Consider the following 72,089-nt stretch of genomic DNA (forward strand, 5'->3'; position numbering starts at 1 on the left):
TAATAACACTATACTGTAACAGACTAGACTAGACTAGCCCCTAGCTGAAGGGGACAGACATTTACAGTATTAATAACACTATACTGTAACAGACTAGACTAGACTAGCCCCTAGCTGAAGGGGACAGACGTTTACAGTATTAATTACACTATACTGTAACAGACTAGACTAGACTATCCCCTAGCTGAAGGGAACAGACATGTACAGTTTTAATAACACTATACTGTAACAGACTAGACTAGACTAGCCCCTCGCTGAAGGGGACAGACATTTACAGTCTTAATACCACCATACTGTAACAGACTAGACTAGCCCCTAGCTGAAGGGGACAGACATTTACAGTATTAATAACACTATACTGTAACAGACTAGACTAGACTAGCCCCTAGCTGAAGGGGACAGACATTTACAGTATTAATAACACTATACTGTAACAGACTAGACTAGACTAGCCCCTAGCTGAAGGGGACAGACATTTACAGTATTAATAACACTATACTGTAACAGACTAGACCAGACTAGCCCCTAGCTGAAGGGGACAGATATTTACAGTATTAATAACCCTATACTGTAACAGACTAGACTAGACTAGCCCCTAGCTGAAGGGGACAGACATTTACAGTATTAATAACACTATACTGTAACAGACTAGACCAGACTAGCCCCTAGCTGAAGGCGACAGATATTTACAGTATTAATAACACTATACCGTAACAGACTAGACCAGACTAGCCCCTAGCTGAAGGGGACAGACATTTACAGTATTAATAACACTATACTGTAACAGACTAGACTAGACTAGCCCCTAGCTGAAGGGGACAGATATTTACAGTATTAATTCACTATCCTGTAACAGACTAGACTAGACTAGCCCCTAGCTGAAGGGGACAGACATTTACAGTATTAATAACACTATAATGTAACAGACTAGACTAGCTCCTAGCTGAAGGGAACAGACATTTACAGTACTAATAACACTATACTGTAACAGACTAGACTAGACTAGCCCCTAGCTGAAGGGAACAGATATTTACAGTATTAATAACACTATACTGTAACAGACTAGACTAGACTAGCCCCTAGCTGAAGGGAACAGACATTTACAGTATTAATAACACTATACTGTAACAGACTAGACTAGACTAGCCCCTAGCTGAAGGGGACAGAAGTTTACAGTATTAATTACACTATACTGTAACAGACTAGACTAGACTATCCCCTAGCTGAAGGGAACAGACATTTACAGTATTAATAACACTATACTGTAACAGACTAGACTAGACTAGCCCCTAGCTGAAGGGGACAGACATTTACAGTCTTAATACCACTATACTGTAACAGACTAGACTAGCCCCTAGCTGAAGGGGACAGACATTTACAGTATTAATAACACTATACTGTAACAGACTAGACTAGACTAGCCCCTAGCTGAAGGGGACAGACATTTACAGTATTAATAACACTATACTGTAACAGACTAGACTAGACTAGCCCTTAGCTGAAGGGGACAGACATTTACAGTATTAATTACACTATACTGTAACAGACTAGACTAGCCCCTAGCTGAAGGGGACAGACGTTTACAGTATTAATAACACTATACTTTAACAGACTAGACTAGACTAGCCCCTAGCTGAAGGGGACAGACATTTACAGTATTAATAACACTATACTGTAACAGACTAGACTAGACTAGCCCCTAGCTGAAGGGGACAGACATTTACAGTATTAATAACACTATACTGTAACAGACTAGACTAGACTAGCCCCTATCAGAAGGGGACAAACATTTACAGTATTAATAACACTATACTGTAACAGACTAGACTAGACTAGCCCCTAGCTGAAGGGGACAGACATTTACAGGTTAATTACACTATACTGTAACAGACTAGACTAGACTAGCCCCTAGCTGAAGGGGACAGACATTTACAGTATTAATAACACTATACTGTAACAGACTAGACTAGCCCCTAGTTGAAGGGGACAGACATTTACAGTATTAATAACACTATACTGTAACAGACTAGACTAGACTAGCCCCTGGCTGAAGGGGATAGACATTTATAGTATTAATAACACTATACTGTCACAGATTAGACTACACTAGCCCCTAGCTGAAGGTGACAGACATTTACAGTATTTATAACACTATACTGTAACAGACTAGACTCGCTCCTAGCTGAAGGGAACAGCCATTTAGAGTATTAATAACACTATACTGTAACAGACTAGACTAGACTAGCCCCTAGCTGAAGGGGACAGACATTTACAGTATTAATTACACTATACTGTAACAGACTAGACTAGACTAGCCCCTAGCTGAAGGGAACAGACATTTACAGTATTAATAACACTATACTGTAACAGACTAGACTAGACTAGCCCCTAGCTGAAGGGGACAGACATTTACAGTATTAATAACACTATACTCTAACAGACGAGACTAGACTAGCCCCTAGCTGAAGGTGACAGACATTTAAAGTATTAATAACACTATACTGTAACAGACTAGACTAGCCCCTAGCTGAAGGGGACAGACATTTACAGTATTAATAACACTATACTGTAACAGACTAGACCAGACTAGCCCCTAGCTGAAGGGGACAGATATTTACAGTATTAATAACCCTCTACTGTAACAGACTAGACTAGACTAGCCCCTAGCTGAAGGGGACAGACATTTACAGTATTAATAACACTATACTGTAACAGACTAGACCAGACTAGCCCCTAGCTGAAGGGGACAGATATTTACAGTATTAATAACACTATACTGTAACAGACTAGACCAGACTAGCCCCTAGCTGAAGGGGACAGACATTTACAGTATTAATAACACTATACTGTAACAGACTAGACTAGACTAGCCCCTAGCTGAAGGGGACAGATATTTACAGTATTAATTCACTATCCTGTAACAGACTAGACTAGACTAGCCCCTAGCTGAAGGGGACAGACATTTACAGTATTAATAACACTATACTGTAACAGACTAGACTAGACTAGCCCCTAGCTGAAGGGGACAGACATTTACAGTATTAATAACACTATACTGTAACAGACTAGACCAGACTAGCCCCTAGCTGAAGGGGACAGATATTTACAGTATTAATAACCCTATACTGTAACAGACTAGACTAGACTAGCCCCTAGCTGAAGGGGACAGACATTTACAGTATTAATAACACTATACTGTAACAGACTAGACCAGACTAGCCCCTAGCTGAAGGCGACAGATATTTACAGTATTAATAACACTATACCGTAACAGACTAGACCAGACTAGCCCCTAGCTGAAGGGGACAGACATTTACAGTATTAATAACACTATACTGTAACAGACTAGACTAGACTAGCCCCTAGCTGAAGGGGACAGATATTTACAGTATTAATTCACTATCCTGTAACAGACTAGACTAGACTAGCCCCTAGCTGAAGGGGACAGACATTTACAGTATTAATAACACTATAATGTAACAGACTAGACTAGCTCCTAGCTGAAGGGAACAGACATTTACAGTACTAATAACACTATACTGTAACAGACTAGACTAGACTAGCCCCTAGCTGAAGGGAACAGACATTTACAGTATTAATAACACTATACTGTAACAGACTAGACTAGACTAGCCCCTAGCTGAAGGGGACAGACGTTTACAGTATTAATTACACTATACTGTAACAGACTAGACTAGACTATCCCCTAGCTGAAGGGAACAGACATGTACAGTTTTAATAACACTATACTGTAACAGACTAGACTAGACTAGCCCCTAGCTGAAGGGGACAGACATTTACAGTCTTAATACCACCATACTGTAACAGACTAGACTAGCCCCTAGCTGAAGGGGACAGACATTTACAGTATTAATAACACTATACTGTAACAGACTAGACTAGACTAGCCCCTAGCTGAAGGGGACAGACATTTACAGTATTAATAACACTATACTGTAACAGACTAGACTAGACTAGCCCCTAGCTGAAGGGGACAGACATTTACAGTATTAATAACACTATACTGTAACAGACTAGACCAGACTAGCCCCTAGCTGAAGGGGACAGATATTTACAGTATTAATAACCCTATACTGTAACAGACTAGACTAGACTAGCCCCTAGCTGAAGGGGACAGACATTTACAGTATTAATAACACTATCCTGTAACAGACTAGACTAGACTAGCCCCTAGCTGAAGGGGACAGACATTTACAGTATTAATAACACTATAATGTAACAGACTACACTAGCTCCTAGCTGAAGGGAACAGACATTTACAGTACTAATAACAATATACTGTAACAGACTAGACTAGACTAGCCCCTAGCTGAAGGGAACAGACATTTACAGTATTAATAACACTATACTGTAACAGACTAGACTAGACTAGCCCCTAGCTGAAGGGGACAGACGTTTACAGTATTAATTACACTATACTGTAACAGACTAGACTAGACTATCCCCTAGCTGAAGGGAACAGACATGTACAGTTTTAATAACACTATACTGTAACAGACTAGACTAGACTAGCCCCTAGCTGAAGTGGACAGACATTTACAGTCTTAATACCACCATACTGTAACAGACTAGACTAGCCCCTAGCTGAAGGGGACAGACATTTACAGTATTAATAACACTATACTGTAACAGACTAGACTAGACTAGCCCCTAGCTGAAGGGGACAGACATTTACAGTATTAATAACACTATACTGTAACAGACTAGACTAGACTAGCCCCTAGCTGAAGGGGACAGACATTTACAGTATTAATAACACTATACTGTAACAGACTAGACCAGACTAGCCCCTAGCTGAAGGGGACAGATATTTACAGTATTAATAACCCTATACTGTAACAGACTAGACTAGACTAGCCCCTAGCTGAAGGGGACAGACATTTACAGTATTAATAACACTATACTGTAACAGACTAGACCAGACTAGCCCCTAGCTGAAGGCGACAGACATTTACAGTATTAATAACACTATAATGTAACAGACTAGACTAGACTAGCCCCTAGCTGAAGGGGACAGACATTTACAGTATTAATAACACTATACTGTAACAGACTAGACTAGACTAGCCCCTAGCTGAAGGCGACAGATATTTACAGTATTAATTCACTATCCTGTAACAGACTAGACTAGACTAGCCCCTAGCTGAAGGGGACAGACATTTACAGTATTAATAACACTATAATGTAACAGACTAGACTAGCTCCTAGCTGAAGGGAACAGACATTTACAGTACTAATAACACTATACTGTAACAGACTAGACTAGACTAGCCCCTAGCTGAAGGGAACAGACATTTACAGTATTAATAACACTATACTGTAACAGACTAGACTAGACTAGCCCCTAGCTGAAGGGAACAGACATTTACAGTATTAATAACACTATACTGTAACAGACTAGACTAGACTAGCCCCTAGCTGAAGGGGACAGAAGTTTACAGTATTAATTACACTATACTGTAACAGACTAGACTAGACTATCCCCTAGCTGAAGGGAACAGACATTTACAGTATTAATAACACTATACTGTAACAGACTAGACTAGACTAGCCCCTAGCTGAAGGGGACAGACATTTACAGTCTTAATACCACTATACTGTAACAGACTAGACTAGCCCCTAGCTGAAGGGGACAGACATTTACAGTATTAATAACACTATACTGTAACAGACTAGACTAGACTAGCCCCTAGCTGAAGGGGACAGACATTTACAGTATTAATAACACTATACTGTAACAGACTAGACTAGACTAGCCCCTAGCTGAAGGGGACAGACATTTACAGTATTAATTACACTATACTGTAACAGACTAGACTAGCCCCTAGCTGAAGGGGACAGACATTTACAGTATTAATAACACTATACTTTAACAGACTAGACTAGACTAGCCCCTAGCTGAAGGGGACAGACATTTACAGTATTAATAACACTATACTGTAACAGACTAGACTAGACTAGCCCCTAGCTGAAGGGGACAGACATTTACAGTATTAATAACACTATACTGTAACAGACTAGACTAGACTAGCCCCTATCTGAAGGGGACAAACATTTACAGTATTAATAACACTATACTGTAACAGACTAGACTAGACTAGCCCCTAGCTGAAGGGGACAGACATTTACAGGTTAATTACACTATACTGTAACAGACTAGACTAGACTAGCCCCTAGCTGAAGGGGACAGACATTTACAGTATTAATAACACTATACTGTAACAGACTAGACTAGCCCCTAGTTGAAGGGGACAGACATTTACAGTATTAATAACACTATACTGTAACAGACTAGACTAGACTAGCCCCTGGCTGAAGGGGACAGACATTTACAGTATTAATAACACTATACTGTCACAGATTAGACTACACTAGCCCCTAGCTGAAGGTGACAGACATTTACAGTATTTATAACACTATACTGTAACAGACTAGACTCGCTCCTAGCTGAAGGGAACAGCCATTTAGAGTATTAATAACACTATACTGTAACAGACTAGACTAGACTAGCCCCTAGCTGAAGGGGACAGACATTTACAGTATTAATTACACTATACTGTAACAGACTAGACTAGACTAGCCCCTAGCTGAAGGGAACAGACATTTACAGTATTAATAACACTATACTGTAACAGACTAGACTAGACTAGCCCCTAGCTGAAGGGGACAGACATTTACAGTATTAATAACACTATACTCTAACAGACGAGACTAGACTAGCCCCTAGCTGAAGGTGACAGACATTTAAAGTATTAATAACACTATACTGTAACAGACTAGACTAGCCCCTAGCTGAAGGGGACAGACATTTACAGTATTAATAACACTATACTGTAACAGACTAGACCAGACTAGCCCCTAGCTGAAGGGGACAGATATTTACAGTATTAATAACCCTCTACTGTAACAGACTAGACTAGACTAGCCCCTAGCTGAAGGGGACAGACATTTACAGTATTAATAACACTATACTGTAACAGACTAGACCAGACTAGCCCCTAGCTGAAGGCGACAGATATTTACAGTATTAATAACACTATACCGTAACAGACTAGACCAGACTAGCCCCTAGCTGAAGGGGACAGACATTTACAGTATTAATAACACTATACTGTAACAGACTAGACTAGACTAGCCCCTAGCTGAAGGGGACAGATATTTACAGTATTAATTCACTATCCTGTAACAGACTAGACTAGACTAGCCCCTAGCTGAAGGGGACAGACATTTACAGTATTAATAACACTATAATGTAACAGACTAGACTAGCTCCTAGCTGAAGGGAACAGACATTTACAGTACTAATAACACTATACTGTAACAGACTAGACTAGACTAGCCCCTAGCTGAAGGGAACAGACATTTACAGTATTAATAACACTATACTGTAACAGACTAGACTAGACTAGCCCCTAGCTGAAGGGGACAGACGTTTACAGTATTAATTACACTATACTGTAACAGACTAGACTAGACTATCCCCTAGCTGAAGGGAACAGACATGTACAGTTTTAATAACACTATACTGTAACAGACTAGACTAGACTAGCCCCTAGCTGAAGGGGACAGACATTTACAGTCTTAATACCACCATACTGTAACAGACTAGACTAGCCCCTAGCTGAAGGGGACAGACATTTACAGTATTAATAACACTATACTGTAACAGACTAGACTAGACTAGCCCCTAGCTGAAGGGGACAGACATTTACAGTATTAATAACACTATACTGTAACAGACTAGACTAGACTAGCCCCTAGCTGAAGGGGACAGACATTTACAGTATTAATAACACTATACTGTAACAGACTAGACTAGACTAGCCCCTAGCTGAAGGGGACAGATATTTACAGTATTAATTCACTATCCTGTAACAGACTAGACTAGACTAGCCCCTAGCTGAAGGGGACAGACATTTACAGTATTAATAACACTATACTGTAACAGACTAGACTAGACTAGCCCCTAGCTGAAGGGGACAGACATTTACAGTATTAATAACACTATACTGTAACAGACTAGACCAGACTAGCCCCTAGCTGAAGGGGACAGATATTTACAGTATTAATAACCCTATACTGTAACAGACTAGACTAGACTAGCCCCTAGCTGAAGGGGACAGACATTTACAGTATTAATAACACTATACTGTAACAGACTAGACCAGACTAGCCCCTAGCTGAAGGCGACAGATATTTACAGTATTAATAACACTATACCGTAACAGACTAGACCAGACTAGCCCCTAGCTGAAGGGGACAGACATTTACAGTATTAATAACACTATACTGTAACAGACTAGACTAGACTAGCCCCTAGCTGAAGGGGACAGATATTTACAGTATTAATTCACTATCCTGTAACAGACTAGACTAGACTAGCCCCTAGCTGAAGGGGACAGACATTTACAGTATTAATAACACTATAATGTAACAGACTAGACTAGCTCCTAGCTGAAGGGAACAGACATTTACAGTACTAATAACACTATACTGTAACAGACTAGACTAGACTAGCCCCTAGCTGAAGGGAACAGACATTTACAGTATTAATAACACTATACTGTAACAGACTAGACTAGACTAGCCCCTAGCTGAAGGGGACAGACGTTTACAGTATTAATTACACTATACTGTAACAGACTAGACTAGACTATCCCCTAGCTGAAGGGAACAGACATGTACAGTTTTAATAACACTATACTGTAACAGACTAGACTAGACTAGCCCCTAGCTGAAGGGGACAGACATTTACAGTCTTAATACCACCATACTGTAACAGACTAGACTAGCCCCTAGCTGAAGGGGACAGACATTTACAGTATTAATAACACTATACTGTAACAGACTAGACTAGACTAGCCCCTAGCTGAAGGGGACAGACATTTACAGTATTAATAACACTATACTGTAACAGACTAGACTAGACTAGCCCCTAGCTGAAGGGGACAGACATTTACAGTATTAATAACACTATACTGTAACAGACTAGACCAGACTAGCCCCTAGCTGAAGGGGACAGATATTTACAGTATTAATAACCCTATACTGTAACAGACTAGACTAGACTAGCCCCTAGCTGAAGGGGACAGACATTTACAGTATTAATAACACTATCCTGTAACAGACTAGACTAGACTAGCCCCTAGCTGAAGGGGACAGACATTTACAGTATTAATAACACTATAATGTAACAGACTACACTAGCTCCTAGCTGAAGGGAACAGACATTTACAGTACTAATAACAATATACTGTAACAGACTAGACTAGACTAGCCCCTAGCTGAAGGGAACAGACATTTACAGTATTAATAACACTATACTGTAACAGACTAGACTAGACTAGCCCCTAGCTGAAGGGGACAGACGTTTACAGTATTAATTACACTATACTGTAACAGACTAGACTAGACTATCCCCTAGCTGAAGGGAACAGACATGTACAGTTTTAATAACACTATACTGTAACAGACTAGACTAGACTAGCCCCTAGCTGAAGTGGACAGACATTTACAGTCTTAATACCACCATACTGTAACAGACTAGACTAGCCCCTAGCTGAAGGGGACAGACATTTACAGTATTAATAACACTATACTGTAACAGACTAGACTAGACTAGCCCCTAGCTGAAGGGGACAGACATTTACAGTATTAATAACACTATACTGTAACAGACTAGACTAGACTAGCCCCTAGCTGAAGGGGACAGACATTTACAGTATTAATAACACTATACTGTAACAGACTAGACCAGACTAGCCCCTAGCTGAAGGGGACAGATATTTACAGTATTAATAACCCTATACTGTAACAGACTAGACTAGACTAGCCCCTAGCTGAAGGGGACAGACATTTACAGTATTAATAACACTATACTGTAACAGACTAGACCAGACTAGCCCCTAGCTGAAGGCGACAGACATTTACAGTATTAATAACACTATAATGTAACAGACTAGACTAGACTAGCCCCTAGCTGAAGGGGACAGACATTTACAGTATTAATAACACTATACTGTAACAGACTAGACTAGACTAGCCCCTAGCTGAAGGCGACAGATATTTACAGTATTAATTCACTATCCTGTAACAGACTAGACTAGACTAGCCCCTAGCTGAAGGGGACAGACATTTACAGTATTAATAACACTATAATGTAACAGACTAGACTAGCTCCTAGCTGAAGGGAACAGACATTTACAGTACTAATAACACTATACTGTAACAGACTAGACTAGACTAGCCCCTAGCTGAAGGGAACAGACATTTACAGTATTAATAACACTATACTGTAACAGACTAGACTAGACTAGCCCCTAGCTGAAGGGAACAGACATTTACAGTATTAATAACACTATACTGTAACAGACTAGACTAGACTAGCCCCTAGCTGAAGGGGACAGAAGTTTACAGTATTAATTACACTATACTGTAACAGACTAGACTAGACTATCCCCTAGCTGAAGGGAACAGACATTTACAGTATTAATAACACTATACTGTAACAGACTAGACTAGACTAGCCCCTAGCTGAAGGGGACAGACATTTACAGTCTTAATACCACTATACTGTAACAGACTAGACTAGCCCCTAGCTGAAGGGGACAGACATTTACAGTATTAATAACACTATACTGTAACAGACTAGACTAGACTAGCCCCTAGCTGAAGGGGACAGACATTTACAGTATTAATAACACTATACTGTAACAGACTAGACTAGACTAGCCCCTAGCTGAAGGGGACAGACATTTACAGTATTAATTACACTATACTGTAACAGACTAGACTAGCCCCTAGCTGAAGGGGACAGACATTTACAGTATTAATAACACTATACTTTAACAGACTAGACTAGACTAGCCCCTAGCTGAAGGGGACAGACATTTACAGTATTAATAACACTATACTGTAACAGACTAGACTAGACTAGCCCCTAGCTGAAGGGGACAGACATTTACAGTATTAATAACACTATACTGTAACAGACTAGACTAGACTAGCCCCTATCTGAAGGGGACAAACATTTACAGTATTAATAACACTATACTGTAACAGACTAGACTAGACTAGCCCCTAGCTGAAGGGGACAGACATTTACAGGTTAATTACACTATACTGTAACAGACTAGACTAGACTAGCCCCTAGCTGAAGGGGACAGACATTTACAGTATTAATAACACTATACTGTAACAGACTAGACTAGCCCCTAGTTGAAGGGGACAGACATTTACAGTATTAATAACACTATACTGTAACAGACTAGACTAGACTAGCCCCTGGCTGAAGGGGACAGACATTTACAGTATTAATAACACTATACTGTCACAGATTAGACTACACTAGCCCCTAGCTGAAGGTGACAGACATTTACAGTATTTATAACACTATACTGTAACAGACTAGACTCGCTCCTAGCTGAAGGGAACAGCCATTTAGAGTATTAATAACACTATACTGTAACAGACTAGACTAGACTAGCCCCTAGCTGAAGGGGACAGACATTTACAGTATTAATTACACTATACTGTAACAGACTAGACTAGACTAGCCCCTAGCTGAAGGGAACAGACATTTACAGTATTAATAACACTATACTGTAACAGACTAGACTAGACTAGCCCCTAGCTGAAGGGGACAGACATTTACAGTATTAATAACACTATACTCTAACAGACGAGACTAGACTAGCCCCTAGATGAAGGTGACAGACATTTAAAGTATTAATAACACTATACTGTAACAGACTAGACTAGCCCCTAGCTGAAGGGGACAGACATTTACAGTATTAATAACACTATACTGTAACAGACTAGACCAGACTAGCCCCTAGCTGAAGGGGACAGATATTTACAGTATTAATAACCCTATACTGTAACAGACTAGACTAGACTAGCCCCTAGCTGAAGGGGACAGACATTTACAGTATTAATAACACTATACTGTAACAGACTAGACCAGACTAGCCCCTAGCTGAAGGCGACAGATATTTACAGTATTAATAACACTATACCGTAACAGACTAGACCAGACTAGCCCCTAGCTGAAGGGGACAGACATTTACAGTATTAATAACACTATACTGTAACAGACTAGACTAGACTAGCCCCTAGCTGAAGGGGACAGATATTTACAGTATTAATTCACTATCCTGTAACAGACTAGACTAGACTAGCCCCTAGCTGAAGGGGACAGACATTTACAGTATTAATAACACTATAATGTAACAGACTAGACTAGCTCCTAGCTGAAGGGAACAGACATTTACAGTACTAATAACACTATACTGTAACAGACTAGACTAGACTAGCCCCTAGCTGAAGGGAACAGACATTTACAGTATTAATAACACTATACTGTAACAGACTAGACTAGACTAGCCCCTAGCTGAAGGGGACAGACGTTTACAGTATTAATTACACTATACTGTAACAGACTAGACTAGACTATCCCCTAGCTGAAGGGAACAGACATGTACAGTTTTAATAACACTATACTGTAACAGACTAGACTAGACTAGCCCCTAGCTGAAGGGGACAGACATTTACAGTCTTAATACCACCATACTGTAACAGACTAGACTAGCCCCTAGCTGAAGGGGACAGACATTTACAGTATTAATAACACTATACTGTAACAGACTAGACTAGACTAGCCCCTAGCTGAAGGGGACAGACATTTACAGTATTAATAACACTATACTGTAACAGACTAGACTAGACTAGCCCCTAGCTGAAGGGGACAGACATTTACAGTATTAATAACACTATACTGTAACAGACTAGACCAGACTAGCCCCTAGCTGAAGGGGACAGATATTTACAGTATTAATAACCCTATACTGTAACAGACTAGACTAGACTAGCCCCTAGCTGAAGGGGACAGACATTTACAGTATTAATAACACTATCCTGTAACAGACTAGACTAGACTAGCCCCTAGCTGAAGGGGACAGACATTTACAGTATTAAAAACACTATAATGTAACAGACTAGACTAGCTCCTAGCTGAAGGGAACAGACATTTACAGTACTAATAACACTATACTGTAACAGACTAGACTAGACTAGCCCCTAGCTGAAGGGAACAGACAATTACAGTATTAATAACACTATACTGTAACAGACTAGACTAGACTAGCCCCTAGCTGAAGGGGACAGACGTTTACAGTATTAATTACACTATACTGTAACAGACTAGACTAGACTATCCCCTAGCTGAAGGGAACAGACATGTACAGTTTTAATAACACTATACTGTAACAGACTAGACTAGACTAGCCCCTAGCTGAAGGGGACAGACATTTACAGTCTTAATACCACCATACTGTAACAGACTAGACTAGCCCCTAGCTGAAGGGGACAGACATTTACAGTATTAATAACACTATACTGTAACAGACTAGACTAGACTAGCCCCTAGCTGAAGGGGACAGACATTTACAGTATTAATAACACTATACTGTAACAGACTAGACTAGACTAGCCCCTAGCTGAAGGGGACAGACATTTACAGTATTAATAACACTATACTGTAACAGACTAGACCAGACTAGCCCCTAGCTGAAGGGGACAGATATTTACAGTATTAATAACCCTATACTGTAACAGACTAGACTAGACTAGCCCCTAGCTGAAGGGGACAGACATTTACAGTATTAATAACACTATACTGTAACAGACTAGACCAGACTAGCCCCTAGCTGAAGGCGACAGATATTTACAGTATTAATAACACTATACCGTAACAGACTAGACCAGACTAGCCCCTAGCTGAAGGGGACAGACATTTACAGTATTAATAACACTATACTGTAACAGACTAGACTAGACTAGCCCCTAGCTGAAGGGGACAGATATTTACAGTATTAATTCACTATCCTGTAACAGACTAGACTAGACTAGCCCCTAGCTGAAGGGGACAGACATTTACAGTATTAATAACACTATAATGTAACAGACTAGACTAGCTCCTAGCTGAAGGGAACAGACATTTACAGTACTAATAACACTATACTGTAACAGACTAGACTAGACTAGCCCCTAGCTGAAGGGAACAGACATTTACAGTATTAATAACACTATACTGTAACAGACTAGACTAGACTAGCCCCTAGCTGAAGGGGACAGACGTTTACAGTATTAATTACACTATACTGTAACAGACTAGACTAGACTATCCCCTAGCTGAAGGGAACAGACATTTACAGTATTAATAACACTATACTGTAACAGACTAGACCAGACTAGCCCCTAGCTGAAGGCGACAGATATTTACAGTATTAATAACACTATACCGTAACAGACTAGACCAGACTAGCCCCTAGCTGAAGGGGACAGACATTTACAGTATTAATAACACTATACTGTAACAGACTAGACTAGACTAGCCCCTAGCTGAAGGGGACAGATATTTACAGTATTAATTCACTATCCTGTAACAGACTAGACTAGACTAGCCCCTAGCTGAAGGGGACAGACATTTACAGTATTAATAACACTATAATGTAACAGACTAGACTAGCTCCTAGCTGAAGGGAACAGACATTTACAGTACTAATAACACTATACTGTAACAGACTAGACTAGACTAGCCCCTAGCTGAAGGGAACAGACATTTACAGTATTAATAACACTATACTGTAACAGACTAGACTAGACTAGCCCCTAGCTGAAGGGGACAGACGTTTACAGTATTAATTACACTATACTGTAACAGACTAGACTAGACTATCCCCTAGCTGAAGGGAACAGACATGTACAGTTTTAATAACACTATACTGTAACAGACTAGACTAGACTAGCCCCTAGCTGAAGGGGACAGACATTTACAGTCTTAATACCACCATACTGTAACAGACTAGACTAGCCCCTAGCTGAAGGGGACAGACATTTACAGTATCAATAACACTATACTGTAACAGACTAGACTAGACTAGCCCCTAGCTGAAGGGGACAGACATTTACAGTATTAATAACACTATACTGTAACAGACTAGACTAGACTAGCCCCTAGCTGAAGGGGACAGACATTTACAGTATTAATAACACTATACTGTAACAGACTAGACCAGACTAGCCCCTAGCTGAAGGGGACAGATATTTACAGTATTAATAACCCTATACTGTAACAGACTAGACTAGACTAGCCCCTAGCTGAAGGGGACAGACATTTACAGTATTAATAACACTATCCTGTAACAGACTAGACTAGACTAGCCCCTAGCTGAAGGGGACAGACATTTACAGTATTAAAAACACTATAATGTAACAGACTAGACTAGCTCCTAGCTGAAGGGAACAGACATTTACAGTACTAATAACACTATACTGTAACAGACTAGACTAGACTAGCCCCTAGCTGAAGGGAACAGACATTTACAGTATTAATAACACTATACTGTAACAGACTAGACTAGACTAGCCCCTAGCTGAAGGGGACAGACGTTTACAGTATTAATTACACTATACTGTAACAGACTAGACTAGACTATCCCCTAGCTGAAGGGAACAGACATGTACAGTTTTAATAACACTATACTGTAACAGACTAGACTAGACTAGCCCCTAGCTGAAGGGGACAGACATTTACAGTCTTAATACCACCATACTGTAACAGACTAGACTAGCCCCTAGCTGAAGGGGACAGACATTTACAGTATTAATAACACTATACTGTAACAGACTAGACTAGACTAGCCCCTAGCTGAAGGGGACAGACATTTACAGTATTAATAACACTATACTGTAACAGACTAGACTAGACTAGCCCCTAGCTGAAGGGGACAGACATTTACAGTATTAATAACACTATACTGTAACAGACTAGACCAGACTAGCCCCTAGCTGAAGGGGACAGATATTTACAGTATTAATAACCCTATACTGTAACAGACTAGACTAGACTAGCCCCTAGCTGAAGGGGACAGACATTTACAGTATTAATAACACTATACTGTAACAGACTAGACCAGACTAGCCCCTAGCTGAAGGCGACAGATATTTACAGTATTAATAACACTATACCGTAACAGACTAGACCAGACTAGCCCCTAGCTGAAGGGGACAGACATTTACAGTATTAATAACACTATACTGTAACAGACTAGACTAGACTAGCCCCTAGCTGAAGGGGACAGGTATTTACAGTATTAATTCACTATCCTGTAACAGACTAGACTAGACTAGCCCCTAGTTGAAGGGGACAGACATTTACAGTATTAATAACACTATAATGTAACAGACTAGACTAGCTCCTAGCTGAAGGGAACAGACATTTACAGTACTAATAACACTATACTGTAACAGACTAGACTAGACTAGCCCCTAGCTGAAGGGAACAGACATTTACAGTATTAATAACACTATACTGTAACAGACTAGACTAGACTAGCCCCTAGCTGAAGGGGACAGACGTTTACAGTATTAATTACACTATACTGTAACAGACTAGAGTAGACTATCCCCTAGCTGAAGGGAACAGACATGTACAGTTTTAATAACACTATACTGTAACAGACTAGACTAGACTAGCCCCTAGCTGAAGGGGACAGACATTTACAGTCTTAATACCACCATACTGTAACAGACTAGACTAGCCCCTAGCTGAAGGGGACAGACATTTACAGTATTAATAACACTATACTGTAACAGACTAGACTAGACTAGCCCCTAGCTGAAGGGGACAGACATTTACAGTATTAATAACACTATACTGTAACAGACTAGACTAGACTAGCCCCTAGCTGAAGGGGACAGACATTTACAGTATTAATAACACTATACTGTAACAGACTAGACCAGACTAGCCCCTAGCTGAAGGGGACAGATATTTACAGTATTAATAACCCTATACTGTAACAGACTAGACTAGACTAGCCCCTAGCTGAAGGGGACAGACATTTACAGTATTAATAACACTATACTGTAACAGACTAGACCAGACTAGCCCCTAGCTGAAGGCGACAGATATTTACAGTATTAATAACACTATACCGTAACAGACTAGACCAGACTAGCCCCTAGCTGAAGGGGACAGACATTTACAGATTTAATAACACTATACTGTAACAGACTAGACTAGACTAGCCCCTAGCTGAAGGGGACAGATATTTACAGTATTAATTCACTATCCTGTAACAGACTAGACTAGACTAGCCCCTAGCTGAAGGGGACAGACATTTACAGTATTAATAACACTATAATGTAACAGACTAGACTAGCTCCTAGCTGAAGGGAACAGACATTTACAGTACTAATAACACTATACTGTAACAGACTAGACTAGACTAGCCCCTAGCTGAAGGGAACAGACATTTACAGTATTAATAACACTATACTGTAACAGACTAGACTAGACTAGCCCCTAGCTGAAGGGGACAGACGTTTACAGTATTAATTACACTATACTGTAACAGACTAGACTAGACTATCCCCTAGCTGAAGGGAACAGACATGTACAGTTTTAATAACACTATACTGTAACAGACTAGACTAGACTAGCCCCTAGCTGAAGGGGACAGACATTTACAGTCTTAATACCACCATACTGTAACAGACTAGACTAGCCCCTAGCTGAAGGGGACAGACATTTACAGTATTAATAACACTATACTGTAACAGACTAGACTAGACTAGCCCCTAGCTGAAGGGGACAGACATTTACAGTATTAATAACACTATACTGTAACAGACTAGACTAGACTAGCCCCTAGCTGAAGGGGACAGACATTTACAGTATTAATAACACTATACTGTAACAGACTAGACCAGACTAGCCCCTAGCTGAAGGGGACAGATATTTACAGTATTAATAACCCTATACTGTAACAGACTAGACTAGACTAGCCCCTAGCTGAAGGGGACAGACATTTACAGTATTAATAACACTATCCTGTAACAGACTAGACTAGACTAGCCCCTAGCTGAAGGGGACAGACATTTACAGTATTAATAACACTATAATGTAACAGACTAGACTAGCTCCTAGCTGAAGGGAACAGACATTTACAGTACTAATAACACTATACTGTAACAGACTAGACTAGACTAGCCCCTAGCTGAAGGGAACAGACATTTACAGTATTAATAACACTATACTGTAACAGACTAGACTAGACTAGCCCCTAGCTGAAGGGGACAGACATTTACAGTATTAATTACACTATACTGTAACAGACTAGACTAGACTATCCCCTAGCTGAAGGGAACAGACATGTACAGTTTTAATAACACTATACTGTAACAGACTAGACTAGACTAGCCCCTAGCTGAAGGGGACAGACATTTACAGTCTTAATACCACCATACTGTAACAGACTAGACTAGCCCCTAGCTGAAGGGGACAGACATTTACAGTATTAATAACACTATACTGTAACAGACTAGACTAGACTAGCCCCTAGCTGAAGGGAACAGACATGTACAGTTTTAATAACACTATACTGTAACAGACTAGACTAGACTAGCCCCTAGCTGAAGGGGACAGACATTTACAGTCTTAATACCACCATACTGTAACAGACTAGACTAGCCCCTAGCTGAAGGGGACAGACATTTACAGTATTAATAACACTATACTGTAACAGAGTAGACTAGACTAGCCCCTAGCTGAAGGGGACAGACATTTACAGTATTAATAACACTATACTGTAACAGACTAGACTAGACTAGCCCCTAGCTGAAGGGGACAGACATTTACAGTATTAATAACACTATACTGTAACAGACTAGACCAGACTAGCCCCTAGCTGAAGGGGACAGATATTTACAGTATTAATAACCCTATAATGTAACAGACTAGACTAGACTAGCCCCTAGCTGAAGGGGACAGACATTTACAGTATTAATAACACTATACTGTAACAGACTAGACCAGACTAGCCCCTAGCTGAAGGCGACAGATATTTACAGTATTAATAACACTATACCGTAACAGACTAGACCAGACTAGCCCCTAGCTGAAGGGGACAGACATTTACAGTATTAATAACACTATACTGTAACAGACTAGACTAGACTAGCCCCTAGCTGAAGGGGACAGACATTTACAGTATTAATAACACTATAATGTAACAGACTAGACTAGCTCCTAGCTGAAGGGAACAGACATTTACAGTACTAATAACACTATACTGTAACAGACTAGACTAGACTAGCCCCTAGCTGAAGGGAACAGACATTTACAGTATTAATAACACTATACTGTAACAGACTAGACTAGACTAGCCCCTAGCTGAAGGGGACAGACGTTTACAGTATTAATTACACTATACTGTAACAGACTAGACTAGACTATCCCCTAGCTGAGTGGAACAGACATGTACAGTTTTAATAACACTATACTGTAACAGACTAGACTAGACTAGCCCCTAGCTGAAGGGGACAGACATTTACAGTCTTAATACCACCATACTGTAACAGACTAGACTAGCCCCTAGCTGAAGGGGACAGACATTTACAGTATTAATAACACTATACTGTAACAGACTAGACTAGACTAGCCCCTAGCTGAAGGGGACAGACATTTACAGTATTAATAACACTATACTGTAACAGACTAGACTAGACTAGCCCCTAGCTGAAGGGGACAGACATTTACAGTATTAATAACACTATACTGTAACAGACTAGACTAGACTAGCACCTAGCTGAAGGGGACAGACATTTACAGTATTAATAACACTATACCGTAACAGACTAGACCAGACTAGCCCCTAGCTGAAGGGGACAGACATTTACAGTATTAATAACACTATACTGTAACAGACTAGACTAGACTAGCCCCTAGCTGAAGGGGACAGATATTTACAGTATTAATTCACTATCCTGTAACAGACTAGACTAGACTAGCCCCTAGCTGAAGGGGACAGACATTTACAGTATTAATAACACTATAATGTAACAGACTAGACTAGCTCCTAGCTGAAGGGAACAGACATTTACAGTACTAATAACACTATACTGTAACAGACTAGACTAGACTAGCCCCTAGCTGAAGGGAACAGACATTTACAGTATTAATAACACTATACTGTAACAGACTAGACTAGACTAGCCCCTAGCTGAAGGGGACAGACGTTTACAGTATTAATTACACTATACTGTAACAGACTAGACTAGACTATCCCCTAGCTGAAGGGAACAGACATGTACAGTTTTAATAACACTATACTGTAACAGACTAGACTAGACTAGCCCCTAGCTGAAGGGGACAGACATTTACAGTCTTAATACCACCATACTGTAACAGACTAGACTAGCCCCTAGCTGAAGGGGACAGACATTTACAGTATTAATAACACTATACTGTAACAGACTAGACTAGACTAGCCCCTAGCTGAAGGGGACAGACATTTACAGTATTAATAACACTATACTGTAACAGACTAGACTAGACTAGCCCCTAGCTGAAGGGGACAGACATTTACAGTATTAATAACACTATACTGTAACAGACTAGACTAGACTAGCCCCTAGCTGAAGGGGACAGACATTTACAGTATTAATAACACTATACTGTAACAGACTAGACTAGACTAGCCCCTAGCTGAAGGGGACAGACATTTACAGTATTAATAACACTATACTGTAACAGACTAGACCAGACTAGCCCCTAGCTGAAGGGGACAGATATTTACAGTATTAATAACCCTATAATGTAACAGACTAGACTAGACTAGCCCCTAGCTGAAGGGGACAGACATTTACAGTATTAATAACACTATACTGTAACAGACTAGACCAGACTAGCCCCTAGCTGAAGGCGACAGATATTTACAGTATTAATAACACTATACCGTAACAGACTAGACCAGACTAGCCCCTAGCTGAAGGGGACAGACATTTACAGTATTAATAACACTATACTGTAACAGACTAGACTAGACTAGCCCCTAGCTGAAGGGGACAGACATTTACAGTATTAATAACACTATAATGTAACAGACTAGACTAGCTCCTAGCTGAAGGGAACAGACATTTACAGTACTAATAACACTATACTGTAACAGACTAGACTAGACTAGCCCCTAGCTGAAGGGAACAGACATTTACAGTATTAATAACACTATACTGTAACAGACTAGACTAGACTAGCCCCTAGCTGAAGGGGACAGACGTTTACAGTATTAATTACACTATACTGTAACAGACTAGACTAGACTATCCCCTAGCTGAAGGGAACAGACATGTACAGTTTTAATAACACTATACTGTAACAGACTAGACTAGACTAGCCCCTAGCTGAAGGGGACAGACATTTACAGTCTTAATACCACCATACTGTAACAGACTAGACTAGCCCCTAGCTGAAGGGGACAGACATTTACAGTATTAATAACACTATACTGTAACAGACTAGACTAGACTAGCCCCTAGCTGAAGGGGACAGACATTTACAGTATTAATAACACTATACTGTAACAGACTAGACTAGACTAGCCCCTAGCTGAAGGGGACAGACATTTACAGTATTAATAACACTATACTGTAACAGACTAGACCAGACTAGCCCCTAGCTGAAGGGGACAGATATTTACAGTATTAATAACCCTATACTGTAACAGACTAGACTAGACTAGCACCTAGCTGAAGGGGACAGACATTTACAGTATTAATAACACTATACCGTAACAGACTAGACCAGACTAGCCCCTAGCTGAAGGGGACAGACATTTACAGTATTAATAACACTATACTGTAACAGACTAGACTAGACTAGCCCCTAGCTGAAGGGGACAGATATTTACAGTATTAATTCACTATCCTGTAACAGACTAGACTAGACTAGCCCCTAGCTGAAGGGGACAGACATTTACAGTATTAATAACACTATAATGTAACAGACTAGACTAGCTCCTAGCTGAAGGGAACAGACATTTACAGTACTAATAACACTATACTGTAACAGACTAGACTAGACTAGCCCCTAGCTGAAGGGAACAGACATTTACAGTATTAATAACACTATACTGTAACAGACTAGACTAGACTAGCCCCTAGCTGAAGGGGACAGACGTTTACAGTATTAATTACACTATACTGTAACAGACTAGACTAGACTATCCCCTAGCTGAAGGGAACAGACATGTACAGTTTTAATAACACTATACTGTAACAGACTAGACTAGACTAGCCCCTAGCTGAAGGGGACAGACATTTACAGTCTTAATACCACCATACTGTAACAGACTAGACTAGCCCCTAGCTGAAGGGGACAGACATTTACAGTATTAATAACACTATACTGTAACAGACTAGACTAGACTAGCCCCTAGCTGAAGGGGACAGACATTTACAGTATTAATAACACTATACTGTAACAGACTAGACTAGACTAGCCCCTAGCTGAAGGGGACAGACATTTACAGTATTAATAACACTATACTGTAACAGACTAGACTAGACTAGCCCCTAGCTGAAGGGGACAGACATTTACAGTATTAATAACACTATAATGTAACAGACTAGACTAGCTCCTAGCTGAAGGGAACAGACATTTACAGTACTAATAACACTATACTGTAACAGACTAGACTAGACTAGCCCCTAGCTGAAGGGAACAGACATTTACAGTATTAATAACACTATACTGTAACAGACTAGACTAGACTAGCCCCTAGCTGAAGGGGACAGACGTTTACAGTATTAATTACACTATACTGTAACAGACTAGACTAGACTATCCCCTAGCTGAAGGGAACAGACATGTACAGTTTTAATAACACTATACTGTAACAGACTAGACTAGACTAGCCCCTAGCTGAAGGGGACAGACATTTACAGTCTTAATACCACCATACTGTAACAGACTAGACTAGCCCCTAGCTGAAGGGGACAGACATTTACAGTATTAATAACACTATACTGTAACAGACTAGACTAGACTAGCCCCTAGCTGAAGGGGACAGACATTTACAGTATTAATAACACTATACTGTAACAGACTAGACTAGACTAGCCCCTAGCTGAAGGGGACAGACATTTACAGTATTAATAACACTATACTGTAACAGACTAGACCAGACTAGCCCCTAGCTGAAGGGGACAGATATTTACAGTATTAATAACCCTATACTGTAACAGACTAGACTAGACTAGCACCTAGCTGAAGGGGACAGACATTTACAGTATTAATAACACTATACCGTAACAGACTAGACCAGACTAGCCCCTAGCTGAAGGGGACAGACATTTACAGTATTAATAACACTATACTGTAACAGACTAGACTAGACTAGCCCCTAGCTGAAGGGGACAGATATTTACAGTATTAATTCACTATCCTGTAACAGACTAGACTAGACTAGCCCCTAGCTGAAGGGGACAGACATTTACAGTATTAATAACACTATAATGTAACAGACTAGACTAGCTCCTAGCTGAAGGGAACAGACATTTACAGTACTAATAACACTATACTGTAACAGACTAGACTAGACTAGCCCCTAGCTGAAGGGAACAGACATTTACAGTATTAATAAGACTATACTGTAACAGACTAGACTAGACTAGCCCCTAGCTGAAGGGGACAGACGTTTACAGTATTAATTACACTATACTGTAACAGACTAGACTAGACTATCCCCTAGCTGAAGGGAACAGACATGTACAGTTTTAATAACACTATACTGTAACAGACTAGACTAGACTAGCCCCTAGCTGAAGGGGACAGACATTTACAGTCTTAATACCACCATACTGTAACAGACTAGACTAGCCCCTAGCTGAAGGGGACAGACATTTACAGTATTAATAACACTATACTGTAACAGACTAGACTAGACTAGCCCCTAGCTGAAGGGGACAGACATTTACAGTATTAATAACACTATACTGTAACAGACTAGACTAGACTAGCCCCTAGCTGAAGGGGACAGACATTTACAGTATTAATAACACTATACTGTAACAGACTAGACTAGACTAGCCCCTAGCTGAAGGGGACAGACATTTACAGTATTAATAACACTATACTGTAACAGACTAGACTAGACTAGCCCCTAGCTGAAGGGGACAGACATTTACAGTATTAATAACGCTATACTGTAACAGACTAGACTAGACTAGCCCCTAGCTGAAGGGGACAGACATTTACAGTATTAATTACACTATACTGTAACAGACTAGACTAGCCCCTAGCTGAAGGGGACAGACATTTACAGTATTAATAACACTATACTTTAACAGACTAGACTAGACTAGCCCCTAGCTGAAGGGGACAGACATTTACAGTATTAATAAAACTATACTGTAACAGACTAGACTAGACTAGCCCCTAGCTGAAGGGGACAGACATTTACAGTATTAATAACACTATACTGTAACAGACTAGACTAGACTAGCCCCTAGATGAAGGGGACAGACATTTACAGTATTAATAACACTATACTGTAACAGACTAGACTAGACTAGCCCCTAGCTGAAGGGGACAGACATTTACAGGTTAATTACACTATACTGTAACAGACTAGACTAGACTAGCTCCTAGCTGAAGGGGACAGACATTTACAGTGTTAATAACACTATACTGTAACAGACTAGACTAGACTAGCCCCTAGCTGAGGGGGACAGACATTTACAGTATTAATAACACTATACTGTAACAGACTAGACTAGCCCGTAGCTGAAGGGGACAGACATTTACAGTATTAATAACACTATACTGTAACAGACTAGACTAGCCCCTAGCTGAAGGGGACAGACATTTACAGTACTAATAACACTATACTCTAACAGACTAGACTAGCCCCTAGCTGAAGGGAAAATACATTTACAGTATTAATAACACTATACTGTAACAGACTAGACCAGACTAGCCCCTAGGTGAAGGGGACAGACATTTACAGTATTAATAACACTATACTGTAACAGACTAGACTAGACTAGCCCCTAGCTGAAGGGAACAGACATTTACAGTATTAATAACACTAAACTGTAACAGACTAGACTAGCCCCTAGCTGAAGGGGACAGACATTTACAGTATTAATAACACTATACTGTAACAGACTAGACTAGCCCCTAGCTGAAGGGGACATACATTTACAGTATTAATAACACTATACTGTAACAGACTAGACTAGACTAGCCCCTAGCTGAAGCGAACAGACATTTACAGTATTAATAACACTATACTGTAACAGACTAGACTAGACTAGCCCCTAGCTGAAGGGGACAGACATTTACAGTATTAATAACGCTATACTGTAACAGACTAGACTAGACTAGCCCCTAGCTGAAGGGGACAGACATTTACAGTATTAATAACACTATACTGTAACAGACTAGACTAGACTAGCCCCTAGCTGAGGGGGACAGACATTTACAGTATTAATAACACTATACTGTAACAGACTAGACTAGACTAGCCCCTAGCTGAAGGGGACAGACATTTACAGTATTAATAACACTATACTGTAACAGACTAGACTAGACTAGCCCCTAGCTGAAGGGGACAGACATTTACAGTATTAATAACACTATACTGTAACAGACTAGACCAGACTAGCCCCTAGCTGAAGGGGACAGATATTTACAGTATTAATAACCCTATACTGTAACAGACTAGACTAGACTAGCACCTAGCTGAAGGGGACAGACATTTACAGTATTAATAACACTATACCGTAACAGACTAGACCAGACTAGCCCCTAGCTGAAGGGGACAGACATTTACAGTATTAATAACACTATACTGTAACAGACTAGACTAGACTAGCCCCTAGCTGAAGGGGACAGATATTTACAGTATTAATTCACTATCCTGTAACAGACTAGACTAGACTAGCCCCTAGCTGAAGGGGACAGACATTTACAGTATTAATAACACTATAATGTAACAGACTAGACTAGCTCCTAGCTGAAGGGAACAGACATTTACAGTACTAATAACACTATACTGTAACAGACTAGACTAGACTAGCCCCTAGCTGAAGGGAACAGACATTTACAGTATTAATAACACTATACTGTAACAGACTAGACTAGACTAGCCCCTAGCTGAAGGGGACAGACGTTTACAGTATTAATTACACTATACTGTAACAGACTAGACTAGACTATCCCCTAGCTGAAGGGAACAGACATGTACAGTTTTAATAACACTATACTGTAACAGACTAGACTAGACTAGCCCCTAGCTGAAGGGGACAGACATTTACAGTCTTAATACCACCATACTGTAACAGACTAGACTAGCCCCTAGCTGAAGGGGACAGACATTTACAGTATTAATAACACTATACTGTAACAGACTAGACTAGACTAGCCCCTAGCTGAAGGGGACAGACATTTACAGTATTAATAACACTATACTGTAACAGACTAGACTAGACTAGCCCCTAGCTGAAGGGGACAGACATTTACAGTATTAATAACACTATACTGTAACAGACTAGACTAGACTAGCCCCTAGCTGAAGGGGACAGACATTTACAGTATTAATAACACTATACTGTAACAGACTAGACTAGACTAGCCCCTAGCTGAAGGGGACAGACATTTACAGTATTAATAACACTATACTGTAACAGACTAGACCAGACTAGCCCCTAGCTGAAGGGGACAGATATTTACAGTATTAATAACCCTATAATGTAACAGACTAGACTAGACTAGCCCCTAGCTGAAGGGGACAGACATTTACAGTATTAATAACACTATACTGTAACAGACTAGACCAGACTAGCCCCTAGCTGAAGGCGACAGATATTTACAGTATTAATAACACTATACCGTAACAGACTAGACCAGACTAGCCCCTAGCTGAAGGGGACAGACATTTACAGTATTAATAACACTATACTGTAACAGACTAGACTAGACTAGCCCCTAGCTGAAGGGGACAGACATTTACAGTATTAATAACACTATAATGTAACAGACTAGACTAGCTCCTAGCTGAAGGGAACAGACATTTACAGTACTAATAACACTATACTGTAACAGACTAGACTAGACTAGCCCCTAGCTGAAGGGAACAGACATTTACAGTATTAATAACACTATACTGTAACAGACTAGACTAGACTAGCCCCTAGCTGAAGGGGACAGACGTTTACAGTATTAATTACACTATACTGTAACAGACTAGACTAGACTATCCCCTAGCTGAAGGGAACAGACATGTACAGTTTTAATAACACTATACTGTAACAGACTAGACTAGACTAGCCCCTAGCTGAAGGGGACAGACATTTACAGTCTTAATACCACCATACTGTAACAGACTAGACTAGCCCCTAGCTGAAGGGGACAGACATTTACAGTATTAATAACACTATACTGTAACAGACTAGACTAGACTAGCCCCTAGCTGAAGGGGACAGACATTTACAGTATTAATAACACTATACTGTAACAGACTAGACTAGACTAGCCCCTAGCTGAAGGGGACAGACATTTACAGTATTAATAACACTATACTGTAACAGACTAGACCAGACTAGCCCCTAGCTGAAGGGGACAGATATTTACAGTATTAATAACCCTATACTGTAACAGACTAGACTAGACTAGCACCTAGCTGAAGGGGACAGACATTTACAGTATTAATAACACTATACCGTAACAGACTAGACCAGACTAGCCCCTAGCTGAAGGGGACAGACATTTACAGTATTAATAACACTATACTGTAACAGACTAGACTAGACTAGCCCCTAGCTGAAGGGGACAGATATTTACAGTATTAATTCACTATCCTGTAACAGACTAGACTAGACTAGCCCCTAGCTGAAGGGGACAGACATTTACAGTATTAATAACACTATAATGTAACAGACTAGACTAGCTCCTAGCTGAAGGGAACAGACATTTACAGTACTAATAACACTATACTGTAACAGACTAGACTAGACTAGCCCCTAGCTGAAGGGAACAGACATTTACAGTATTAATAACACTATACTGTAACAGACTAGACTAGACTAGCCCCTAGCTGAAGGGGACAGACGTTTACAGTATTAATTACACTATACTGTAACAGACTAGACTAGACTATCCCCTAGCTGAAGGGAACAGACATGTACAGTTTTAATAACACTATACTGTAACAGACTAGACTAGACTAGCCCCTAGCTGAAGGGGACAGACATTTACAGTCTTAATACCACCATACTGTAACAGACTAGACTAGCCCCTAGCTGAAGGGGACAGACATTTACAGTATTAATAACACTATACTGTAACAGACTAGACTAGACTAGCCCCTAGCTGAAGGGGACAGACATTTACAGTATTAATAACACTATACTGTAACAGACTAGACTAGACTAGCCCCTAGCTGAAGGGGACAGACATTTACAGTATTAATAACACTATACTGTAACAGACTAGACTAGACTAGCCCCTAGCTGAAGGGGACAGACATTTACAGTATTAATAACACTATAATGTAACAGACTAGACTAGCTCCTAGCTGAAGGGAACAGACATTTACAGTACTAATAACACTATACTGTAACAGACTAGACTAGACTAGCCCCTAGCTGAAGGGAACAGACATTTACAGTATTAATAACACTATACTGTAACAGACTAGACTAGACTAGCCCCTAGCTGAAGGGGACAGACGTTTACAGTATTAATTACACTATACTGTAACAGACTAGACTAGACTATCCCCTAGCTGAAGGGAACAGACATGTACAGTTTTAATAACACTATACTGTAACAGACTAGACTAGACTAGCCCCTAGCTGAAGGGGACAGACATTTACAGTCTTAATACCACCATACTGTAACAGACTAGACTAGCCCCTAGCTGAAGGGGACAGACATTTACAGTATTAATAACACTATACTGTAACAGACTAGACTAGACTAGCCCCTAGCTGAAGGGGACAGACATTTACAGTATTAATAACACTATACTGTAACAGACTAGACTAGACTAGCCCCTAGCTGAAGGGGACAGACATTTACAGTATTAATAACACTATACTGTAACAGACTAGACCAGACTAGCCCCTAGCTGAAGGGGACAGATATTTACAGTATTAATAACCCTATACTGTAACAGACTAGACTAGACTAGCACCTAGCTGAAGGGGACAGACATTTACAGTATTAATAACACTATACCGTAACAGACTAGACCAGACTAGCCCCTAGCTGAAGGGGACAGACATTTACAGTATTAATAACACTATACTGTAACAGACTAGACTAGACTAGCCCCTAGCTGAAGGGGACAGATATTTACAGTATTAATTCACTATCCTGTAACAGACTAGACTAGACTAGCCCCTAGCTGAAGGGGACAGACATTTACAGTATTAATAACACTATAATGTAACAGACTAGACTAGCTCCTAGCTGAAGGGAACAGACATTTACAGTACTAATAACACTATACTGTAACAGACTAGACTAGACTAGCCCCTAGCTGAAGGGAACAGACATTTACAGTATTAATAACACTATACTGTAACAGACTAGACTAGACTAGCCCCTAGCTGAAGGGGACAGACGTTTACAGTATTAATTACACTATACTGTAACAGACTAGACTAGACTATCCCCTAGCTGAAGGGAACAGACATGTACAGTTTTAATAACACTATACTGTAACAGACTAGACTAGACTAGCCCCTAGCTGAAGGGGACAGACATTTACAGTCTTAATACCACCATACTGTAACAGACTAGACTAGCCCCTAGCTGAAGGGGACAGACATTTACAGTATTAATAACACTATACTGTAACAGACTAGACTAGACTAGCCCCTAGCTGAAGGGGACAGACATTTACAGTATTAATAACACTATACTGTAACAGACTAGACTAGACTAGCCCCTAGCTGAAGGGGACAGACATTTACAGTATTAATAACACTATACTGTAACAGACTAGACTAGACTAGCCCCTAGCTGAAGGGGACAGACATTTACAGTATTAATAACACTATACTGTAACAGACTAGACTAGACTAGCCCCTAGCTGAAGGGGACAGACATTTACAGTATTAATAACGCTATACTGTAACAGACTAGACTAGACTAGCCCCTAGCTGAAGGGGACAGACATTTACAGTATTAATTACACTATACTGTAACAGACTAGACTAGCCCCTAGCTGAAGGGGACAGACATTTACAGTATTAATAACACTATACTTTAACAGACTAGACTAGACTAGCCCCTAGCTGAAGGGGACAGACATTTACAGTATTAATAAAACTATACTGTAACAGACTAGACTAGACTAGCCCCTAGCTGAAGGGGACAGACATTTACAGTATTAATAACACTATACTGTAACAGACTAGACTAGACTAGCCCCTAGCTGAAGGGGACAGACATTTACAGTATTAATAACACTATACTGTAACAGACTAGACTAGACTAGCCCCTAGCTGAAGGGGACAGACATTTACAGGTTAATTACACTATACTGTAACAGACTAGACTAGACTAGCTCCTAGCTGAAGGGGACAGACATTTACAGTGTTAATAACACTATACTGTAACAGACTAGACTAGACTAGCCCCTAGCTGAGGGGGACAGACATTTACAGTATTAATAACACTATACTGTAACAGACTAGACTAGCCCGTAGCTGAAGGGGACAGACATTTACAGTATTAATAACACTATACTGTAACAGACTAGACTAGCCCCTAGCTGAAGGGGACAGACATTTACAGTACTAATAACACTATACTCTAACAGACTAGACTAGCCCCTAGCTGAAGGGAAAATACATTTACAGTATTAATAACACTATACTGTAACAGACTAGACCAGACTAGCCCCTAGGTGAAGGGGACAGACATTTACAGTATTAATAACACTATACTGTAACAGACTAGACTAGACTAGCCCCTAGCTGAAGGGAACAGACATTTACAGTATTAATAACACTAAACTGTAACAGACTAGACTAGCCCCTAGCTGAAGGGGACAGACATTTACAGTATTAATAACACTATACTGTAACAGACTAGACTAGCCCCTAGCTGAAGGGGACATACATTTACAGTATTAATAACACTATACTGTAACAGACTAGACTAGACTAGCCCCTAGCTGAAGCGAACAGACATTTACAGTATTAATAACACTATACTGTAACAGACTAGACTAGACTAGCCCCTAGCTGAAGGGGACAGACATTTACAGTATTAATAACGCTATACTGTAACAGACTAGACTAGACTAGCCCCTAGCTGAAGGGGACAGACATTTACAGTATTAATAACACTATACTGTAACAGACTAGACTAGACTAGCCCCTAGCTGAGGGGGACAGACATTTACAGTATTAATAACACTATACTGTAACAGACTAGACTAGCCCCTAGCTGAAGGGAACAGACATTTACAGTATTAATAACACTATACTGTAACAGACAAGACTAGCTCCTAGCTGAAGGGAACAGACATTTACAGTATTAATAACACTATACTGTAACAGACTAGACTAGACTAGCCCCTAGCTGAAGGGAACAGACATTTACAGTATTAATAACACTATACTGTAACAGACTAGACTAGAATCGCCCCTAGCTGAAGGGGACAGACATTTACAGTATTAATAACACTATACTGTAACAGACTTTACTAGACTAGCCCCTAGCTGAAGGGGACAGATATTTACAGTATTAATAACACTATACTGTAACAGACTTGACTAGACTAGCCCCTAGCTGAAGGGGACAGACATTTACAGTATTAATAACACTATACTGTAACAGACTAGACTAGCCCCTAGCTGAAGGGGACAGACATTTACAGTATTAATAACACTATACTGTAACAGACTAGACTAGACTAGCCCCTAGCTGAAGGGGACAGACATTTACAGTGTTAATAACACTATACTGTAACAGACTAGACTAGACTAGCCCCTAGCTGAATGGGACAGACATTTACAGTATTAATAACACTATACTGTAACAGACTAGACTAGCCACTAGCTGAAGGGGACAGACATTTACAGTATTAATAACACTATACTGTAACAGACTAGACTAGACTAGCCCCTAGCTGAAGGGGACAGACATTTACAGTGTTAATAACACTATACTGTAACAGACTAGACTAGACTAGCCCCTAGCTGAAGGGGACAGACATTTACAGTATTAATAACACTATACTGTAACAGACTAGACTAGACTAGCCCCTAGCTGAAGAGGACAGACAAATACAGTATTAATAACACTATACTGTAACAGACTAGACTAGACTAGCCCCTAGCTGAGGGGGACAGACATTTACAGTATTAATAACACTATACTGTAACAGACTAGACTAGCCCCTAGCTGAAGGGGACAGACATTTACAGTATTAATAACACTATACTGTAACAGACTAGACTAGCCCCTAGCTGAAGGGGACAGACATTTACAGTACTAATAACACTATACTCTAACAGACTAGACTAGCCCATAGCTGAAGGGAAAATACATTTACAGTATTAATAACACTATACTGTAACAGACTAGACCAGACTAGCCCCTAGGTGAAGGGGACAGACATTTACAGTATTAATAACACTATACTGTAACAGACTAGACTAGACTAGCCCCTAGCTGATGGGAACAGACATTTACAGTATTAATAACACTAAACTGTAACAGACTAGACTAGCCCCTAGCTGAAGGGGACAGACATTTACAGTATTAATAACACTATACTGTAACAGACTAGACTAGCCCCTAGCTGAAGGGGACATACATTTACAGTATTAATAACACTATACTGTAACAGACTAGACTAGACTAGCCCCTAGCTGAAGCGAACAGACATTTACAGTATTAATAACACTATACTGTAACAGACTAGACTAGACTAGCCCCTAGCTGAAGGGGACAGACATTTACAGTATTAATAACACTATACTGTAACAGACTAGACTAGACTAGCCCCTAGCTGAAGGGGACAGACATTTACAGTATTAATAACACTATACTGTAACAGACTAGACTAGACTAGCCCCTAGCTGAGGGGGACAGACATTTACAGTATTAATAACACGATACTGTAACAGACTAGACTAGCCCCTAGCCGAAGGGAACAGACATTTACAGTATTAATAACACTATACTGTAACAGACAAGACTAGCTCCTAGCTGAAGGGAACAGACATTTACAGTATTAATAACACTATACTGTAACAGACTAGACTAGACTAGCCCCTAGCTGAAGGGGACAGACATTTACAGTATTAATAACACTATACTGTAACAGACTAGACTAGCCCCTAGCTGAAGGTGACAGACATTTACAGTATTAATAACACTATAATGTAACAGACTAGACTAGCCCCTAGCTGAAGGGAACAGACATTTACAGTATTAATAACACTATACTGTAACAGACTAGACTAGACTAGCCCCTAGCTGAAGGGGACAGACATTTACAGTATTAATAACACTATACTGTAACAGACTAGACTAGACTAGCCCCTAGCTGAAGGGGACAGACATTTACAGTATTAATTACACTATACTGTAACAGACTAGACTAGACTAGCCCCTAGCTGAAGGGAACAGACATTTACAGTATTAATAACACTATACTGTAACAGACTAGACTAGACTAGCCCCTAGCTGAAGGGGACAGACATTTACAGTATTAATAACACTATACTCTAACAGACGAGACTAGACTAGCCCCTAGCTGAAGGTGACAGACATTTAAAGTATTAATAACACTATACTGTAACAGACTAGACTAGCCCCTAGCTGAAGGGGACAGACATTTACAGTATTAATAACACTATACTGTAACAGACTAGACCAGACTAGCCCCTAGCTGAAGGGGACAGATATTTACAGTATTAATAACCCTATACTGTAACAGACTAGACTAGACTAGACTAGTCCCTAGCTGAAGGGGACAGACATTTACAGTATTAATAACACTATACTGTAACAGACTAGACCAGACTAGCCCCTAGCTGAAGGGGACAGATATTTACAGTATTAATAACACTATACTGTAACATACTAGACCAGACTAGCCCCTAGCTGAAGGGGACAGACATTTACAGTATTAATAACACTATACTGTAACAGACTAGACTAGACTAGCCCCTAGCTGAAGGGGACAGATATTTACAGTATTAATTCACTATCCTGTAACAGACTAGACTAGACTAGCCCCTAGCTGAAGGGGACAGACATTTACAGTATTAATAACACTATACTGTAACAGACTAGACTAGACTAGCCCCTAGCTGAAGGGGACAGACATTTACAGTATTAATAACACTATACTGTAACAGACTAGACTAGACTAGCCCCTAGCTGAAGGGGACAGACATTTACAGTATTAATAACACTATACTGTAACAGACTAGACTAGACTAGCCCCTAGCTGAAGTGGACAGACATTTACAGTATTAATAACACTATACTGTAACAGACTAGACTAGACTAGCCCCTAGCTGAAGGGGACAGACATTTACAGTATTAATTACACTATACTGTAACAGACTAGACTAGCCCCTAGCTGAAGGGGACAGACATTTACAGTATTAATAACACTATACTGTAACAGACTAGACTAGACTAGCCCCTAGCTGAAGGGGACAGACATTTACAGTATTAATAACACTATACTGTAACAGACTAGACCAGACTAGCCCCTAGCTGAAGGGGACAGATATTTACAGTATTAATAACCCTATACTGTAACAGACTAGACTAGACTAGCCCCTAGCTGAAGGGGACAGACATTTACAGTATTAATAACACTATACTGTAACAGACTAGACCAGACTAGCCCCTAGCTGAAGGCGACAGATATTTACAGTATTAATAACACTATACCGTAACAGACTAGACCAGACTAGCCCCTAGCTGAAGGGGACAGACATTTACAGTATTAATAACACTATACTGTAACAGACTAGACTAGACTAGCCCCTAGCTGAAGGGGACAGATATTTACAGTATTAATTCACTATCCTGTAACAGACTAGACTAGACTAGCCCCTAGCTGAAGGGGACAGACATTTACAGTATTAATAACACTATAATGTAACAGACTAGACTAGCTCCTAGCTGAAGGGAACAGACATTTACAGTACTAATAACACTATACTGTAACAGACTAGACTAGACTAGCCCCTAGCTGAAGGGAACAGACATTTACAGTATTAATAACACTATACTGTAACAGACTAGACTAGACTAGCCCCTAGCTGAAGGGGACAGACGTTTACAGTATTAATTACACTATACTGTAACAGACTAGACTAGACTATCCCCTAGCTGAAGGGAACAGACATGTACAGTTTTAATAACACTATACTGTAACAGACTAGACTAGACTAGCCCCTAGCTGAAGGGGACAGACATTTACAGTCTTAATACCACCATACTGTAACAGACTAGACTAGCCCCTAGCTGAAGGGGACAGACATTTACAGTATTAATAACACTATACTGTAACAGACTAGACTAGACTAGCCCCTAGCTGAAGGGGACAGACATTTACAGTATTAATAACACTATACTGTAACAGACTAGACTAGACTAGCCCCTAGCTGAAGGGGACAGACATTTACAGTATTAATAACACTATACTGTAACAGACTAGACCAGACTAGCCCCTAGCTGAAGGGGACAGATATTTACAGTATTAATAACCCTATACTGTAACAGACTAGACTAGACTAGCCCCTAGCTGAAGGGGACAGACATTTACAGTATTAATAACACTATACTGTAACAGACTAGACCAGACTAGCCCCTAGCTGAAGGCGACAGATATTTACAGTATTAATAACACTATACCGTAACAGACTAGACCAGACTAGCCCCTAGCTGAAGGGGACAGACATTTACAGTATTAATAACACTATACTGTAACAGACTAGACTAGACTAGCCCCTAGCTGAAGGGGACAGATATTTACAGTATTAATTCACTATCCTGTAACAGACTAGACTAGACTAGCCCCTAGCTTAAGGGGACAGACATTTACAGTATTAATAACACTATAATGTAACAGACTAGACTAGCTCCTAGCTGAAGGGAACAGACATTTACAGTACTAATAACACTATACTGTAACAGACTAGACTAGACTAGCCCCTAGCTGAAGGGAACAGACATTTACAGTATTAATAACACTATACTGTAACAGACTAGACTAGACTAGCCCCTAGCTGAAGGGGACAGATGTTTACAGTATTAATTACACTATACTGTAACAGACTAGACTAGACTATCCCCTAGCTGAAGGGAACAGACATGTACAGTTTTAATAACACTATACTGTAACAGACTAGACTAGACTAGCCCCTAGCTGAAGGGGACAGACATTTACAGTCTAAATACCACCATACTGTAACAGACTAGACTAGCCCCTAGCTGAAGGGGACAGACATTTACAGTATTAATAACACTATACTGTAACAGACTAGACTAGACTAGCCCCTAGCTGAAGGGGACAGACATTTACAGTATTAATAACACTATACTGTAACAGACTAGACTAGACTAGCCCCTAGCTGAAGGGGACAGACATTTACGGTATTAATAACACTATACTGTAACAGACTAGACTAGACTAGCCCCTAGCTGAAGGGGACAGACATTTACAGTATTAATAACACTATACTGTAACAGACTAGACTAGACTAGCCCCTAGCTGAAGGGGACAGACATTTACAGTATTAATAACGCTATACTGTAACAGACTAGACTAGACTAGCCCCTAGCTGAAGGGGACAGACATTTACAGTATTAATTACACTATACTGTAACAGACTAGACTAGCCCCTAGCTGAAGGGGACAGACATTTACAGTATTAATAACACTATACTTTAACAGACTAGACTAGACTAGCCCCTAGCTGAAGGGGACAGACATTTACAGTATTAATAACACTATACTGTAACAGACTAGACTAGACTAGCCCCTAGCTGAAGGGGACAGACATTTACAGTATTAATAACACTATACTGTAACAGACTAGACTAGACTAGCCCCTAGCTGAAGGGGACAGACATTTACAGTATTAATAACACTATACTGTAACAGACTAGACTAGACTAGCCCCTAGCTGAAGGGGACAGACATTTACAGGTTAATTACACTATACTGTAACAGACTAGACTAGACTAGCCCCTAGCTGAAGGGGACAGACATTTACAGTATTAATAACACTATACTGTAACAGACTAGACTAGCCCCTAGTTGAAGGGGACAGACATTTACAGTATTAATAACACTATACTGTAACAGACTAGACTAGACTAGCCCCTGGCTGAAGGGGACAGACATTTACAGTATTAATAACACTATACTGTCACAGATTAGACTACACTAGCCCCTAGCTGAAGGTGACAGACATTTACAGTATTTATAACACTATACTGTAACAGACTAGACTAGCTCCTAGCTGAAGGGAACAGCCATTTAGAGAATTAATAACACTATACTGTAACAGACTAGACTAGACTAGCCCCTAGCTGAAGGGGACAGACATTTACAGTATTAATTACACTATACTGTAACAGACTAGACTAGACTAGCCCCTAGCTGAAGGGAACAGACATTTACAGTATTAATAACACTATACTGTAACAGACTAGACTAGACTATCCCCTAGCTGAATGGAACAGACATTTACAGTATTAATAACACTATACTGTAACAGACTAGACTAGACTAGCCCCTAGCTGAAGGGAACAGACATTTACAGTATTAATAACACTATACTGTAACAGACTAGACTAGCCCCTAGTTGAAGGGGACAGACATTTACAGTATTAATAACACTATACTGTAACAGACTAGACTAGCCCCTAGCTGAAGGGGACAGACATTTACAGTATTAATAACACTATACTGTAAAAGACTAGACTAGACTAGCCCCTAGCTGAAGGGGACAGACATTTACAGTATTAATAACACTATACTGTAACAGACTAGACTAGCCCCTAGCTGAAGGGGACAGACATTTACAGTATTAATAACACTATACTGTAACAGACTAGACTAGCCCCTAGCTGAAGGGGACAGACATTTACAGTATTAATAACACTATATTGTAACAGACTAGACTAGACTAGCCCCTAGCTGAAGGGGACAGACATTTACAGTATTAATAACACTATACTGTAACAGACTAGACCAGACTAGCCCCTAGCTGAAGGCGACAGATATTTACAGTATTAATAACACTATACCGTAACAGACTAGACCAGACTAGCCCCTAGCTGAAGGGGACAGACATTTACAGTATTAATAACACTATACTGTAACAGACTAGACTAGACTAGCCCCTAGCTGAAGGGGACAGATATTTACAGTATTAATTCACTATCCTGTAACAGACTAGACTAGACTAGCCCCTAGCTGAAGGGGACAGACATTTACAGTATTAATAACACTATAATGTAACAGACTAGACTAGCTCCTAGCTGAAGGGAACAGACATTTACAGTACTAATAACACTATACTGTAACAGACTAGACTAGACTAGCCCCTAGCTGAAGGGAACAGACATTTACAGTATTAATAACACTATACTGTAACAGACTAGACTAGACTAGCCCCTAGCTGAAGGGGACAGACGTTTACAGTATTAATTACACTATACTGTAACAGACTAGACTAGACTATCCCCTAGCTGAAGGGAACAGACATGTACAGTTTTAATAACACTATACTGTAACAGACTAGACTAGACTAGCCCCTAGCTGAAGGGGACAGACATTTACAGTCTTAATACCACCATACTGTAACAGACTAGACTAGCCCCTAGCTGAAGGGGACAGACATTTACAGTATTAATAACACTATACTGTAACAGACTAGACTAGACTAGCCCCTAGCTGAAGGGGACAGACATTTACAGGTTAATTACACTATACTGTAACAGACTAGACTAGACTAGCCCCTAGCTGAAGGGGACAGACATTTACAGTATTAATAACACTATACTGTAACAGACTAGACTAGCCCCTAGTTGAAGGGGACAGACATTTACAGTATTAATAACACTATACTGTAACAGACTAGACTAGACTAGCCCCTGGCTGAAGGGGACAGACATTTACAGTATTAATAACACTATACTGTCACAGATTAGACTACACTAGCCCCTAGCTGAAGGTGACAGACATTTACAGTATTTATAACACTATACTGTAACAGACTAGACTAGCTCCTAGCTGAAGGGAACAGCCATTTAGAGAATTAATAACACTATACTGTAACAGACTAGACTAGACTAGCCCCTAGCTGAAGGGGACAGACATTTACAGTATTAATTACACTATACTGTAACAGACTAGACTAGACTAGCCCCTAGCTGAAGGGAACAGACATTTACAGTATTAATAACACTATACTGTAACAGACTAGACTAGACTATCCCCTAGCTGAATGGAACAGACATTTACAGTATTAATAACACTATACTGTAACAGACTAGACTAGACTAGCCCCTAGCTGAAGGGAACAGACATTTACAGTATTAATAACACTATACTGTAACAGACTAGACTAGCCCCTAGTTGAAGGGGACAGACATTTACAGTATTAATAACACTATACTGTAACAGACTAGACTAGCCCCTAGCTGAAGGGGACAGGCATTTACAGTATTAATAACACTATACTGTAACAGACTAGACTAGACTAGCCCCTAGCTGAAGGGGACAGACATTTACAGTATTAATAACACTATACTGTAACAGACTAGACTAGCCCCTAGCTGAAGGGGACAGACATTTACAGTATTAATAACACTATACTGTAACAGACTAGACTAGCCCCTAGCTGAAGGGGACAGACATTTACAGTATTAATAACACTATATTGTAACAGACTAGACTAGACTAGCCCCTAGCTGAAGGGGACAGACATTTACAGTATTAATAACCATATACTGTAACAGAATAGACTAGACTAGCCCCTAGCTGAAGGGGACAGACATTTACAGTATTAATAACACTATACTGTAACAGACTAGACCAGACTAGCCCCTAGCTGAAGGCGACAGATATTTACAGTATTAATAACACTATACCGTAACAGACTAGACCAGACTAGCCCCTAGCTGAAGGGGACAGACATTTACAGTATTAATAACACTATACTGTAACAGACTAGACTAGACTAGCCCCTAGCTGAAGGGGACAGATATTTACAGTATTAATTCACTATCCTGTAACAGACTAGACTAGACTAGCCCCTAGCTGAAGAGGACAGACATTTACAGTATTAATAACACTATAATGTAACAGACTAGACTAGCTCCTAGCTGAAGGGAACAGACATTTACAGTACTAATAACACTATACTGTAACAGACTAGACTAGACTAGCCCCTAGCTGAAGGGAACAGACATTTACAGTATGAATAACACTATACTGTAACAGACTAGACTAGACTAGCCCCTAGCTGAAGGGGACAGACGTTTACAGTATTAATTACACTATACTGTAACAGACTAGACTAGACTATCCCCTAGCTGAAGGGAACAGACATGTACAGTTTTAATAACACTATACTGTAACAGACTAGACTAGACTAGCCCCTAGCTGAAGGGGACAGACATTTACAGTCTTAATACCACCATACTGTAACAGACTAGACTAGCCCCTAGCTGAAGGGGACAGACATTTACAGTATTAATAACACTATACTGTAACAGACTAGACTAGACTAGCCCCTAGCTGAAGGGGACAGACATTTACAGTATTAATAACACTATACTGTAACAGACTAGACTAGACTAGCCCCTAGCTGAAGGGGACAGACATTTACAGTATTAATAACACTATACTGTAACAGACTAGACTAGACTAGCCCCTAGCTGAAGGGGACAGACATTTACAGTATTAATAACACTATACTGTAACAGACTAGACTAGACTAGCCCCTAGCTGAAGGGGACAGACATTTACAGTATTAATAACGCTATACTGTAACAGACTAGACTAGACTAGCCCCTAGCTGAAGGGGACAGACATTTACAGTATTAATTACACTATACTGTAACAGACTAGACTAGCCCCTAGCTGAAGGGGACAGACATTTACAGTATTAATAACACTATACTTTAACAGACTAGACTAGACTAGCCCCTAGCTGAAGGGGACAGACATTTACAGTATTAATAACACTATACTGTAACAGACTAGACTAGACTAGCCCCTAGCTGAAGGGGACAGACATTTACAGTATTAATAACACTATACTGTAACAGACTAGACTAGACTAGCCCCTAGCTGAAGGGGACAGACATTTACAGTATTAATAACTCTATACTGTAACAGACTAGACTAGACTAGCCCCTAGCTGAAGGGGACAGACATTTACAGGTTAATTACACTATACTGTAACAGACTAGACTAGACTAGCCCCTAGCTGAAGGGGACAGACATTTACAGTATTAATAACACTATACTGTAACAGACTAGACTAGCCCCTAGTTGAAGGGGACAGACATTTACAGTATTAATAACACTATACTGTAACAGACTAGACTAGACTAGCCCCTGGCTGAAGGGGACAGACATTTACAGTATTAATAACACTATACTGTCACAGATTAGACTACACTAGCCCCTAGCTGAAGGTGACAGACATTTACAGTATTTATAACACTATACTGTAACAGACTAGACTAGCTCCTAGCTGAAGGGAACAGCCATTTAGAGAATTAATAACACTATACTGTAACAGACTAGACTAGACTAGCCCCTAGCTGAAAGGGACAGACATTTACAGTATTAATTACACTATACTGTAACAGACTAGACTAGACTAGCCCCTAGCTGAAGGGAACAGACATTTACAGTATTAATAACACTATACTGTAACAGACTAGACTAGACTATCCCCTAGCTGAATGGAACAGACATTTACAGTATTAATAACACTATACTGTAACAGACTAGACTAGACTAGCCCCTAGCTGAAGGGAACAGACATTTACAGTATTAATAACACTATACTGTAACAGACTAGACTAGCCCCTAGTTGAAGGGGACAGACATTTACAGTATTAATAACACTATACTGTAACAGACTAGACTAGCCCCTAGCTGAAGGGGACAGACATTTACAGTATTAATAACACTATACTGTAACAGACTAGACTAGACTAGCCCCTAGCTGAAGGGGACAGACATTTACAGTATTAATAACACTATACTGTAACAGACTAGACTAGCCCCTAGCTGAAGGGGACAGACATTTACAGTATTAATAACACTATACTGTAACAGACTAGACTAGCCCTAGCTGAAGGGGACAGACATTTACAGTATTAATAACACTATATTGTAACAGACTAGACTAGACTAGCCCCTAGCTGAAGGGGACAGACATTTACAGTATTAATAACACTATACTGTAACAGACTAGACTAGACTAGCCCCTAGCTGAAGGGGACAGACATTTACAGTATTAATAACACTATACTGTAACAGACTAGACTAGCCCCTAGCTGAAGGGGACAGACATTTACAGTATTAATAACACTATACTGTAACAGACTAGACCAGACTAGCCCCTAGCTGAAGGGAACAGACATTTACAGTATTAATAACGCTATACTGTAACAGACTAGACTAGACTAGCCCCTAGCTGAAGGGGACAGACATTTACAGTGTTAATAACACTATATTGTAACAGACTAGACTAGACTAGCCCCTAGCTGAAGGGAACAGACATTTACAGTATTAATAACACTATACTGTAACAGACTAGACTAGACTAGCTCCTAGCTGAAGGGGACAGACATTTACAGTATTAATAATAACACTATACTGTAACAGACAAGACTAGACTAGCCCTTAGCTGAAGGGAACAGACATTGACAGTATTAATAACACTATACTGTAACAGACTTTACTAGACTAGCCCCTAGCTGAAGGGGCCAGATATTTACAGTATTAATAACACTATACTGTAACAGACTTGACTAGACTAGCCCCTAGCTGAAGGGGACAGACATTTACAGTATTAATAACACTATACTGCAACAGACTAGACTAGCCCCTAGCTGAAGGGGACAGACATTTACAGTATTAATAACACTATACTGTAACAGACTAGACTAGACTAGCCCCTAGCTGAAGGGGACAGACATTTACAGTGTTAATAACACTATACTGTAACAGACTAGACTAGACTAACCCCTAGCTGAATGGGACAGACATTTACAGTATTAATAACACTATACTGTAACAGACTAGACTAGCCCCTAGCTGAAGGGGACAGACATTTACAGTATTAATAACACTATACTGTAACAGACTAGACTAGACTAGCTCCTAGCTGAAGGGGACAGACATTTACAGTGTTAATAACACTATACTGTAACAGACTAGACTAGACTAGCCCCTAGCTGAAGGGGACAGACATTTACAGTATTAATAACAATATACTGTAACAGACTAGACTAGACTAGCCCCTAGATGAAGGGGACAGACATTTACAGTATTAATAACACTATACTGTAACAGACTAGACTAGACTAGCCCCTAGCTGAGGGGGACAGACATTTACAGTATTAATAACACTATACTGTAACAGATTAGACTAGCCCTTAGCTGAAGGGGACAGACATTTACAGTATTAATAACACTATACTGTAACAGACTAGACTAGCCCCTAGCTGAAGGGGACAGACATTTACAGTACTAATAACACTATACTCTAACAGACTAGACTAGCCCCTAGCTGAAGGGAAAATACATTTACAGTATTAATAACACTATACTGTAACAGACTAGACCAGACTAGCCCCTAGGTGAAGGGGACAGACATTTACAGTATTAATAACACTATACTGTAACAGACTAGACTAGACTAGCCCCTAGCTGAAGGGAACAGACATTTACAGTATTAATAACACTAAACTGTAACAGACTAGACTAGCCCCTAGCTGAAGGGGACAGACATTTACAGTATTAATAACACTATACTGTAACAGACTAGACTAGCCCCTAGCTGAAGGGGACATACATTTACAGTATTAATAACACTATACTGTAACAGACTAGACTAGACTAGCCCCTAGCTGAAGCGAACAGACATTTACAGTATTAATAACACTATACTGTAACAGACTAGACTAGACTAGCCCCTAGCTGAAGGGGACAGACATTTACAGTATTAATAACACTATACTGTAACAGACTAGACTAGACTAGCCCCTAGCTGAAGGGGACAGACATTTACAGTATTAATAACACTATACTGTAACAGACTAGACTAGACTAGCCCCTAGCTGAGGGGGACAGACATTTACAGTATTAATAACACTATTCTGTAACAGACTAGACTAGCCCCTAGCTGAAGGGAACAGACATTTACAGTATTAATAACACTATACTGTAACAGACAAGACTAGCTCCTAGCTGAAGGGAACAGACATTTACAGTATTAATAACACTATACTGTAACAGACTAGACTAGACTAGCCCCTAGCTGAAGGGAACAGACATTTACAGTATTAATAACACTATACTGTAACAGACTAGACTAGAATCGCCCCTAGCTGAAGGGGACAGACATTTACAGTATTAATAACACTATACTGTAACAGACTTTACTAGACTAGCCCCTAGCTGAAGGGGACAGATATTTACAGTATTAATAACACTATACTGTAACAGACTTGACTAGACTAGCCCCTAGCTGAAGGGGACAGACATTTACAGTATTAATAACACTATACTGTAACAGACTAGACTAGCCCCTAGCTGAAGGGGACAGACATTTACAGTATTAATAACACTATACTGTAACAGACTAGACTAGACTAGCCCCTAGCTGAAGGGGACAGACATTTACAGTGTTAATAACACTATACTGTAACAGACTAGACTAGACTAGCCCATAGCTGAATGGGACAGACATTTACAGTATTAATAACACTATACTGTAACAGACTAGACTAGCCCCTAGCTGAAGGGGACAGACATTTACAGTATTAATAACACTATACTGTAACAGACTAGACTAGACTAGCTCCTAGCTGAAGGGGACAGACATTTACAGTGTTAATAACACTGTACTGTAACAGACTAGACTAGACTAGCCCCTAGCTGAAGGGGACAGACATTTACAGTATTAATAACACTATACTGTAACAGACTAGACTAGACTAGCCCCTAGCTGAAGGGGACAGACATTTACAGTATTAATAACACTATACTGTAACAGACTAGACTAGACTAGCCCCTAGCTGAGGGGGACAGACATTTACAGTATTAATAACACTATACTGTAACAGACTAGACTAGCCCCTAGCTGAAGGGGACAGACATTTACAGTATTAATAACACTATACTATAACAGACTAGACTAGCCCCTAGCTGAAGGGGACAGACATTTACAGTACTAATAACACTATACTCTAAAAGACTAGACTAGCCCCTAGCTGAAGGGAAAATACATTTACAGTATTAATAACACTATACTGTAACAGACTAGACCAGACTAGCCCCTAGGTGAAGGGGACAGACATTTACAGTATTAATAACACTATACTGTAACAGACTAGACTAGACTAGCCCCTAGCTGAAGGGAACAGACATTTACAGTATTAATAACACTAAACTGTAACAGACTAGACTAGCCCCTAGCTGAAGGGGACAGACATTTACAGTATTAATAACACTATACTGTAACAGACTAGACTAGCCCCTAGCTGAAGGGGACATACATTTACAGTATTAATAACACTATACTGTAACAGACTAGACTAGACTAGCCCCTAGCTGAAGCGAACAGACATTTACAGTATTAATAACACTATACTGTAACAGACTAGACTAGACTAGCCCCTAGCTGAAGGGGACAGACATTTACAGTATTAATAACACTATACTGTAACAGACTAGACTAGACTAGACCCTAGCTGAAGGGGACAGACATTTACAGTATTAATAACACTATACTGTAACAGACTAGACTAGACTAGCCCCTAGCTGAGGGGGACAGACATTTACAGTATTAATAACACGATACTGTAACAGACTAGACTAGCCCCTAGCTGAAGGGAACAGACATTTACAGTATTAATAACACTATACTGTAACAGACAAGACTAGCTCCTAGCTGAAGGGAACAGACATTTACAGTATTAATAACACTATACTGTAACAGACTAGACTAGACTAGCCCCTAGCTGAAGGGAACAGACATTTACAGTATTAATAACACTATACTGTAACAGACTAGACTAGAATCGCCCCTAGCTGAAGGGGACAGACATTTACAGTATTAATAACACTATACTGTAACAGACTAGACTAGACTAGCCCCTAGCTGAAGGGAACAGACATTTACAGTATTAGTAACACTATACTGTAACAGACTAGACTAGACTAGCCCCTAGCTGAAGGGGACAGACATTTACAGTATTAATAACACTATACTGTAACAGACTAGACTAGACTAGCCCCTAGCTGAAGGGGACAGACATTTACAGTATTAATAACACTATACTGTAACAGACTAGACTAGACTAGCCCCTAGCTGAAGGGGACAGACATTTACAGTATTAATAACACTATACTGTAACAGACTAGACTAGACTAGGCCCTAGCTGAAGGGGACAGACATTTACAGTATTAATAACACTATACTGTAACAGAATAGACTAGACTAGCCCCTAGCTGAAGGGGACAGACATTTACAGTATTAATAACACTATACTGTAACAGACTAGACTAGCCCCTAGCTGAAGGGGACAGACATTTACAGTATTAATAACACTATACTGTAACAGACTAGACTAGCCCCTAGCTGAAGGGGACAGACATTTACAGTACTAATAACACTATACTCTAAAAGACTAGACTAGCCCCTAGCTGAAGGGAAAATACATTTACAGTATTAATAACACTATACTGTAACAGACTAGACCAGACTAGCCCCTAGGTGAAGGGGACAGACATTTACAGTATTAATAACACTATACTGTAACAGACTAGACTAGACTAGCCCCTAGCTGAAGGGAACAGACATTTACAGTATTAATAACACTAAACTGTAACAGACTAGACTAGCCCCTAGCTGAAGGGGACAGACATTTACAGTATTAATAACACTATACTGTAACAGACTAGACTAGCCCCTAGCTGAAGGGGACATACATTTACAGTATTAATAACACTATACTGTAACAGACTAGACTAGACTAGCCCCTAGCTGAAGCGAACAGACATTTACAGTATTAATAACACTATACTGTAACAGACTAGACTAGACTAGCCCCTAGCTGAAGGGGACAGACATTTACAGTATTAATAACACTATACTGTAACAGACTAGACTAGACTAGACCCTAGCTGAAGGGGACAGACATTTACAGTATTAATAACACTATACTGTAACAGACTAGACTAGACTAGCCCCTAGCTGAGGGGGACAGACATTTACAGTATTAATAACACGATACTGTAACAGACTAGACTAGCCCCTAGCTGAAGGGAACAGACATTTACAGTATTAATAACACTATACTGTAACAGACAAGACTAGCTCCTAGCTGAAGGGAACAGACATTTACAGTATTAATAACACTATACTGTAACAGACTAGACTAGACTAGCCCCTAGCTGAAGGGAACAGACATTTACAGTATTAATAACACTATACTGTAACAGACTAGACTAGAATCGCCCCTAGCTGAAGGGGACAGACATTTACAGTATTAATAACACTATACTGTAACAGACTAGACTAGACTAGCCCCTAGCTGAAGGGAACAGACATTTACAGTATTAGTAACACTATACTGTAACAGACTAGACTAGACTAGCCCCTAGCTGAAGGGGACAGACATTTACAGTATTAATAACACTATACTGTAACAGACTAGACTAGACTAGCCCCTAGCTGAAGGGGACAGACATTTACAGTATTAATAACACTATACTGTAACAGACTAGACTAGACTAGCCCCTAGCTGAAGGGGACAGACATTTACAGTATTAATAACACTATACTGTAACAGACTAGACTAGACTAGGCCCTAGCTGAAGGGGACAGACATTTACAGTATTAATAACACTATACTGTAACAGAATAGACTAGACTAGCCCCTAGCTGAAGGGGACAGACATTTACAGTATTAATAACACTATACTGTAACAGACTAGACTAGCCCCTAGCTGAAGGGGACAGACATTTACAGTATTAATAACACTATACTGTAACAGACTAGACTAGCCCCTAGCTGAAGGGGACAGACATTTACAGTACTAATAACACTATACTCTAAAAGACTAGACTAGCCCCTAGCTGAAGGGAAAATACATTTACAGTATTAATAACACTATACTGTAACAGACTAGACCAGACTAGCCCCTAGGTGAAGGGGACAGACATTTACAGTATTAATAACACTATACTGTAACAGACTAGACTAGACTAGCCCCTAGCTGAAGGGAACAGACATTTACAGTATTAATAACACTAAACTGTAACAGACTAGACTAGCCCCTAGCTGAAGGGGACAGACATTTACAGTATTAATAACACTATACTGTAACAGACTAGACTAGCCCCTAGCTGAAGGGGACATACATTTACAGTATTAATAACACTATACTGTAACAGACTAGACTAGACTAGCCCCTAGCTGAAGCGAACAGACATTTACAGTATTAATAACACTATACTGTAACAGACTAGACTAGACTAGCCCCTAGCTGAAGGGGACAGACATTTACAGTATTAATAACACTATACTGTAACAGACTAGACTAGACTAGCCCCTAGCTGAAGGGGACAGACATTTACAGTATTAATAACACTATACTGTAACAGACTAGACTAGACTAGCCCCTAGCTGAGGGGGACAGACATTTACAGTATTAATAACACGATACTGTAACAGACTAGACTAGCCCCTAGCTGAAGGGAACAGACATTTACAGTATTAATAACACTATACTGTAACAGACAAGACTAGCTCCTAGCTGAAGGGAACAGACATTTACAGTATTAATAACACTATACTGTAACAGACTAGACTAGACTAGCCCCTAGCTGAAGGGAACAGACATTTACAGTATTAATAACACTATACTGTAACAGACTAGACTAGAATCGCCCCTAGCTGAAGGGGACAGACATTTACAGTATTAATAACACTATACTGTAACAGACTAGACTAGACTAGCCCCTAGCTGAAGGGAACAGACATTTAATGTATTAATAACACTATACTATAACAGACTAGACTAGCCCCTAGCTGAAGGGAACAGACATTTACAGTATTAGTAACACTATACTGTAACAGACTAGACTAGACTAGCCCCTAGCTGAAGGGGACAGACATTTACAGTATTAATAACACTATACTGTAACAGACTAGACTAGACTAGCCCCTAGCTGAAGGGGACAGACATTTACAGTATTAATAACACTATACTGTAACAGACTAGACTAGACTAGCCCCTAGCTGAAGGGGACAGACATTTACAGTATTAATAACACTATACTGTAACAGACTAGACTAGACTAGGCCCTAGCTGAAGGGGACAGACATTTACAGTATTAATAACACTATACTGTAACAGAATAGACTAGACTAGCCCCTAGCTGAAGGGGACAGACATTTACAGTATTAATAACACTATACTGTAACAGACTAGACTAGCCCCTAGCTGAAGGGGACAGACATTTACAGTATTAATAACACTATATTGTAACAGACTAGACTAGACTAGCCCCTAGCTGAAGGGGACAGACATTTACAGTATTAATAACACTATACTGTAACAGACTAGACTAGACTAGCCCCTAGCTGAAGGGGACAGACATTTACAGTATTAATAACACTATACTGTAACAGACTAGACTAGCCCCTAGCTGAAGGGGACAGACATTTACAGTATTAATAACACTATATTGTAACAGACTAGACTAGACTAGCCCCTAGCTGAAGGGAACAGACATTTACAGTATTAATAACACTATACTGTAACAGACTAGACTAGACTAGCTCCTAGCTGAAGGGGACAGACATTTACAGTATTAATAATAACACTATACTGTAACAGACAAGACTAGACTAGCCCCTAGCTGAAGGGGACAGACATTTACAGTATTAATAACACTATACTGTAACAGACTAGACTAGCCCTTAGCTGAAGGGAACAGACATTGACAGTATTAATAACACTATACTGTAACAGACTTTACTAGACTAGCCCCTAGCTGAAGGGGACAGATATTTACAGTATTAATAACACTATACTGTAACAGACTTGACTAGACTAGCCCCTAGCTGAAGGGGACAGACATTTACAGTATTAATAACACTATACTGTATCAGACTAGACTAGCCCCTAGCTGAAGGGGACAGACATTTACAGTATTAATAACACAATACTGTAACAGACTAGACTAGACTAGCCCCTAGCTGAAGGGGACAGACATTTACAGTGTTAATAACACTATACTGTAACAGACTAGACTAGACTAGCCCCTAGCTGAATGGGACAGACATTTACAGTATTAATAACACTATACTGTAACAGACTAGACTAGCCACTAGCTGAAGGGGACAGACATTTACAGTATTAATAACACTATACTGTAACAGACTAGACTAGACTAGCTCCTAGCTGAAGGGGACAGACATTTACAGTGTTAATAACACTATACTGTAACAGACTAGACTAGACTAGCCCCTAGCTGAAGGGGACAGACATTTACAGTATTAATAACACTATACTGTAACAGACTAGACTAGACTAGCCCCTAGCTGAAGGGGACAGACATTTACAGTATTAATAACACTATACTGTAACAGACTAGACTAGACTAGCCCCTAGCTGAGGGGGACAGACATTTACAGTATTAATAACACTATAATGTAACAGACTAGACTAGCCCCTAGCTGAAGGGGACAGACATTTACAGTATTAATAACACTATACTGTAACAGACTAGACTAGCCCCTAGCTGAAGGGGACAGACATTTACAGTACTAATAACACTATACTCTAACAGACTAGACTAGCCCCTAGCTGAAGGGGAAATACATTTACAGTATTAATAACACTATACTGTAACAGACTAGACCAGACTAGCCCCTAGGTGAAGGGGACAGACATTTACAGTATTAATAACACTATACTGTAACAGACTAGACTAGCCCCTAGCTGAAGGGGACAGACATTTTTGACCAGGGCCCTATGAGGTCTTTGATTGGCCCTGGTTAAAGGTAGTAGATAGAGGAGGCCCCACTAAAACACCGTTTTTGTCATGTGCCCTAAATGGTACCCTGTTCCCTAAGTAGTGCACTACTTTTAACCAGGGCCCTATAGGGGCTCTGATTGGCCCTGGTTAAAGGTAGTAGATAGAGGAAGCCCCACTAAAACATTGTTTTTGTGATATGCCCTAAATGGCACCCTATTCCCTAAGTAGTGCACTACTTTTGACCAGGGCCCTATAAGGGCTCTGATTGGCCCTGGTTAAAGGTAGTGCACTATATAGATAATAGGGTGCCATTTGAGATGCAGGCTGTGTCAATAAGGAGAGGGCGGGGGAGGTATTGTACTGAACCCAGATGTAATTCAGGCACTAAATAATCACTGAACTGTGGTTCGGTGAACTGTGTGTGTGTGTGTGTGTGTGTGTGGTGTGTGTGTGTGTGTGTGTGTGTGTGTGTGAAGAACAACTCTTCAGGTTGTGTGCGTGCGTGTGTGTGAGCGTGTGCGTGTGTTTGTGTGTGTGTGTGAAGAACCACTCTTCAGGTTGTGACTCCTGACTATGTTCTGTCATTAGATGGAAGGTCTCATTCAATGCTTTTCTTTCCAGCAGGTTTTCGCTTCGAACCCACCTGAGTAGAGGAGACTGATGAGAGTGACTGGGATGTTTCATGGTAGAGGAGACTGATGAGAGTGACTGGGATGTTTCATGGTAGAGGAGACTGAAGAGAGTGACTGGGATGAGGAGAGGACTGAGGAGAGGAGAGGACTGAGGAGAGGAGAGGACTGAGGAGTGATGAGAGGACTGAGGAGAGGAGAGGACTGAGGAAAGGAGAGAACAGAGGGCAGGAGAGGACTGAGGAGAGGAGAGGACTGAGGAAAGGAGAGGACTGAGGAGTGATGAGAGGACTGAGGAGAAGAGAGGACTGAAGAAAGGAGAGGAGAGAAGAGAAGAGAATAAGGGAAGAGAGGAGCTGAGAAGAGAGAAGAGGAGAGGAGCCGAGAGGAGAGGAGCCGAGTGGAGAGGAGCCGAGAGGAGAGGAGAGGAGCCGAGAGGAGAGGAGAGGAGCTGAGAGGAGAGGAGAGGAGCTGAGAGGAGAGGAGCCGAGAGGAGAGGAGAGGAGCCGAGAGGAGAGGAGTTTGATGCTTTTCATTTCTGCAGGGTTTCTCTTGGAACCACCTTAGTAATTGCAACAGTCATTCCTTTGCTCGGCATTGTTACATCACTGGTGGTGATGCGTAACCCATCTCCGCTTCACTCTGCTTTACCTACAACATGTTGAACTGAGCTGCACATCAGATTGGGTCAACGCAGTTTTATTTTGTCAAGGAGAGAAAAGAAACTGAAATCTCAACAATAACTCATTTGAATTTGAATTAAGTTGTACTTTAGATGGGGGGGGGGGGGGGGGGGGGGGGGGGGGATTTGTCAAGAAGAAGACAGAAACTGAAAAAACACAGGAACATTATTTGTCCCAGGCATGCTGGTAGAACACAGATTGGTTGCACAGTGCCCTCTGTTGGTTACATTGGGAACTACCTGGCTGGCATTGAGAGCTGCAATGCATCATCCAATCCTCCAGTAAACTAGTCCCATGTTATTTACAGGAGAACAGTCCTCCTTGCCCAGTGATGTAATCACACTGTCTTCAGGCTATGGTGATGATATCATCGCATAAAAAAACCCAGCTGAAAAACAGCTTCTATCTCAAGGCCATCAGACTGTTAAACAGCCTTCACTAACATTGAGTATATACTGTACGCTAATACCGTCTACTGCATCTTGCCATCTTGATGTAATTAAATGTATCACTAGCCACTTTAAACAATGCCACTTTATATAAAGTTTCCTACCCTACATTACTCATCTCATATGTATATACTGTACTCTATACCATCTACTGCATCTTGCCTATGCCATTCGGCCATCAGTCATTTATATACTTCTATGTACATATTCTTATTCATTCCTTTACACTTGTGTGTATAAAGTAGTTGTTGTGAATTGTTAGGTTATATTACTTGTTAGATATTACTGCACGGCCGGAACTAGAAGCACAAGCATTTCGCTACACTCACATTAACATCTGCTAACCACGTGTATGTGACCAATAAAACTTTATTTGATTTGATTTGATTTTGATTTAATATGACTCTGCTTCTCACAGCAGGAAAATAATCCTGCAGCAACAGGAAACATGAATTATAATTTTGGATTATAATAAATTGACATTTCTGTAAGGGGTTGATGCATGTTTCATTAGAAGAAAATGAAGTCTGACATTTTTAAAGTGGAAATTACAAAACTTGAGAAGCCTTTTTAAACCTTGAATACAGTGGAATTCTCTGCGACAACAGAGTGATCACGTTACGATAGCAGATCTGAATCATCAGAAGAAGCTGGTTTCAGTTTCATCACAACTGAGGGATGTCAGTGGGATGTTTAGCTGACTGTCAAGGCCTCAAGTAACTCTTCTCTTCAGTTCACTGTCATCTGGTGGCCAGGCATGGAATAGCTCTGACTTCCCCTCAAGGTCAATAAAATCCAGTTGATCTCTGAATTAGCTACCGTAATTTCCGGCTATTAAGCGCACCTGAATATAAGCCGCACCCACTGAATTTAAAAATAAATATTATTTTGAACATAAATAAGCCGCACATGTCTATAAGCCGCAGGTGCCTACCGGTACATTGAAACAAATGAACTCTACACAGGCTTTAACGAAACACGGCTTGTAACAAAAATAAATAGGCTTTAACGAAACACGGCTTGTAACAAAAATAAATAGGCTTTAACGAAACACGGCTTGTAACAAAAAAGAAAAAATTAGCAGTAAGCTTTAGTTGTCTTTTTGCACTGAGTCAATTCCTCACGCTGCTGTTTCCAACGTCTTATCATCGACTCATTAAGACCAAGCTCCCGTGCAGCAGCTCTATTTCCTTTTCCAACAGCCAGATCAATCGCCTTCAACTTGAAAGCTGCATCATATGCATTTCTCCATGTCTTTGCCATGATGAGGGTGACAAAATGACTACCGTAATCAGAATGATGGGAAGTTTGAGAGCGCTCGATTTAATCTAAACAGTAAACAAAAAAGTTGTTTGACCGTAACCCGTTCGGCAATTTCATTGGTCTAATGAAAGCTTCATGCCGCCAAAAAACTGAGCACGTCACAGAATGTGTTTTTTTGGAGAAAAAAAAATAGAATGCGGGAAAAATCCATATATTAGCCGGGTCATTGTTTAAGCCGCGAGGTTCAAAGCCTGGGAAAAAAAGTTGCGGTTTATAGTCTGGAATTTACGGTAGTCTGTATCCCAAATGTCACCCTTTTCCCTATTTAGTGCACTATTTTTAACCAGGGCCCATGGTGGTGCACTATATAGGAATTAGGGCGCCGTTTGTGACACGTCATCATTTTAAAACGTAATAAAAGACCCAATGTGCTGTATATATTGTAGATAATATGAAATGTTTTATAACTTTATAACAAAATCTTTAAATAGACAAGATTAAAAAATAATAATAATAATTCATGAAAGCCTAAGAAATGACTCCTTAAACTTACAAATGTTATTTTATGACTATGCGTGGAATTTTTTTTTTTTAAATGGGAGAGATTCTATATTTTTTTCACAATGATGTCTGGATCATTGGAAAGGGAGTGAGGATCATTTGATGTGTATAACAATGTTAATTGATTGATTGATTGATTGATATAACAATGTTCTTTTCATACCCTTTCGATTGCATTGGAAAAGCTGACCCCAGAGTGCAGTGCAGAAGTCAATTAAAATCTGTTATTTTCCTCAAATCTACTAGATTTTTTGTGTGAGATTAAAATGTGTATTTTGTTGTCATACAGTTTCAAGAGGCTGCTTCTTGCCTGGCCACCAAACAAACCCTCTACCTGCCTCCTTCTGTGTATCCCAAATGGCACCCTATTTCCCTATATAGCGCCCATAGGGCTCTGGTCAAAAGTAGTGCACTATATATAGGGAATAGGATTCTATAGGACTCTGGTCTATAGTAGTGCACTATATAGGGAATATGGTGCTATAGGGCTCTGATCAAAAGTAGTGCACTATATAGGGAATAGGATTCTATAGGGCTCTGATCAAAAGTAGTGCACTATATAGGGAATAGGGTTCTATAGGGCTCTGGTCTATAGTAGTGCACTATATATAGGGAATATGGTGCTATATGACTCTGGTTAAAAGTAGTGCACTATATAGGGAATAGGGTTCAATAGGGCCCTGGACTAAAGTAGTGCACTCTATAGGGAATAGGGTTCAATAGGACTCTGGTCTAAAGTAGTGCACTGTATAGGGAATAGGGTTCTATAGGGCCCTGGTCTAAAGTAGTGCACTATATAGGGAATAGGGTTCTATAGTGCTCTGGTCTAAAGTAGTGCACTATATAGGGAATAGGGTTCTATAGTGCTCTGGTCTAAAGTAGTGCACTTTATAGGGAATAGGGTTCTATAGTGCTCTGGTCTAAAGTAGTGCACTATATAGGGAATAGGGAACGCATCCTTAGTCACCTCCCAGTGAACCTGTCATTACCTTAACCATGTGCTCATTGTCTGTCTCTGAAAACAAATCCTTGATTGAATATTAAAAAGTGCTTTATTTTCATATTATATTGCTTTTCTGCATCTGTAATGAAAACGGCCTACCGGTCCGTGCCTTTTATATTAGGATGTAAATTAAAGACAATGTTTTGATTATAAATAAGAATTTAAGCGGGGGGAAATTAAATGAATCCCCAATTATTTTTAATTTAACTAGGAAAGTCAGTTAAGAACAAATTCTTATTTACAATGACGGCCTACCAGGGAACAGTGGGTTAACTGCCTTGTTCAGGGGCAGAAGGACAGATTTTTACCTTGTCAGCTCAGGAATTAAATCCAGCAACCTTTCGGTTACTGGCCCAACACTCTAACCACTAGGCTACCTGTCGCCCCAACACACAGACATCCAAATGAAACAGGCTGTAAGGGACTGTTGGAGTAATATCTTTGATATCTGGTACATCAGGAACAAACGTCTCAAAACAGTTCTGTAGACTATCTACAATCTAGATCAGCTATCTACAATCTAGATCAGCTATCTACAATCTAGATCAGCTATCGACAATCTAGATCGGCTATCTACAATCTAGATCGGCTATCTACAATCTAGATCGCTATCTCCAATCTAGATCAGCTATCTCCAATCTAGATCAGCTATCGACAATCTAGATCAGCTATCGACAATCTAGATCAGCTATCTACAATCCAGACCATCTCCAACATCCACTTTAGGTATTGTTGTGATCCTCATCTGTTATCATCGCCCGTATAGAACAGAGACTGCTAAGAGACTAAATACAGAGCAGAGACCGATAAGAGAGTGATAAGAGACTACATATAGAGCAGAGACTGATAAGAGACTACATATAGAGCAGAGACTGATAAGAGACTGCATTTAGAGCAGAGACTGTTAAGAGACTGATAAGAGACTGCATATAGAGCAGAGACTGATAAGAGACTACATATAGAGCAGAGACTGATAAGAGACTACATATAGAGCAGAGATTGATGAGACTACATATAGATCAGAGACTGATAAGAGACTGCATATAGAGCAGAGACTGATAAGAGACTGCATATAGAGCAGAGACTGATAAGAGACTGATAAGAGACTACATATAGAGCAGAGACTGATAAGAGACTGCATATAGAGCAGAGACTACATATAGAGTAGAGACTGATAAGAGACTACATATACAGCAGAGACTGTTAAGAGACTGATAAGAGACTACATATAGAGTAGAGACTGATAAGAGACTACATATAGAGCAGAGACTGATAAGAGACTGCATATAGAGCAGAGACTGATAAGAGACTACATATAGAGCAGAGACTGATAAGAGACTACATATAGAGCAGAGACTGATAAGAGACTGCATATAGAGCAGAGACTGATAAGAGACTACATAGAGAGCAGAGACTGATAAGAGACTACATATAGAGCAGAGACTGTTAAGAGACTACATATAGAGCAGAGACTGATAAGAGACTTTATATAGAGCAGAGACTGATAAGAGACTACATATAGAGCAGAGACTGATAAGAGACTACATATAGAGCAGAGACTGATAAGAGACTGATAAGAGACTACATATAGAGCAGAGAATGATAAGAGACTACATATAGAGCAGAGACTGATAAGAGACTACATATAGAGCAGAGACTGATAAGAGACTACATATAGAGCAGAGACCGATAAGAGACTACATATAGAGCAGAGACTGATAAGAGACTACATATAGAGCAGAGACTGATAAGAGACTGATAAGAGACTACATATAGAGCAGAGACTGATAAGAGACTACATATAGAGCAGAGACTGATAAGAGACTACATATAGAGCAGAGACTGATAAGAGACTACATATAGAGCAGAGACTGATAAGAGACTACATATAGAGCAGAGACTGATAAGAGACTACATTTAGAGTAGAGACTGATAAGAGACTACATATAGAGTAGAGACTGATAAGAGACTACATATAGAGCAGAGACTGATAAGAGACTACATATAGAGCAGAGACTGATAAGAGACTGATAAGAGACTACATATAGCGCAGAGACTGATAAGAGACTGATAAGAGACTGATAAGAGACTACATATAGAGCAGAGACTGATAAGAGACTACATATAGAGCAGAGACTGATAAGAGACTACATATAGAGCAGAGACTGATAAGAGACTGATAAGAGACTGCATATAGAGCAGAGACTACATACAGAGCAAAGTGTGTATCTGTGTGTGTGTGTGTGGGTGTGTGTCTGTGTGTGTGTGTGTGTGTGTGTGTGTGTGTGTGTGTGTGTGTGTGTGTGTGTGTGTGTGTGTGTGTGTGTGTGTGTGTGTGTGTGTGTGTGTGTGTGTGTGTGTCACAGGCCGGCTCATAGCCTGTGGCAAAAATGAGGGGACATGAACAACAGGTATAGGCCAATCAAAATAGTCATAGTCCTCTCCTCTCCCTCTTCTCAGAAAACCGGTGTGGGTTCGGGTTAGACTCTGACACAAAAAGAAACCGTGAGAGACAAAGAGTATGCTAAGAAAACAAATACTCCTGTCCAACCATGTGGAGATCATTTTGACAAGGCTGCTGGGTATTTTACCAGTCTGGAACCAGATCATTTTGACAAGGCTGCTGGGTATTTTACCAGTCTGGAACCAGATCATCTTAACAAGGCTGCTGGGTATTTTACCAGTCTGGAACCAGATCATCTTGACAAGGCTGCTGGTGTCACGGTTGTTGTCGGTGAATGAGGACCAAAACGCAGCAGGTACGTGAATGCTCATCTTGCTTTTTAATTATCTTTCAAAACGAACATACAAAATAACAAAAACACGAACGATCAACAAAAACAGTCTGGTAAGGCACAAGGCGAAACACAGAACAATCACCCACAAATCACACATACAAACACACCCTAATATATGGAACTCTCAATCAAAGGCAGATAGACAACACCTGCCTTCAACTGAGAGTCCCAACCCCAATCAACCAAACATAGAAACACACAACCTAGACTAACCATAGAATACTAAACATAAACCAAAACCCGGAATTACTAAATCAAAACCCTTTACACAAAACACACCACCCCGAACCACATAAAACAAATACCCCCTGCCACGCCCTGACCAAACTACAAAACAATTAACCTTATATACTGGCCAGGACGTGACAGTACCCCCCCCTTAAAGGTGCTACCCCAGAAGCACCTTAACAAAAAATAATCCCAAGCAACACCAACAAAAAGTCCCCTTTTCTAAAGGGAGGGAAGGGAGGGTGGCTGCCGTCAACGACGGCACTGTGCTACACCCCCCCTCCCCAACCCACCTATTTCTGGAGGTGGCTCTGGCTCCGGCCGTTCCAGGCTGTCGGGCCACTCTGGCATCGCCGGGGGGCAGTCGGGGCAGTCTGGCAATTCGGGAGAGTCTGGGCAGTCTGGCAATTCGGGACAGTCTGGGCAGTCTGGCAATTCGGGACAGTCTGGGCAGTCTGGCAATTCGGGACAGTCTGGGCAGTCTGGCAATTCGGGACAGTCTGGGCAGTCTGGCAATTCGGGACAGTCTGGGCAGTCTGGCAATTCGGGACAGTCTGGGCAGTCTGGCAATTCGGGACAGTCTGGGCAGTCTGGCAATTCGGGACAGTCTGGGCAGTCTGGCAATTCGGGACAGTCTGGGCAGTCTGGCCACTCCGGCAGTTCAGGGCAGTCTGGCCACTCCGGCAGTTCAGGGCAGTCTGGCCACTCCGGCAGTTCAGGGCAGTCTGGCCACTCCGGCAGTTCAGGGCAGTCTGGCCACTCCGGCAGTTCAGGGCAGTCTGGCCACTCCGGCAGTTCAGGGCAGTCTGGCCACTCCGGCAGTTCAGGGCAGTCTGGCCACTCCGGCAGTTCAGGGCAGTCTGGCCACTCCGGCAGTTCAGGGCAGTCTGGCCACTCCGGCAGTTCAGGGCAGTCTGGCCACTCCGGCAGTTCAGGGCAGTCTGGCCACTCCGGCAGTTCAGGGCAGTCTGGCCACTCCGGCAGTTCAGGGCAGTCTGGCCACTCCGGCAGTTCAGGGCAGTCTGGCCACTCCGGCAGTTCAGGGCAGTCTGGCCACTCCGGCAGTTCAGCGCAGTCTGGCCACTCCGGCAGTTCAGCGCAGTCTGGCCACTCCGGCAGTTCAGCGCAGTCTGGCCACTCCGGCAGTTCAGCGCAGTCTGGCCACTCCGGCAGTTCAGCGCAGTCTGGCCACTCCGGCAGTTCAGCGCAGTCTGGCCACTCCGGCAGTTCAGCGCAGTCTGGCCACTCCGGCAGTTCAGCGCAGTCTGGCCACTCCGGCAGTTCAGCGCAGTCTGGCCACTCCGGCAGTTCAGCGCAGTCTGACCTCTCTGGCGACTGTTGACTGGCGGGCAGCTCTGACGACTGTTGACTGGCGGGCAGCTCTGACGACTGTTGACTGGCGGGCAGCTCTGACGACTGTTGACTGGCGGGCAGCTCTGACGATGACTGTTGACTGGCGGGCAGCTCTGACGATGACTGTTGACTGGCGGGCAGCTCTGACGATGACTGTTGACTGGCGGGCAGCTCTGACGATGACTGTTGACTGGCGGGCAGCTCTGACGATGACTGTTGACTGGCGGGCAGCTCTGACGATGACTGTTGACTGGCGGGCAGCTCTGACGATGACTGTTGACTGGCGGGCAGCTCTGACGATGACTGTTGACTGGCGGGCAGCTCTGACGATGACTGTTGACTGGCGGGCAGCTCTGACGATGACTGTTGACTGGCGGGCAGCTCTGACGATGACTGTTGACTGGCGGGCAGCTCTGACGATGACTGTTGACTGGCGGGCAGCTCTGACGATGACTGTTGACTGGCGGGCAGCTCTGATGATGACTGTTGACTGGCGGGCAGCTCTGATGATGACTGTTGACTGGCGGGCAGCTCTGATGATGACTGTTGACTGGCGGGCAGCTCTGATGAAGACTGTTGACTGGCGAGGCTGGGTTGACGCACTTGTAGCCTGGTGCGTGGTGCTGGTACTGGGATTACCAGATTATGTACACGCACCTCCAGGCTAGTGCGGGGAGCGGGAACAGGACGAGTCGGACTGGGTTGACGCACTTCCGGGTCCGCACGAGAGACAGGAGCTGGAAACCCAGGGCTATGGAGGCGCACAGCCGGTCTAGATCTTACCTCCTGCACAACCCGCCTTGGCTGGATGGAACTAGTAGCCCTGTACGAGCGGGGTGCTCGTACAGGGCAGACTGGGCTGTGCAGGGGCCTGATGGTAGCCGTGCGTAGAGCGGGAGTTGGGTAGCCTGGTCCTCGGAGGCGTACCGGCGACCAGATGCGCTGCGCAGGCATCCTCCTACCAGGCTGGATGCCCGCTCTAGCACGGCACCTGCGAGGGGCTGGAATAACGCGCACCGGACTGTGCGTGCGTATGGGTGAGATAGTGCGCTCCTCAGCGAAACATAGCGCTCTCCACCCCATACGCTCCTCCATATAACCACGAGTAGCTGGCTTCCGGCTCTTCTTACGCCTAGCCAAACTACCCGTGTGCCCCCCCCCAAAATTTTCTTGGGGGTGCCTCTCGTGCTTCTCCTTCAGCGCGTACTTGGCCTCGTACCACCGCCTCTCTGCCTTGGCTGCCTCAATTTCCCCTGCGGGCGTCGATAATCCCCAGCCTGATGCCAGGGTCCGGCCCCGTCCAGAACTTCCTCCCAAGTCCACTTCTCCCGCCAGTCCAACTCGAACTCCGTCTGCTCCTTCCTCTGCTGCTTGGTCCTTTGGTGGTGGGTGATTCTGTCACGGTTGTTGTCGGTGAATGAGGACCAAAACGCAGCAGGTACGTGAATGCTCATCTTGCTTTTTAATTATCTTTCAAAACGAACATACAAAATAACAAAAACACGAACGATCAACAAAAACAGTCTGGTAAGGCACAAGGCGAAACACAGAACAATCACCCACAAATCACACATACAAACACACCCTAATATATGGAACTCTCAATCAAAGGCAGATAGACAACACCTGCCTTCAACTGAGAGTCCCAACCCCAATCAACCAAACATAGAAACACACAACCTAGACTAACCATAGAATACTAAACATAAACCAAAACCCGGAATTACTAATCAAAACCCTTTACACAAACACACCACCCCGAACCACATAAAACAAATACCCCCTGCCACGCCCTGACCAAACTACAAAACAATTAACCTTATATACTGGCCAGGACGTGACAGCTGGGTAATTTACCAGTCTGGAACCAGATCATCTTAACAAGGCTGCTGGGTATTTTACCAGTCTGGAACCAGATCATCTTGACAAGGCTGCTGGGTATTTTACCAGTCTGGAACCAGATCATCTTGAAAAGGCTGCTGGGTATTTTACCAGTCTGGAATTATGACTTTGTTGGAAAAGATCTAAAAGTCAATTTAAAAAAGCAAGAGTTGTACGAATATAACAGAGCTGTAAACACTGAACAAAAATGTGAACCGCAACATGCAACAATTTCAAATATTTTATTTACAGTTCATATAAGGAAATCAGTCAATTGAAATAAATTCATTAGGCCCTAATCTATGGATTTCACATGACTGTGAATACAGATATGCATTTGTTGGTCACAGATACTTTCAAAAAAAAGTAGGGGCGTAGATCAGAAAACCAGTCAGTATCTGGTGTGACCACCATTTTCCTCATGCAGCACAACAAATCTCCTTCTCATAGAGTTGATCAGGATGTTGATTGTGGCCTGTGGAACGTTATCCCACTCCTCTTTAACGACTATGCAAAGTTGCTGGATAATGGTGGGAACCGGAACACACTGTCGTACACGTCGATCCAGAGCATCCCAAACATGCTCAATGGGTGACATGTCAGGTGAGTACGCAGGCCATTGAAGAACTGGGACATTTTCAACTTCCAGGAATTGTGTACAGATCCTTGCGACATGGTGCCGTGCATTATCATGCTGAAACATGAGGTGATTGCAGAGGATGAATGGCACAACATAAAATGCAATTGTGTTCGTTGTCCGTATATTATACCTGCCCCATACCATAAACCCACCACCACCATCAGGCACTCTGTTCACAACGTTGACATCAGCAAACTGCTCGCCCACACGACTCCATACACGCTGTCTGCCAATCTGCCCGCTACAGTTGAAACCGGGATTCAACTGTGAAACACACACTCCTTCAGCGTGCCAGTGGCCGTCGAAGGTGAGTATTTTCCCACTGAAGTCAGTTACGACGCCGAACTGCAGTCAGATCAAGACCCTGGTGAGGACAAGCACTCAGATGAGCTTCCCTGAGACGGTTTCTGACAGTTTGTGCAGAAATTCTTTGGTTGTGCAAAACCCACAGTTTCATCAGCTGTCCGGGTGGCTGGTCTCTGACGTAAAGAAGCCGGATGTGGAGGTTCTGGGCTGACGTGGTTACACGTGGTCTGCGGTTGTGAGGCCGGTTGAACGTACTGTCAAATTCTCTAAAATGACGTTGGAGGCAGTTTATGGTAGAGAAATTAACAATAAATTCTCTGGCAACAGCTCTGGTGAATATTCCTGCAGTCAGCATTCCAATTACACGCGCCCTCAAAACTGGAGACATCTGTGGCATTTTAGAGTGGCCTTTTATTGTCCCCAGCACAAGGTGCACCTGTGTAATGGTCATGCTGTTTAATCAGCTTCTTGATATGCCACACCTGTGAGATGGATGGATTATTTTATCAAAGGAGGGATGTAAGAAAATTAAATTCGCTTTTTGTGCATATGGACAATTTCTGGGATCTTTTATTTCAGCTCACGAAACATGGGACCAACACTTTACATGTTGCGTTTAGATTTTTGTTCGGTATATGCGTGCATTCCGTAAATTTAACATTGTACTTTATAGATCTCAGTGGGGCTATTTTGAATTGAATGGGTATCACATTTAAAATGCACCAGATAAATGAAACACCAGATAAATGAAAAGTGTAATCCCACTACACATACACAATACCTGTCAATATCGTTACAATAAGAATTACAGAATAATCCCACTATACCTGTCAATATAGTTACCATTAAAATACAGAATAATCCCACTATAACTGTCAATATAATTACCATTAAAATACAGAATAATCCCACTATACTAGTCAACATAATTACCATTATGACACAGAATAATCCCACTGTACCTGTCAATACAGTCACCATTAAAATATAGAATAATCCCACTATACCTGTCTATATAGTCACCATTAAAATACAGAATAATCCCACTATACCTGTTAATATAGTTACCATTAAAATACAGAATAATCCCACTATACCTGTCAATATAGTCACCATTAAAATACAGAATAATCCCACTATACCTGTCAATATAGTTACCATTAAAATACAGAATAATCCCACTATACCTGTCAATATAGTTACCATTAGAATTACAGAATAATCCCACTATACCTGTCAATATAGTTACCATTAAAATATAGAATAATCCCACTATACCTGTCAATATAGTTACCATTAAAATACAGAATAATCCCACTATACCTGTCAATATAGTTACCATTAAAATACAGAATAATCCCACTATACCTGTCAATATAGTCACCATTAAAATACAGAATAATCCCACTATACCTGTCAATATAGTTACCATTAAAATTACAGAATAATCCCACTATACCTGTCAATATAGTTACCATTAAAATTACAGAATAATCCCACTATACCTGTCAATATAGTTACCATTAAATTACAGAATAATAGCCCGAGGGGACCTGGTCACTAAAGTAGTGCACTATGTAGGGAATAGAGTGTCATTTGGAACGCACAGCCAGAGTTCAAGGGTCAACATTCAAGACAAAGACAGAGTGTGTGTGGTGTGTGTGTGTGTGTGTGTGTGTGTGTGTGTGTGTGTGTGTGTGTCGGTCAGAGGGAGATATCATCCAGCTGGGTATGGTTATGATGAGGTCAGGGGAGGTGTGTGTGAGTGTGTTTGTTTGTGTGTGTGTGTGTGTGTGTGTGTGTGTGTGTGTGTGTGTGTGTGTGTGTGTGTGTGCACTGGCTGGTCTCATAAACTATACGTAACAAAGTAAACGAAAATGTACTGTACTCACACGAGTATAATACGTTATGTTTGGTATGGTTACATAAGGTTACTTAAGGAAAAAAAACGAAAGGCGGGTGGTTGGTCGTGGGTGGGTGAGTTGGCGTATGAGACAAAGGTTGCATGTTCAAATTGAGCATTTTATCTAATTAGCAACCTTGTAACTACTTCCTACCTTTTAGCTACTTTGCAATGACTTAGCATGTTAGCTAACCCTCCCCCTAATCCTAATTCTAACCGTTAACCCTTTAACCTAACTCCTAACCCTAACCTTAACCCCTAACCCCTAGCCTAGGACATGTTAGCCACTTAGCGAATGTTAGTGTTAGCCACCTAGTCACCTAGCTAAGGTTAGCCACAACAAATTGGAATTTGTAATATTTTATACGTATTTCAAATTCGGTAACATGTTGTACGAATTGCAATTCCCAACAGATCATATGAATTGTAATTCGTAAAATATCATATGAAATGTAGCCTATTGGTTAGAGCGTTGGACTAGTAACCAAAAGGTTGCTAGATCAAATCCCCGAGCTGACAAGGTCAAAATCTGTAGTTCTACCCCTGAACAAGGCAGTTAACCCACTGTTCCCCGGTAGGCCATCATTGAAAATAAGAACTTGCTCAGACCTTGCAAGGGAGCCCTGCGAAACTGCGATACGCCACTGACCTTACTTAACATATCAGTGTCCCCCGATTTTTGTTTATTATATTACGTCTGCCCCTGAGCCCAGGTTGGTGTGCATGGTCAGGAGATGTGGGGCCAGCCAACCGTAAAGCACGTCTGACAGTGGGCCCCAATCTGTGGCTGACTGTGCAAGGCCAAGACGAGTGTAATAAAGATTTAAATACGAAAAGGAATTCTGATGTAGTACACCACAATGATTTGAATAAATTTGATATTGAAATTATGGAATTGTTACTATATACACTGCTCAAAAAAATAAAGGGAACACTTAAACAACACATTGTAACTCCAAGTCAATCACACTTCTGTGAAATCAAACTGTCCACTTAGGAAGCAACACTGATTGACAATACATTTCACATGCTGTTGTGCAAATGGAATAGACAACAGGTGGAAATTATAGGCAATAAAGGAGTGGTTCTGCAGGTGGGGACCACAGACCACTTCTCAGTTCCTATGCTTCCTGGCTGATGTTTTGGTCACTTTTGAATTCTGGCGGTGCTTTCACTCTAGTGGTAGCATGAGACGGAGTCTACAACCCACACAAGTGGCTCAGGTAGTGCAGCACATCCAGGATGGCACATCAATGCGAGCTGTGGCAAGAAGGTTTGCTGTGTCTGTCAGCGTAGTGTCCAGAGCATGGAGGCGCTACCAGGAGACAGGCCAGTACATCAGGAGACGTGGAGGAGGTCGTAGGAGGGCAACAACCCAGCAGCAGGACCGCTACCTCCGCCTTTGTGCAAGCAGGAGCAGGAGGAGCACTGCCAGAGCCCTGCAAAATGACCTCCAGCAGGCCACAAATGTGCATGTGACTGCTCAAACGGTCAGAAACAGACTCCATGAGGGTGGTATGAGGGCCCGACGTCCACAGGTGGGGGTTGTGCTTACAGCCCAACACCGTGCAGGACGTTTGGCATTTGCCAGAGAACACCAAGATTGGCAAATTCGCCACTGCCGCCCTGTGCTCTTTACAGATGAAAGCAGGTTCACACTGAGCACGTGACAGACGTGACAGAGTCTGGAGACGCCGTGGAGAACGTTCTGCTGCCTACAACATCCTCCAGCATGACCGGTTTGGCGGTGGGTCAGTCATGGTGTGGGGTGGCATTTCTTTGGGGGGCCATACAGCCCTCCATGTGCTCGCCAGAGGTAGCCTGACTGCCATTAGGTACCGAGATGAGATCCTCAGACCCCTTGTGAGACCATATGCTGGTGCGGTTGGCCCTGGGTCCCTCCTAATGCAAGACAATGCTAGACCTCATGTGGCTGGAGTGTATCAGCAGTTCCTGCAAGAGGAAGGCATTGGTGCTATGGACTGGCCCGCCCGTTCCCCAGACCTGAATCCAATTGAGCACATCTGGGACATCAAGTCTCGCTCCATCCACCAACGTCACGTTGCACCACAGACTGTCCAGGAGTTGGCGGATGCTTTAGTCCAGGTCTGGGAGATCCCTCAGGAGACCATCCGCCACCTCATCAGGAGCATGCCCAGGCGTTGTAGGGAGGTCATACAGGCACGTGGAGGCCACACACACTACTGAGCCTCATTTTGACTTGTTTTAAGGACATTACATTTTGAGTGTGACTCCAAATCCAGACCTCCATGGGTTGATAAATTGGATTTCCATTGATTATTTTTGTGTGATTTTGTTGTCAGCACATTCAACTATGTAAAGAAAAAAGTATTTAATAAGATTATTTATTTCATTCAGATCTAGGATGTGTTGTTTAAGTGTTCCCTTTATTTTTTGGAGCAGTATATTTTTTGAATATTTTGGGCAGTGAAAATTTTTGGGAGCAATTTGTGAGCAAGAGAAATTACACTTGAGATTTACAAGCGTTGAAGCCAGAAATGAAAAACGAATCCAGGCGAGATAATTGTTATACACATCAACATTCCGAAAGGCCTTTCGAAGGCCTGCTTAATATCTAAACAGGGGGAAATGCAGCATTTCCTGGGAAAATGAAACCTACTTTTATTAATCAGAATCAGTGTTTGTTATTGTGCACAGAGCCACACTCAATCACCATAACAGCTGTAAATACTGTATGGCCAGAGAGAGAGAGAGAGAGAGAGAGAGAGAGTGTGTGTGTGTGTGTGTGTGTGTGTAGCCAGAGGGGTGTTGTGTCCTGATTAAACTGTTTCAAATTCCTGCCTAACACCGCTGTGGAGAATCATACCATAGGAGTGAGAAAGAGAAGGAGAGAGAGAGAGAGAGAGAGAGAGAGAGAGAGAAGAGACAGAGAGAGACAGAGAGAGAGAGAGAAGAGAGAGAGAGAGAGAGAGAGAGAGAGAGAGAAGAAAGTTGATATGATGCTCTGAACCTGAAGGAATCATATGCAGCAGTAATTATTTAGTCAGTAACTGAACTGTATAAAAAGTTATGAAGGTGTTGGGTTTTTACCATAATTCAGTCAAGTCAACAGACTCTCTCTCTCTCTTTCTCTCTCTCTCTCTCGCTCTCTCTCTCGCTCTCTCTCTCTCTCTCTCTCTCTCTCTCTCTCTCTCTCTCTAGCCCTCCCCCCTCTTCCTGTCACTCTCTCTCTCTTAACCCTGCTGTGAAAACACTATGGCCAGGTCCTGCGTGTTGTTTGCTTTGAGCCTCCTGTGAATGTCCACCTTTTGTGTCTGTCTGTCTGTCTGTCTGTCTGTCTGTCTGTCTGTCTGTCTGTCTGTCTGTCTGTCTGTCTGTCTGTCTGTCTGTCTGTCTGTCTGTCTGTCTGTCTGTCTGTCTGTCTGTCTGTCTGTGTGTGTGTGTGTGTGTGTGTGTGTGTGTGCGCGTGTGAACTCAGTGAAGTAAGAAGCTTAGTCGGCACCCCTAGGTTCTAGTGAAAGGTAGTGCACTACATAGGGAATAGGGTCCCATTTGGGACAAAGCACTACAGCCTGACCACAACTATAGTAACCATAGTAACCATACGGTACTGACAAACAGATGGCCCTCTGTCTCAGGGGGAGTCGGATACTGTAGAGACACACTGTAGAGGATACACACTGTATAGGATACACACTGTAGAGGATACACACTGTAGAGACACACTGTAGAGGATACACACTGTAGAGACACACTGTAGAGGATACACACTGTATAGGATACACACTGTAGAGGATACACACTGTAGAGACACACTGTAGAGGATACACACTGTAGATACACACTGTAGAGGATACACACTGTATAGGATACACACTGTAGAGACACACTGTAGAGGATACACACTGTAGATACACACTGTAGATACACACTGTAGATACACACTGTAGATACACACTGTAGGGGAAACACACTGTAGGGGATACACACTGTAGATACACACTGTAGAGGATACACACTGTAGAGACACACTGTAGAGACACACTGTAGATACACACTGTAGATACACACTGTAGATACACACTGTAGATACACACTGTAGAGGATACACACTGTAGGGGATACACACTGTAGGGGATACACACTGTAGAAGATACACACTGTAGAGGAGACACTGTAGAAGATACACACTGTAGATACACACTGTAGAAGATACACACTGTAGATACACACTGTAGAAGATACACACTGTAGAGGATACACACTGTAGACTCTCTCTCTCTCTCTCTCTCTCTCTCTCTCTCTCTCTGCGTCAGGGGGCTTTATTGGCATGGGAAACATATGTTTACAATGCCAAAGCAAGTGAAATAGATAATAAACAAAAGTAAAATAAACAATAAAAAATTAACAGTAAACATTACATTCACAAAAGTTCCAAAATAATAAATACATTTCAATGTTCATATTATGGCTATATACAGTGTTGAAACGATGTGCAAATAGTCTCTCTCCTCCCCCCTCTCTCTCCCCCTCTCTCTTTCCCCCCTCTCTCTCTCTCCCCCCTCTCTCTCCTCCCCCCTCTCTCTCTCCTCCCCCCTCTCTCTCCCCCCTCTCTCTCTCCTCCCCCCTCTCTCTCCTCCCCCCTCTCTCTCTCCTCCCCCCTCTCTCCTCCCCCTCTCTCCTCCCCCCCTCTCTCTCTCCCCTCTCTCTCTCCCCCCTCTCTCCCCCCTTTTCTCTCCCCCCTCTCTCTCCTCCCCCCTCTCTCCCCCTCTCTCTCTCCCTCCCCTCTCTCTCCCCCCTCTCTCCTCCCCCTCTCTCTCCCCCCTCTCTCCTCCCCCTCTCTCTCCCCTCTCTCTCCTCCCCCCTCTCTCCCCCTTTCTCTCTCCTCCCCTCTCTCTCCCCCTCTCTCCTCCCCCCTCTCTCTCCCCTCTCTCTCTCCCCCCTCTCTCCCCTCCTCTCTCTCCCCTCTCGCTCTCTTCCCCTCTCTCCCCCCTCTCTCTCTCTCTCTCCATCTCTTTCTCTTCAATTTGCTCAATCTTAAAGTATGCTCAGCTACAGCTCTACTGATTAATTCCACTTACACACACACACACACGCGCACGCACACACACACACACACACACACACACACACACACACACACACACACACACACACACACACACACACACACACACACACACACACACACACACACACGCTCACACACTACCTCTCCCTCTCTCTCTCTCTCTCTCTCTCCAACTCTCTTCTCTAATCACCATTATTTTAAGCAAACTCAAACTCCACCTTCAGCAGGGCAGTAATAAAATGTCTCCTCGGACCCACAGCAGTGTGTTTAACTTACTCAAATATTTATACTCCTTCAGGGCTTCTCTTAAATAGAAAACTGAACCATATCTCCTTTCAGCTAATGTCTCTCTGTGTGAAGGAGGCCCTTGAGCCAATTTGAAAGGGCTATCAATCTGTTGATAGAGGAGCCCTACGATCATTACAACCATTCCCTATCTAAGGCTCATAGGGCGTTGGCCAAAAGTAGTGCACTATGTAGGGCATAGTGTGCCATTTGACATCTAGACATTAGATAGCAAATAACAAAACAGAGAAACAGGCAATGTCCCACAGAGGTTGGATGTAACAAATATCAAAAACAAACCCAATTTTGATAAACTCCCATATCTACATATCTACTGGGTGAAATACCACAGCAGCAGGATTAGTGACCTGTTGCCCCCCCCCCCCCCCTTAATGGGACAGACAACACAGGACCCACCCAACCCAACAGACCCCAGTCCCCCCTAAATGGGACAGACAACACAGGACCCACCCACCCCAACAGACCCCAGTCCCCCCTAAATGGACAGACAACACAGGACCCACCAACCACACAGACCCCAGTCCCCCTTAATGGGACAGACAACACAGGACCCACCAACCACACAGACCCAGCCCCCCCTAATGGGACAGACAACACAGGACCCACCAACCACACAGACCCCAGGCCCCCTTAATGGGACAGACAACACAGGACCCACCAACCACACAGACCCCAGCCCCCCCTAATGGGACAGACAACACAGGACCCACCAACCACACAGACCCCAGGCCCCCTTAATGGGACAGACAACACAGGACCCACCAACCACACAGACCCCAGCCCCCCCTAATGGGACAGACAACACAGGACCCAACCAACTCAACAGACCCCAGTCCTCCTTAACCCGTTCGGCAATTTCATTGGTCTAATGAAAGCTTCATGCCGCCAAAAAACTGAGCACGTCACAGAATGTGTTTTTTTCTAAAAGAAAAATTGAAAGCGGGAAAAATCCATATATTTGCCGCGTCATTGTTTAAGCCGCGAGGTTCAAAGCCTGGGAAAAAAGTTGCGGCTTATAGTCCGGAATTTACGGTAGTCATTAAAGTGAGTTCAGGTTTATTCAGATTTATCTGCATGATTGATTCCGTACAATTCATCTGATAGACCTGGTTCTATTGATCTGTCTGTCTGTCTGTCTGTCTGTCTGTCTGTCTGTCTGTCTGTCTGTCTGTCTGTCTGTCTGTCTGTCTGTCTGTCTGTCTGTCTGTCTGTCTGTCTGTCTGTCTGTCTGTCTGTCTGTCTGTCTGTCTGTCTGTCTGTCTCTCTCTCTCTCTCTGTCTCTCTCTCTCTCTCTGTCTCTCTCTCTCTCTCTCTCTCTCTCTCTCTCTCTCTCTATTTCTCTCTGTCTCTCTCTCTCTCTCTCTCGGTCTCTCTCTCTGTCTCTTTCACTCAATTTAAAGGGCTTTATTGGCATGGGAAACATATGTTTACATTGCCAAAGCAAAAAACTAAAGTTAAATAAACAATAAAAATGTACAGTAAATATTACACTCACAGAAGTGCCAAAATAATAGACATTTCAATTGTCATATTATGTCTATATACAGTGTTGTAACGATGTGCAAATAGTTAAAGTACAAAAGGGAAAATAAATATAAATATGGGTTGTATTTACAATGGTGTTTGTTCTTCACTGGTTGCCATTTTCTTGTGGCATCAAGTCACACATCTTGCTGCTGTGATGGAACACTGTGGTATTTCACCCAATAGATATGGGAGTTTATCAAAATTGGATTTGTTTTTGAATTCTTTGTGGATCTGTGTAATCTGAGGGAAATATGTGTCTCTAATATGGCCATACATTTGGCAGGAGGTTAGGAAGTGCAGCTCAGTTTCCACCTCATTTTGTGGGCTGTGTG

The sequence above is a fragment of the Salmo salar genome, chromosome 17, assembly GCF_965601325.2.
Source record: "Salmo salar chromosome 17, fSalSal1, whole genome shotgun sequence".
Lineage (NCBI taxonomy): Eukaryota > Metazoa > Chordata > Actinopteri > Salmoniformes > Salmonidae > Salmo > Salmo salar.